Source organism: Mustelus asterias, chromosome 12, assembly GCF_964213995.1.
Source record: "Mustelus asterias chromosome 12, sMusAst1.hap1.1, whole genome shotgun sequence".
NCBI lineage: Eukaryota > Metazoa > Chordata > Chondrichthyes > Carcharhiniformes > Triakidae > Mustelus > Mustelus asterias.
Window position 1 is genome coordinate 35,895,681 of NC_135812.1, and position 72,089 is coordinate 35,967,769.

The 72,089-nt window shown below is 43.3% G+C and overlaps 1 protein-coding gene and 1 pseudogene across 1 annotated transcript; both read right to left on the bottom strand.

The window, feature by feature from the left end:
• Positions 1-5,952: 5,952 nt before the first annotated feature.
• LOC144502077 (U2 spliceosomal RNA) lies at positions 5,953-6,158 on the bottom strand (annotated as a pseudogene).
• A 53,303-nt stretch (positions 6,159-59,461) lies between these two features.
• On the bottom strand, positions 59,462-61,795 carry LOC144501371 (claudin-3-like). The gene has a single exon (XM_078225034.1). It carries the CDS (start codon positions 61,672-61,674, stop codon positions 61,024-61,026), a length of 651 nt encoding a protein of 216 aa, XP_078081160.1. The 5' UTR covers positions 61,675-61,795; the 3' UTR covers positions 59,462-61,023.
• Between the last annotated feature and the right edge of the window lie 10,294 nt (positions 61,796-72,089).

Here is a 72,089-nt window from a genome sequence, read left to right on the forward strand (position 1 = left end):
GCAGAAGGAGGCCATTCAGCCCATTGAGTTTGCACAGACCACAGTCCCCGCAACCCACATATTTACCCTGCAAATCCTCTGACACTAGTCAATTTAGCATGGCCAATCCACCTATCCACACATCTTTGGACTGTGGAAGGAATCCAGAGGAAACCCACACAGACATGGGGAGAACGTGCAAACAGAGTGACCCGAGGCCGGAATTGAACCTGGGTCCCTAGTGCTGTGGCAGCAGTGCTAATCACTGTGCCATTGTGCCGCCCACAGCATGAGTCAAATGAAAAATAAATACCTCCACCTCCTCCTCTATTCAACAATAGCCACATGTTACCACCCAGCCCTGCCAGACCACACGAGGTGACCTTGGATTTTACTGAGTTCTCGTTTCCTGTTCTGCTGCTAAAGCATCTATTTAGGTTCTAACACATGTACTTTCAAACATGACACTTGTGGAAACACACTATGACCTTGATAACCAGTCATCTAGTAATATCACCACAAAATCTCACAACTGATGACAAACACTTTGGAGCAGACATCAATGAGACTGCATCGTGCTGATAAAATCTTTTCAAGTCTTGAGGGGGAATGTGATAGTAGTGATGGGATTAGATTGACCTGTTGGTGATATAGACTGGATGACGCTTATGGAGACACACAGATCTGGAGGAGATTGCTAATGTTAGTGGGGCTTTAAGACTAGGGGGAAGGATTTGAAAACAAGAATGAGGCAGTGGAAGCTAGTTTGCTAAGCTTCAGATGAGGAATGGTGAGAATGGTGGTGTTGGAAATGTGTGATCTTATCTAGGCGAAGATGTTGGATTTTGAAAGATCCGTAATTTTTGAAGCTGGGTCACACATCAGCAAGTGATAAAAAATTACACGTTGGTGGCAGTGGGAGAGAGGTGGTGTGTACACCAAGTGAATAGAGAGGTAAAGATGTTGATGGAGTCAGAGTCAATAAAAAAATGAAACCTTAAATGCAAATAATTCCTTTCACAACCTGACCATGTTCCAAAGCAGCTTACAGCCAATGAATTACTTTTTGTAGTGTAGTCACTATTATAATGTCAGGATTGTAGCAACAAATTTAGAGCAAGCAAGCTCCCACAAAGAGCAATATGATCATCTGTTTTATTGATGTTTGTTGAGGAATTGGTGTTGTCCATAATACTGGAGGACCTTACTTGCTCTTGTTTGAATAATGCCACAGAATCTTTTACATCGACAAGCAGGGAGGATCTTGGCGCCATGAAAGGCGCAGCTTCAACATTGCAGTGTTCCCTCAGTACTACATTGACATGTCAGCTGAGATTAGTGTTCAAATCTCTGGTATGGAACTTGAACACAATCTTCTGACTCAGTTGAGTGTGCTACCACTGAGCCACACCTGGAAGGAAATTATTATGAAAGTCGAGAAAGGATGCCTCATCATTATGCTGGAGGAAGTTTCAGTTCACTTTAATTCTGGGCAGACAGCTGAGAGTGGTTGGGGTTGATGGTGGAGAGGTGCCACCCAATGCCTCACCTAAAGCAGACTCCATACCAGTCTGCTGTTTATCCCTCCGGCTCTCCATTATCTGAAGGAGTTATGGATTTCCATGCTGGAATGTAACAGATTAGGCAATCCTGCCAAATGAGACTGAGCAGGGGCAGCCAGGGTAAAGCTCCCACCAGGGCTTTACCTATTGGCCCTCACACTACCACCTCTCCTGTCCTTCCACCCCATCTCTGACCCCCTTCTTCAAGCCTATCCAGTGATGCAGACAAAGCTTCACCTTGATGTCTCTTTATAAGTTCTGACATGCTAATTGGTGATCTGGAGCTCAGTATAAGTGTAAGAGGCAGCTCAGGTAGACTTGTTTTGACGAAGACCACTGCTTCCTGTTCCATCTCCTGTAAAAGAGAGCAGAAGGAACAGGAACTTAACAAATTCACCACCGTTTTAGAAAATAGTGATGAGCTTATCTTGCATGCAGACTGCAGGCAATCTTTAAGTTTATTTCTTAGTGTCACAAGTAGGCTTACATTAACACTGCATTGAAGTTACTGTGAAAATTCCCTAGTCGCCGCATTCCAGCACCGGTTCGGGTACACTGAGGGAGAATTTAGCATGGCCAATGCACCTAACCCGCATGTCTTTTGGACTGTGGGAGGAAACCGGAGCACCCGCAGGAAACTCACGCAGGCACGGGGAGAATGTGCAAACTCCGCACAGTCAGTGGCCCAAGCCGGGAATCGAATCTGGGTCCCTGGCACTGTGAGGCAGCAGTGCTAACCACTGTGCCACCATGCCACCCACAATAGGTAAATTCTCTACACTGGGGATTCCAGATTGGATGGCTTCCTTGTGGAATATCTCCATTCAGGCTGCAAACCTGATCCTGGGCTTCCAGTGACTTGCTCATTTAATTCCCGTGCTTGCTCTCACACTGACATTCTTGTCCTCGGCCTATTGCAGTGTGGCAATGAAGCTCAGTGCAAGTTCGAGGGACAGCATCTCACCTTTTGATTAGGCACTTTAGAACCTCCTCAACTCAACACTGAGTTCAACAATTTCAGACTGTAATCCCCATTCCCCCCTTTCCCCATTTTGTCTCTTTTGCAGGTTTCAGTGTCAATTTTTAAATTCTGGTTTTTGATTTTGGATAGTAGCTCTTCATTATTCTGCCAATTACACCTCCTCTGGGCCCATCTTTTGTTTCCTTATTTGTCTCATTGCCACTCCTTTTGTCTATTTCCGCCTACACCTTGTTATTTAATAGCTCTCATCTTCCACCCTGTCACAGGCCTTTCCTTTTGTTTTTCTACTCTCCCCGATTGCACCGCCTTAAAACCTATTACATTTCTAACTCTTGTCAGATCGAATGCGAGTGGGCAGCACGGTGTCACATGGTTAGCACTGCTGCCTCACAGCTCCAGGGTTCAATTCCAGCCTTGGGTGACTGTTTGCACATTCTCCCCGTGTCTGCGTGGGTTTCCTCTGGGTGCTCCAGTTTCCTCCCACAGAACAAAGATGTGCAGGTTAGATGGATTAGCCATGGGACATGTGTGAGGTTTTGGGAGTAAGACAGGGTGGTGGGATGGGGGTGCGGGGGGGTGGGGGGGGGGTACTGGGTAGGATGCTGTTTTGGACAGTTGGTGTCGACTCAATTGGCCGAATGGCCTCTTCTGTACCTTAGGAATTCTATGATTCTATGAATGAAGAGCCATCAAACTGAAATGATAACTCTGTTTCTCTCTCCTCAGATACTGCCAGTTTTGTTTATTTTACTGGTTTTATTTCAGATTTTCAGCATCTGCAGTATTTTGCTCTTGATTAAGAAAATACTGATTGGTTACTGATGTCCTGTCAGTGCGGCTTGGAATGGGCTGCTCTCCATGGTTACAATTTAAGGCCCAGGTTAATTTCAGGAAAAGACAAAAAAGTTTTGCTAATTTGCTCCCCAGGTTGGGATGCCGTAACTGACCAGGAAACCTAAGGAGTTGCTGCTGATCCTTTGGAAGAAATGTGCACGGATATCCGAAGTGGAAGAGTGTCAAGCATGTCTTCCCTGGTAGAATAGCATGCTTATACTCTGTTTAATTTCACACAGGCTGAATAATCACCTGTGTGATTCAGCCTGTGTGCAGCCTTTACACTGTTACAAACTGACCTCATAATAGTCCAGCCCTATTACAATGTGACAGGTTAGCCCTAAGATAGTGCAAACCTGAAGCTGATACCAGTTAGGCACAGTACTGGCTGTGGGTCAGGGCCTTAACCTTGACTGGAAGATGCTTGTTGCCCAGTTTGAAGTACAGCCCATCTTGAGCATTTAAGGCTGGGATTTAGAGTTAAAGTCACTCAGCCCATCCATTTTTCTCTCTTGTGAATCACACACACTGGCCTGGTGCCTCAGACTATCTTTGCTTTTTAATCAGAAAAGATATTTGTGGATTGAGCAGAAAATGAAAAAATTGCAAAATCACATACCAGCTAGCAACCCTTAGCTGACTCCCACTGGCCCATCCTACGCTGAGGCCAGTACAAGATTGCCGTTCTCACATCAGCATATCAAACACAAGTACAGCTGAGAAATCTCTCACAATCCAAGCATCCTTAAGGGAAACCAACTAAACCTGGTGATACATCAAAGCTTGAATGATTGCAACTTATACAAACATAACTGCAATACTCGGATATCTCATCAACGCATTGTGAAAGAAGAAAGTACTTAGCATTTATAGAACTGCTGTCACAACCACGGGATGTTCTAATGCTGATGAACTAGTTTTTTGAGGTGTTGTCGCTGTATTGGTGTAAGGATAAGCAACAGCCAATTCACACACAGCAAGATCACACAAGCACCAGTGAGGTAAATGAGTACTTTTTGTGTCATGTTGATTTGCGGGATAAATAGCCAGGATATTGGGGTAGTTCCCATGTCTCAGACCATGATAATATCTACCTGAGAAATAGCTCACCCGAAAGATAGATCTATAGGGGGCTGAAGGGCCTGTTCCTGTGCTGTACTTTTCTTTGTTCTTTGTGCATTTCATTTGATCAGGGATGTGGGTGAAGCAGCAGTTGCTGCCGTTCTGAGTTACCCTGTGACATTAAAATCAGCCACAAAATCTGGGATAGTCATCATTGCAAAACTTACATTCCTAATTGTATTCATACAATCATCATCACCGCAATCTATACATAGCTGATCACCAGAAGCACATGATAAAAAAGGTGAACAAAGCCAATTTGACCCATCATAATTCATTGCTGATTTGTAGGAGTTTTTAAGCTCATAATTCTTGTGGGAGTGAACTATCAAAAAGTCCAGCCATGAGTCTACTTTAATGAGATAAAGCCAGAAGTTTATTAAGTTCTGAGGGAAACTACAGCAATAAATCCAGGCAATGGTTTATAATTTAATGTGGGTGATATACTTCCCGTATTATGACTAGGAGGGGAGTGCATAACTTCTTTTGCAGCATTTGATCTCCTGGTTCTCAAGCTTCTTTCTCTCTCTCTCTCTCTCTCATCTTAATTTCTCGTTTCTCGATTTTTCTGCTGCACAAATCTGATCAGGAGGCTCTCTTTTATCCCTGCTCTTATCCAATTAACCCCTTCCTCTCCCCAATCATCTTCAGCCTAGTGGTTGAGCATAGTTCATAAGGGTGTTGCTAATCCTATATAATTACATAATACCCTTCGTATTTACCATTATATTTTAAGGTATTTACATCTGTTGGTCTTTTATCTCATACTGAGAGACATTTCTGCCTTTAGCTTACACAAGCAGCCTTCAAGGTCTCAGCTACCATTCTGCACTAAGCTTTTAAAACTTGGCATAAAGTCCAGAGTCTCATTACCTTGGCATCGTTCTATACTGTGCCTTATTTCTAAGTTTACCATTCTTACATACTACTGACAAGTTTCTAATAAAGTAAGACGTTAGATTTTAGCAGTTAGTGTTCTAGTTAGTAAGCTAATAATTTTACACATCCATCCAGCAAGAACTGACAGAGTCTTCTGTGCAACATCCATCTTCTGTGTAACCTTTGCCCCCATTTTGTTTCAAGCTCTTTTGTTTATTTCTCTCGTTTCTTTCTGAATTTCTTTGCATTCACACAGTTGCTCTTGTGTTATTCACTCCTCCAGAGACATCTTTTGGTTGGCCTTGCATCCTTTGTCATTTACTCTCTCTTTCCATCCACCCTATCATCCTTACATTTTTAACTTTTTTCAGTTCTGAAAGATCACTGCAAACCTGAGAAGTTAATCCTGTTTCTCTCTCTACAGACACTGCCTGAATTCCAGAGGACTTTAAGCATCTTTTTTTTAATACTTTTCCAATTCAATCAAATCAAATCCAATTCAGAGTCTCAACAAGTTGAGACATTTCAGATCCAGGCTGACAACACAGGGCGAGCGACCAAAACACCCTGTCCTGGGCCTGATCTACATGAGCCAAGCTGATTGGAGAAGGGGGAGGTTCCTCCTCCAAGACTTGAGCTCATTTGCATCTTAGCCAAAAGGCCAAGATGCCGCTTTAAAAAATGGCTTCATATGAAACATATGAAGCCTCAGTGCAACCCAATGACCTCAACCAAGTGCGGCCGACCATGGGCTGCCGACCATACTACACTTGATCTTAGCCAAAAGGCCGAGAAGCGATTTCCAGTATCTTCTGCTTTTTTTTCCAGGTTCCCAGCATCCATAGAATTTTACGCTTGTAGAATTGTTACAAATAAGTCCAAAGTTTTCACCTCTTCTGGTCTATGTGGAAGCTCATTCACGGTGTGAGTTACTCTTTGTGTGAAAAAATACCTGACACCCATCTTAAATTTATATTTTATTCATTTGAATTGTTATTCCCTTGTCCTACTCTTCATTTAAATGATTATTCTGGGGACAGAATTTAATGGGTATAATGGGAGTCTCACCCATCTTCTCTTTGGGAGGCCTGATGCAATTATCAAGTAATCAGGCATTTAACCGGGTAGGATCGGGCCTCCCACTCAATTAAGGCCCTGGTGAGTCCTGCCCATGAGAGCTGCTGACCAATCAGAGGCCAGCAGCTCTCCTGCACTGGCAGTGCCATCAGAAGCAGTGGCCACTTCTCGTACTATACTCAGATCTGCAGGAGAAGTTGGCCATGGCTCCCCAAACAGAGGGGAGCCTGAGTGATATGGGGATTGTGGGAAGGGAGTCCCTGGCCAAGGGTAGGAAAGGGCCCTGACAGTGGCTGGCTACCTGAAGTCCCTCCAGGCCCTTCCTGATGCTCAGTCCAGGACTCAGAAGGATTTCTCAGTCTCTTGGTTGGACACAGAATGTCTGAGAAGGGTTTGTAGCTGAGAACGAGGGACCTTTCCTGACCCTCCCACCCCCACCCCCACCTCCCCACTGACACCCCTCCTCACCCCCTTGGGCTGCTCAGATGGCAAGTGCCCCACTTGTCACTGGTGACAGGATGAAACCCTTAAATGTCTCCCACCCTGAGCTTTATTGGAATGAGTCAGGGAGGTGATGGAATCCTCAACCCACATTCTCCCACCCAATCAAATGGTCCTGCACCTCTGAACTCATCCCGAGGGCTGGGAATGGTGGGCGTCATTAAATTATGCCCGAGAGTTACCTTTTCCATTTTTTTCCAGGCTTAGAAACTCAACAGTAACTGCCTCCAATGTTTGTGTTCTTGGAACTGGACCCAGTAATAAAAAGATGGTCTGATTAAATTAAATAGTTGGACTTTCTCTGATTTATATTTTAATGTTTTGGCTATGCAAACTGACATTCCATTGGTTTTGCTCCTCTGCCAAATGCCAAGTTTATTAAGACTCCTACATGAGTTTCCACTTCAGCCTCAGCTATTTTAACACCATTCATGGTGGGCGTGTAACACATTCTTCTTTCCAATTGCAGTAATTTACACTTGCCTGCATTAAATTTCAGTTATAATTATTCTACCCACAAACATATATTATCCAACTCATCTGTAATTATTCAGCAGCCTCTGCTGCTACTATTGCCCCTCCTAGTTTGGTATTATCTGTGAATTTGATCACTTTTCATTGATGGGGAGATATTCAACATACAGCCATCCAGCTCTCCAGTGTGAGAGGCACAAGACCTCCAAGTATTGCATTGCAATCAGTTGTGCTCAAACTACATGGAATTATGGGGACATCACATTGACTTGTACAAATTTCAGTCATTCAGAGCCATTTGAATCATAGAATCATAGAAACCCTACACTGCAGAAGGAGGCCATTCGGCCCATCGAGTCTGCACCAACAACAAATCCACTCCAGACCCTAAGCTACGGGGTTCTAATAAATACATGTAAATGAGTGTCTTGCGCCTGATTAAGGAGCTGCAATCCAATTGGACTTTGTATGCCTTCATTCTAAAACCTGCTGCAACAAACTTTTAAAACTCGCAAAGAGGTTTGCCAATGTTATTTGGAGCGATCCTCAGCTCCAAGCCTCCAGTTTGTCATTTCAGACTGCTTTTGAACTTTAAGTCCATTTCTAGTTCTGCCTCAGAGGATTTTGATATTGTAGCAGGACTGGAAACCTGATGGAAGCATTCAAACGGGCAATTCCCAGAAAGATGGGCACAAATTTGGGAAGCAGGGAGTATATTCAAGTATTTCATCCTTCTCGTATGTTTAATACTTCTCTTAGCTGGCATCTTCACTATATAGCAGACATGATTCTAAAAATGCCAAAAGTACATGCTCCCTTTAAGAAGAACAGACTGTCATTAAGTAGCGTCTCAGCCACTTAATTTCCTGCATAACCAAGTGACGAGTTGCCAAAACCCAGCATGAGTAACACCAGCAGTGAACAAATTATAATCAAATGAATCATAGGTTTGTCAAGCCCATTTGTTGCTTGTTCTTTTGCAAGTTAAATTTCTCCCCGTGAGTTACAGAATGTATGTCATTAAAAAAAGTCCTGATTCCTATACTGACAGCACTACAATCACAACTACCTCACATTGCGACATAACTTCAACTTTCAACCAATCTCTGAGTGAATTTTTCCTGCCCCTCGCAGGATTGTCTGGGAACTGGAAATCTGTCTGCGGCATGGTGTCACAGTGGTTAGCACCGCTGCTTCACAGCACCAGGGACCCGGGTTCAATTCCAGCCTTGGGTGACTGTGCGGAGTTTGAACATTCTCCCCGTGTCTGTGTGGGTTTCCTCTGACTGCTCCCAAAGTCCAAAAATGTGTAGGTTAGGTGGACTGGCTGTGCTAAATTGCCCCTTCATATCTGAAGATTTGTAGGTTAGATGGATTAGCCATGGTAAATGCATGAGGTTACAGGGATAGGGTGAGGGAGAGGGCTTGGATAAGAGGCTCTGTCAGAGGGTCGGTCCAGACTCAATGGGCCAAATGGTCTCCCTCTGCACTGTAGGGATTCTATGTGATGGATACCCAACCATTTGTTGCAATGATGGAGGAAAAAAACCCTGGAAATACACATGGAAATATTGAATATTATAATAGAATCCCTACAGTGCAGAAGGAGACCTTTTGGCCCATCGAGTCTGCACCGACTGTCTAAGAGAGTGTCTTACCCAGGCTCTGTCCCCCGCCCCATCTCCATAACCCTGCACATTCACCATGGTTAATTGATCTACCCTAAATAAAAGCAAATTACTGCGGATGCTGGAATCTGAAACCAAAAGAGAAAATGCTGGAAAATCTCAGCAGGTCTGGCAGCATTTGTAAGGAGAGAAAAGAGCTGACGTTTCGAGTCCAGATGATCCTTTGTCAAAGCCTTTTAGTTCATCAGCTTTTTTCTCTCCTTACAGATGCTGCCAGATCTGCTGAGATTTTCCAGTGTTTTCTAATCTACCCCAAACTTCTTGCGTCACTAAGGAGCAAGTTAGCGTGGCCAATCCACCTAAATTTCACATCTTCGGATTGTGGGAGGAAACCGAAAGCACCTGGAGGAAACCCATGGACACATGGGAAGAACGTGCAAACTCCACACAGACAATGACCCAAAGCTTATTTTTTAAAATGGACACAGAACCTGAAGATGGCTGAGAATATACAACTAGCTTGTGACAAGACTGGCTGCAGGGGATTCTCCAAGAAACAATGGGACCCCTCCCTGTACTTCCAGTCATCCAAAGACTGATTACAATCTCCCTTAAAGACAAAGGGACATAAAGACAATCTTATCTGAAAGACGCTGGGTATAACTTCCCAGATGGGAGTATGTATCCTGGGTCTCCAGCTGGAATGTGCAGTGAAAGAGGTTAAAAGACTGCTTGTGACCACAGTGTGTGTCAGTCTGTCTATGTGTTTATGTGCTGTGAGAAAATATCAGCTGACGATTGCCACACGGAAGGTGACACAGTGACCAAGGCAGGGCCCATGCAGGGCTTTTGCAGGAACATCTAAAACTCTGGACGGTATTTTATGACCTCACTCGGGCGAGGCTTGTAAAATCCCGCTCGAAGACAAAGGAGAATTCCGCTCTGCGAGCCGCGCCTGTCCCGATTCCGAGGCGGGCATGGCGGTAAAATTCTGGCATCTGTCTCTGACTGTGAAAGTTAATCAGCCAACAGAAGGATTGCAGCTGGAAAAATAACTAAAATCTTGACAAAACCACAGGATATCTGAACCAAAGAACCAACTATTCACCAGCCAAAGTCAACTATTAGAATCAACCTGTATCAGCCGCAACACATCATCATCTACTCCTGGTAGCTCAAGGTCTGTTCCATATAACCTTTTATTTATATTTACTTACAATTGGACTCAATTCTTATTTCTAATCCATATGAACATAGATGTATGTGTGCTTTACTGTATCTCCCTGTTCCCCCTGACCTTTTTAGTAGCTAATTCACTCAAGAAAGCCTGATTAAATTGGCTCCTTTTTAAACAGATCAATTGGGTTTGGAAAAGCTATGCAAAGGAAAGGGAACTTTGTTCAATTAAACCTTTGTTGCTGCCAGCAGAGGGTGTGTTGAATAAAGACAGGGAGCCAGTTATTTCTCCTCACCTGGGTTTGTACAGTTTCAGGGTATTCCAGCAGAATGGTGACAAGTCGAGTGGTCTTGCCCGGATCAACAACTTTTGTGGAACCTCGTAAGACCATAAGATGTAGGAGCAGAATTAGGCCATTCGGCCCATCGAGTCTGCTCCGCCATTCGATCGTGGCTGATATGTTTCTGAACTCCATTCTCCCACCTTTTCCCCGTAACCTTATGCCGATCAAGAACCTTTCTATCTCTGCCTTAACTATACTCAATGACCTGGCCTCCACAGCCTTTTGCGGCAATGAATTCCATAGATTCACCACTCTCTGGCTCAAGGAATTGCTCCTCATCTCAGTTCCAGAGGGTCGTTCCTTTACTCTGAGGCTGTCCCCTTGGATCCTATTCATAAAAAATAATCACACAGATCCTAATTCCTCAGAACACGTAGCAAACATTTTGTCATTAAAAAGTATGCTTGACCTTTAGGACCCAGGAGGAACAAGATGCTGATACTGAGTGATGTGGTGGAGTGCAGCTACCTGTCCCACTGGTAAAATCAATCTATTTACAGCTACCTGTGTGGCTGCTGACTAAAACTGCAGCATTACTGATTAACTGGCTTGTTTATACTTTGTTTCTCTGGCTTCAGCTTTTCCCACAGATGTCTGCCTCATTTATATTTTCCTGACAAACCAGTCCCTTCAACAGCCTTGCCCTTGTCAGGGAGGGTCGGTATCCTCTCAGTCAAGCAATCAGGATGAAGGTCACCACATCACAGCCCTTCTTTCAGCACTGTCCAATCAGCACTCTGGTTTATATTTGAAAGGGCCACAGGTGAAAGGGCAATGAGACTGAGAGAATTGTATTGGCTGAGCTCTCACATGGGCATTCGCAGTGTCAGGTAGCAAATTTGATCCAAGTATGGGGGAGCTTCAGTAAAACAAGCTGCTATGCTCAATCCTTCAGCAGAGGGCAATATAATTGTTCTAGCAACAAGGTGTGGTGCATACTGAACACAAGGCCCGGCTTTGTCAGGATACACCAGGTTTACCCTGATGCACTGTAAGGAATGAGAATCAAAGGCACTTAACATGCAGACTGGAAGCAACTTTACATTCTTATGGAAGCTTATTTTTAAGCGTGAACTATGTTGAATAAGGGCCTCACAGCATTGCAACACTGACAATTACTTCAGGGCAAAATTAACACCATGACTGGAGAGCTATTTTTGTCAGTGTTATGTCCCTTTAACTGCTGTGGTGTCACACAGTGGGAAAAGGGTTGGAGATTCTCCTGCTGTTCACTTGCACTTTGATGACAATCTTTGAAACTAAGGATGAGAATTTTAAAATGGAGGCACTGCCAGACTAGAAACCAATATAGATCAACAAGCATAGGGTTGATAGTGAAAGTTAAGACACAGGCAGCAGAGCTTTGGATGAACTCAAGTTTATGGTAAGTTGAAGATGAAAGGCAGCCAGGAAACGAGGAGAATTGAGCTTAGAGATAAGTAGATAGGGGTGGATCCTGGCGATATTATGGAGGTTGAAGTAGGCAGTCTTAACGATTCAGAAGTTTATCTCAGAGTCAAATACAAACTAAAATTGGGAACAGTGTGCTTTAGTCCCAGACATTTGTCAAGAAGATGGATGTGGTCACTGCCTAGAAAATGGATTTTGTGGCGGCTTCAATCTTCACAATGTAAAGCAAACCTTTGTTTACCCTCAGTAAATGTGTGATTGATGTGTTCTTTTATTTAACATCATGCTTCAATATGTTCCCCAGTTCCTGAGGCAGTTCTCGCTGCTCTGTGAATTTTTTAATTTATTGATACGTTCATAGGATATGGGATATTCCCAGCTGGCAAAGCTGGTATTTTTTGCCAATCTTTAATTGTCTTTGAAAAGCGGGTGGTGAACCGCTGCACTCTGTGAGCTGAAGGTACTTCCATTCTGCTGTTAGGTAGGGAGTCGCAGGATTTTGTGACAATGAGGATACAGTGAAAACTCAGGAGGTTGTGTGATTTGGAGGGGTGAATGGTTGTGGTTATATTCCCATGCGTCCATTGCCCTCTAGGTGGTACAGCTGGTGGGTTATGGAGATGTTCTACTGAGTGATGCTTGAGACTGAGGCTAGCAATGTCTGAGAGCAGGGATCTGATCCAGGTTCACCTCAGCATTCACCGTCATCACAACTTGTTGAGATGTAACATTCTGGCTCAATGAATGGGATGAGCTTACACTTTAATGAAAGCTTTCACGGCAATGAGTGAGTGAATGACTGAACAAGGTGAGGATAAATTAGCTTCCAACTTCTCCAAATCTTGCTTCCATTAAAATAGTGTGACAGGAGTTTGTCCACTGATTGGAGAATCGGTGGGAACCGATGTAGTTCTAAGAACCCAGTTCTAAGTTCTAAGAACCCAGCATTGACTCAAGGGGAGAGGGCCAACATGGTTAAATACCTGTCAGGCACTGGCTGGCGTCAGGCCTCCCACTGGTTTCAGCACCCGAGAGGCAGAAGATCTGCCCCCTGAGAGCTGTCGGCCAATTGGAGACCAGCAGTCTTCATTGCCAGCAGTACCACTGATAGTATTGGCTGCTCTCTGGAATGTTCAAGGTCTTCACCAACGTTGGATCCCCAGACACAGGTGAATGGGATAGGATAGGAGTCACGGGAAGATGCCTGCCAGAGTGGGGTAGGGTGGCAAGGGATGTGGGAGCAAGTGCAAGGGGCGGCTGTCAGTGTCCATCCCCTTCCTGATGCCAGGTCGTTTGATCGGGCTCTGAGTGTCTGACAATGAGGGACCCTGCTCTAATACCATATGACATGGTTTGTGGGCAGTTCTTAGGAGGCGACAGAGAGTTCTGCGACTCCCATTAAATCCCTGCGTCACCGCTAAATTCTAGTAGGTTCAGGGATAATTGGTGTCAAATGGTTCATTTAATGAACCTAATTGACTTCCTGGCACCGGCTGGCGGGATTCCTGCATCAAGCACTTCCAGCCCTGTACAGTTTGCCTAAGTCTCACAACACCAGGTTAAAGTCTAACAGGCTTATTTGGTAGCAAAAGCCACACAAGCTTTCGAAGCACTGCTCCTTCATCAGGTGAGTGGGATTTCAGTTCACAAACAGGGCATATTAAGACACAAACTCAATTTATAAAATAATGGTTGGAATGCGAGTCTTTACAGGTAGTCAAGCCTTAAAGGTACAGACAATGTGAGTGGAGAGAGGGTTAAGGACAGGTTAAAGAGATGTGTATTGTCTCCAGCCAGGACAGTTAGTGAGATTTTGCAAGCCCAGGCAAGTCGTGGGGGTTACAGACAGTGTGACATTAACCCAAGATTCCGGTTGAGGCCATCCTCATGTGTGCGGAATTTGGCTATCAGTCTCTGCTCAGCGACTCTGCGCTGTCGTGTGTCATGAAGATCGCCTTGGAGAATGCTTACCTGAAGATCAGAGGCTGAATGCCCGTGACCACTGAAGTGTTCCCCAACAGGAAGAGAACACTCTTGCCTGGTGATTGTCGAGCGGTGTTCATTCATCCGTTGTTGTAACATCTGCATGGTCTCCCCAATGTACCATGCCTCGGGACATCCTTTCCTGCAGTGTATCAGGTAGTCATGATGTGGAGATGCCGGCGTTGGACTGGGGTAAACACAGTAAGAAGTTTAACAACACCAGGTTAAAGTCCAACAGGTTTATTTGGTAGCAAAAGCCACACAAGCTTTCGAAGCTCTAAGCCCCTTCTTCAGGTGAATGGGAATTCTGTTCACAAACAGAGCTTATAAAGACACAGACTCAATTTACATGAATAATGGTTGGAATGCGAATACTTACAACTAATCAAGTCTTTAAGAAACAAAACAATGGGAGTGGAGAGAGCATCAAGACAGGCTAAAAAGATGTGTATTGTCTCCAGACAAGACAGCCAGTGAAACTCTGCAGGTCCACGCAACTGTGGGAGTTACAAATAGTGTGACATGAACCCAATATCCCGGTTGAGGCCGTCCTCGTGTGTGCGGAACTTGGCTATCAGTTTCTGCTCAGCGACTCTGCGCTGTCGTGTGTCGCGAAGGCCGCCTTGGAGAACGCTTACCCGAATATCAGAGGCCGAATGCCCGTGACCGGGCCAGTCACGGGCATTCGGCCTCTGATATTCGGGTAAGCGTTCTCCAAGGCGGCCTTCGCGACACACGACAGCGCAGAGTCGCTGAGCAGAAACTGATAGCCAAGTTCCGCACACACGAGGACGGCCTCAACCGGGATATTGGGTTCATGTCACACTATTTGTAACTCCCACAGTTGCGTGGACCTGCAGAGTTTCACTGGCTGTCTTGTCTGGAGACAATACACATCTTTTTAGCCTGTCTTGATGCTCTCTCCACTCCCATTGTCTTGTTTCTTAAAGACTTGATTAGTTGTAAGTATTCGCATTCCAACCATTATTCATGTAAATTGAGTCTGTGTCTTTATAAGCTCTGTTTGTGAACAGAATTCCCACTCACCTGAAGAAGGGGCTTAGAGCTTCGAAAACTTGTGTGGCTTTTGCTACCAAATAAACCTGTTGGACTTTAACCTGGTGTTGTTAAACTTCTTACTGTGTATCAGGTAGACAACGTTGGCTGAGTTGCAAGTGTATGTACCGTGTACCTGGTGGATGGTGTTCTCACGTGCGATGATGGCATCCGTGTCGATGATCCTTCATGTCTTGCAGAGGTTGCTGTGGCAGGGTTGTGTGGTGTTGTGGTCACTGTTCTAGTGACTTTTGCTACCAAATAAACCTGTTGGATTTTAACCTGGTGTTGTGAGACTTCTTACTGTGTTTACCCCAGTCCAACGTCGGCATCTCCACATCATGGCTACCATCGACACCGCAAACCGCCGGCTCCAAGTGGAGAGGATCTCCAAGAAGGTCGCGCAAATCGACACAGACATCAAGCTTCTACAAAGATGCAAGAAAGCAGACAAGATACTGAAAGGACTACAGATCACGAACCCACTCAGGTCAACCTATAACACAGACTACGCTGAGAGACTTTGCCGTCGCACCTCTCTCACACTCCTCAATCATCTCGTACACCAGCTCTACAGCAAACACCGCATCCTGGAAACCAAGATAGAGTCCATATTCTCAACTTGCGCTCAGGACGCAGACCAGCTGCAAAACTCTGCCAAGCAGATGAGACAAAGGACTACGCCATCTACATGCACACCAAGAACAGGAAACTTGAGAAACTCGGCATCACCACCAGCAGCAACCAAGCTTCCCCCGGTACCACAGTAGAAAACTGCACCACTGCAGGGAAGTCCATTGTCAACTTGTCGGACTACACAATTCAACCAGATGAAATCGAAGTTCTCAGCCGAGGGCTCAATTTCTGCCCCACCACCAAAATAGACCCCATCAGTCTCGCGGCGGACAGAGAGGAATTCATCAGGCGAATGAGGCTGTGGGAATTCTTCCACAAACCCCAAGGGGCCAACAACGAACACAATGAGACAGCCAATGAACCGAACAGCCGACAGAGAGATCCGCAGTGCAGCAACCGAAGAGGAAAGAGTCGAATTGGACTCCTCCGGAAGGCCCAAGCCGACAGGAGGTGCGTCAACACCAGATTCATCAGCCGCACTCACAAGACAGCCCCGAACATCACCCAAGCACAACGCAACGCCATCTGCGCTCTCAAGACCAACCGCAACATTGTCATCAAACCAGCAGACAAAGGAGGAGCCATCATCATACTGAACAGAACAGATTATTGCAAAGAAGTGTACCGACAACTGAACAACGAGGAACACTACAGACAGTTACCTGCAAATCCGACCAAAGAACACACCCGCCAACTCAACAGACTGTTCAAGACCTTTGATCCAGACCATCAGAGCATCCTCCGTGCTCTCATCCCACGTACTCCCTGCGTTGGAGATCTCTGCTGCTTCCCGAAGATACACAAGGCAAACACACCCGGCCATCCCATCGTATCGGGCAATGGGACACTGTGCGAGAACCTCTCCGGCTACGTCGAGGGCATCCTGAAACCCATTGTACGAAGAACCCTCAGCTTTTGTCACGACACTACGGACTTCCTACAGAAACTCAGCACACATGGAGCAGTTGAACCAGGAGCACTCCTCGTCACAATGGATGCCTCGGCACTCTAAACTGGCATCCCCCACGACGATGGCATTGCTGCAACTGCCTCAGTACTCCAATCTCCAGATGCAATTTTACAACTCATCTGCTTCATCCTGGATGACAATGTCTTCACCTTCAACAACCAGTTCTTCATCCAGACACACGGAACAGCCATGGGGACCAAATTCGTTCCTCAATATGCTAACATCATCATGCACAGGTTCGAACAAGACCTCTTCACCACTCAGGACCTTCAACCGATGCTATACACTAGATACATCGATGACATTTTCTTCCTTTGGACTCATGGCGAACAATCACTGAAACAACTATACGATGACATCAACAAGTTCCATCCCACCATCAGACTCACCATGGACTACTCTCCGGAATCGGTTGCATTCTTGGACACACGCATCTCCATCAAGGACGGTCACCTCAGCACTTCACAGTACCGCAAGCCCACGGAAAACCTCACGATGCTCCACTTCTCCAGGTTCCATCCTAAACACGTTAAAGAAGCCATCCTCTACGAACAAGCCCTCCGTACACACAGGCTCTGCTCAGATGAGGAGGATCGCAACAGACACCTCCAGATGCTGAAAGATGCCCTCATAAGAACAGGATATGGCGCTCGACTCGTCGATTGACAGTTCCGATGCGCCACAGCGAAAAACTGCTCCAACCTCCTCAGAAGACAAACACGGGACACGGTGGACAGAGTACCCTTCGTCGTCCAGTACTTCCTCGGAGCGGAGAAGCTACGACATCTTCTCAGGAGCCTTCAACATGTCATTGATGAAGACGAACATCTCGCCAAGGCCACCCCCACACCCCCACTTCTTGCCTTCAAACAACCGCACAACCTCAAACAGATCATTGTCCGTAGCATACTACCCAGCCTTCAGGAGAACAGTGACCACGACACCACACAACCCTGCCACAGCAACCTCTGCAAGACGTGCTGGATCATCGACACGGATGCCACCATCTCACGTGAGAACACCATCCACCAGCTACACGGTACATACTCTTGCAACTCGGCTAACGTTGTCTACCTGATATGCTGCAGGAAAGGATGTCCCGAGGCATGGTATGTTGGGGAGACCATGCAGACGCTACGACAACAGATGAATGAACATCGCTCGACAATCACCAGGCAAAAGTGTTCTCTTCCTGTTGGGGAACACTTCAGCTGTCACGGGCATTCGGCCTCTCATCTTTGGGTCAGCGTTCTCCAAGGCGGCCTTCACGACACACAACAGCGCAGAGTCGCTGAGCAGAGACTGATAACCAAGTTCCGCACACATTTAGGACGGCCTCAACCGGGATCTTGAATTCATGTCACACTATCTGTAACCTCCACGACTTGCCTGGGCTTGCAAAATCTCACTAACTGTCCTGGCTGGAAACAATGCACATCTCTTTAACCTGTGCTTAACCCTCTCTCCACTCACATTGTCTGTACCTTTAAGACTTGATTACCTGTAAAGACTCGCATTCCAACCATTATTTTATAAATTGAGTTTGTGTCTTAATATGCCCTGTTTGTGAACTGAAATCCCACTCACCTGATGAAGGAGCAGTGCTTCGAAAGCTTGTGTGGCTTTTGCTACCAAATAAACCTGTTGGACTTTAACCTGGTGTTGTGAGACTTCTTACCATGTTTACCCCAGTCCAACGCCGGCATCTCCACATCACAGTTTGCCTAACACAGGGAATCTGATCTGGGAACGCACACCTGATTCACCCAGCCTCCCACCAACATGCCTTTTCCAACGGGCTCAATTAAATTCCACTCAATATTTCTTTCCAGACTGGTTGCGTCTCCTGAAATGCTGAAAGAAGACACATTCTTGGGAATGCTGCAGCGCTACAGATTCCCTTGTTGTGCACAGTCTATATAAAACTATTGGAATGTATTAAGTAATTGGGCTTGCGTGTGTGATATGTACTGATACCCTTGTCTCATGTTGGTATTTTCAGATACCGTGACAATAGAAATAATAGCATGTGACTTGGAAAGATTGTGTGAATGCCTGGCGGGTCAGGATAAGACTTCTTGTTTGTGTCCATGGCATTCACAGTCAGATCCACTAACATCAAGACCGCTGCCTCCTACTGGCCAACAGTCACATACAGGAAAACTAGAGGGAGCCCAGGGGAACATGGAAGCTGAATGTAAAACCAGAGTACATGGAGGAACTCAAAAGTGGTTACAAAGGTTGGAGAAACGTGTAATCCCTCTCTGAATCCCTGGCACACGGTGAAGTGATGAAGGAGAACATCAAAAAATTTTCATCCTCAAAGGTGTTCAGAAGTCGAGAGAGAGAGAGAGTCGGGGGAAATGTCCTGACTCCAGAACACATGCAGAATCTGCTCTGGCTGCAGTCGATGGGGGTTGATGTCAAGGAGGACTCCAGGGGATGAAGGGCCAGCGAGCCTCACTCTTCGCCTCCAGGATCATCTTCTAGTCCAGGGTCTGCTCTGTGGAGCAGGATGAAAGGTACACAAAGGGAGCTCTGTGATCAGCAGCCTCAAGGAAGAAAAGACCAATTGCTCCATCAAGCCTGTGCCATTCAGATATGGCACAGTATCCTGGCACCAACTACACCCTCTGTCACACCCGAGACAGGTGAAATAATTCGGCAAAATTTCTTTGTGATCTCTGAAGGTGATCAAGCCATTTCTGGGAGGCTACAGTGACTCATATCAATAATTACCTCTGTCCCTTGTGTAACTTGATCTGTTGTTGTCTGTTTGAAACTCATCCAGCAACCTTTTGAAGAGCTGCAGTAAACCATGGCAGAATTTTCCATTATTCGCACAGAGTGCTGGCTCAGGCGAGAAACCCAGTAAGAAGTCAGGAGGCAAGCGCAGAGTCGCTGAGCAGAAACTGATAGCCAAGTTCCGCACACATGAGGACGGCCTAAACCGGGATGTTGGATTTATGTCACACTATCAGTAACCCCCACAGCTTGCCTCCTGGGCTTGCAGAATCTCACTAGCTGTTCTGTCTGGAGACAATACACATCTCTTTAACCTGTGTTTAATGCTCCCTCCACCACATTGTCTGTACCTTTAAGACCTGGCTGGCTTTAGGGATTCGCATTCTAATCAGTATTCTGCAACTTGATTTTGTGTTTGTGTACTGTTTGAGAGCACATTTCCACTCCATCTGACGAAGGAGCAGTGCTCCGAAAGCTTATGGTATTTGCTACCAAATAAACCTGTTGGACTTTAACCTGGTGTTGTGAGACTTTTTACTGTGATCACCCCAGTCCAACGCCGGTATCTCCACATCAGGCGAGAAAACCAGTGTACAGCTGGCAGGTTGCACAGCTGCCTTTTTCTCACCACATTTTGCAGCACTCTGTGCAGAAGAAACTTCTCGGCATGGTCCGTCATGTGGGCAACGCCAGCTCTACAGAGTTTGGCGCACCCTTTATCTGATCTGTGCTTAAAAATAATATCCCTCCCATGGATAAGGGAACCCCCCCCTCCTCCCATGGATAAGGAGAACCCCACTCCACATGTATAAGGGCAACTCAACCCCCCCATAGATAAGGGCAACCCCCCCCCCCCCAAATGGAGCTTCCTGGCACTGCACTGGCACTGCCCCTCAGCACTGCCCCTTTGCACAGCAGCATTGTCCCATGGTCCTGCGTGTTGGGGCAGTGCCAGGGTGCCAGGGAGCAGTGCTAGGGTACTGCCTGGTGATTGATGCCCCTCTCACCCAGGGGCTATACTTATCTGTGCACCCCTGGCGGGTTCTCTTTACCTAGTTCCTGATTTTGTAAAGCAATTGTAAACCTTGCCCACTTCGCAACAGCGAGGGGAAATTCTGAATGTGGGGGGGTCGTTATGATAGGGAAGCACGCTAATCATAATAAAATTTATTGAAATACCAGCAAGAGACGGGGGGAGATTCCCGTTTTCAGAGTCTCAAGAGACCTTGTGCCCATGTCGCCGTTTGCACTTACTGCGAATGCGGGTGCAAAATCATGGCAATTGTATTGGGACATTTGTTCCACACCCAACTCCTTGGATGTGAATTAAAACTTGTGCAGAAGTTCCTTGGAAATGTTATTTATGTGTGCAAGTGGGAGTTCCCTCAAATTTGCAGTGTTGGAATGGAAAAACCCCAAGGAAATTCCCCTTCTAGTTTTCTGCATTTTACATGGATTCCTCCTAGATCCCGTGGCCTATCGAGATATATAACTGCCATGTCATACTCCTGAATTCAAAAAAACCTGTTAGATTAGAATTGTAATACTAGAATGGTTACAAATAGCTGTTACAATTCAGTCTTACTACTGGACTGAATAAATAATTGTTTATGTAAGAGCAATACACTGCACTCGATAAATATCCATTTTCTTACAGTAATACTGGTTTGGGTGACTATCTGTTACATTACAGTAATGTTATAAGACCGAATAAATAGCTATCTCGTAATTCTACAGGACTGGATAAATATCTTTTACATTAGTGTGATACAGTATACTACAGGATTAGGAAAATGGCCAGGACTCTATATGTATCTTATTGTATATTTTGAATTTGTAAGGATTAAAGAATATGACATCACAGCATTTGGGTTGTTGCAATTAATGAGGCAGATTTATTGAGAAGTTGTTCACTGTGCGAAGGCTTGGCCTAGAGTGATTAAAAGCCCGTGAAGCAGGTGATGACATCACAAACTAAACACATGACAAGACTCAAAGTGGCAACAACACAACATCTATAACATCCTTCCCCCTTTACTTCTAAAATCCAATAACAACAACAAATAACCATAGTATTTTACATAGTTATTAAAACATTTATACAATGGCAGGCAACAAATTATTACACAGTAACAATACAGGTAATAAGAAAATCGATCTGGTGGACATCTATTTCACTGTGGTTGCCTGTGCACTTCAGGGATCTAGTTGTTCTCGACCATAGAGATATTCAGGATCTTCTGAGGACGTCTTTACCCTGGAAGGCGTAACAATCTCTGTTGCAGAAAGAAAACTAGTAGCAGCAAAAGATTCTTTGGCAATCTCGGTTTCTGCTGATTGACCCGAAGCCACAGTCACAGGATCTGTTATTATGGATGGTGATTCATCCTGAGATAGTTCTGACACACACAGGGCTGGCACATTGATGTGTGTTGCTAATAACTAATCTGTGTGTCGTTTCCACACTAGCTCATCTTCAGTTTGTACTGTATAGGAAATGGGGCCAGTTTGAGCCAATACAGTTGCAGAAGACCCCTTCTCGCCTGTGGAGTACCTCCACACCAAAACTTACTTCCCTTGTTGAAACAAGCATCTTATGGAATTACCTTCTCCTCTCAATATTAACCACTGCTGATTGTGTTCTCCTTTCTCAGACATATCCTGCAGCAGAGGTAGATCAAAGGTAATTCTGAGCTTCCTCTTCAGTAGCAGTAAAACTGGGGAATTCTTTGAGTGGTTGCATGTGTGGTATTGCAACACGAAACCAAGAAACTGTTTCAATGGCAATTTAATGAACGTCATGATGTGGAGATGCTGGCGTTGGACTGGGGTAAATACAGTAAGAAGTCTCACAACACCAGGTTAAAGTCCAACAGGTTTATTTGGCAGCAAAAGCCACTAGCTTTCGGAGCGCTGCTCCTTCATCAGGTAAGTGGGAGTTCTATTCACAAACAGGGCATATAAAGACACAAACTCAATTTACAAAATAATGGTTGGAATGTGAGTCTTTACAGGTAATCAAATCTTAAAGGTACAGACAATGTGAGTGGAGAGAGGGTTAAGGACAGGTTAAAGAGATGTGTATTGTCTCCAGCCAGGGCAGTTAGTGAGATTTTGCAAGCCCAGACAAGTTGTGGGGGTTACAGATAGTGTGACATGAATCCAAGGTCCCGGTTGAAGCCGTCCTCATGTGTGCGGAACTTGGCTATCAGTCTCTGCTCAGCGACTCTGTGTTGTCGTGTGTCGTGACGGCTGCCTTGGAGAACGCTTACCCGAAGGTCAGAGGCCGAATGCCTGTGACCGCTGAAGTGTTCCCCAGCAGGAAGAGAACATTCTTGCCTGGTGATGGTCGAGCGGTGTTCATTCATCCGTTGTCATAGCGTCTGCATGGTCTCCCCAATGTACCATGCCTCGCAAGCATGGTGTTGTGAGACTTCTTACTGAATTTAATTAACCTTAGTCCTTAAAGGCTTTCAGTGAATGCTTCAAGGACTGGACAGACCTCTTGGCCAAACCATTCATGAGGGTGATATGGTGTTGGCTTTATGTGCTGGATACCACTCTGCTTTATATAGTCTTCAAACTCTTGAGCCGCGAATTGTTGTCCATTATCATTTACAATTTGTTCTTGTTTCACAAATCTGGCAACAATCTCATCAAGCTTGTGGATAGTCTGGAGGGATGTTAGAAGTTACAGAGGGACATTGATAGGATGCAAGACTGGGCGGACAAGTGGCAGATGGACTTCAACCCAGATAAATGCGTCGTGGTCCATTTTGGTAGGTCAAATGGGATGAAGGAGTACAATATAAAGAGAAAGACTCTTAGTACTGTAGAGGATCAGAAGGACCTTGGGGTCCGGGTCCATAGGACTCTAAAATCGGCCCCGCAGGTGGAGGAGGTGGTTAAGAAGGCGTATGGTGTGCTGGCCTTTATCAATCGAGGGATTGAGTTTAGGAGTCCGGGGATAATGATGCAGCTATATAAGACTCTCGTCAGACCCCACTTGGAGTACTGTGCTCAGTTCTGGTCGCCTCACTATAGGAAGGATGTGGAAAAGATTGAAAGGGTGCAGAGGAGATTTACAAGGATGTTGCCTGGATTGAGTGGCATGCCTTATGAGGATAGGCTGAGGGAGCTCGGTCTTTTCTCCTTGGAGAAACGAAGGATGAGAGGAGACCTAATGGAGGTGTATAAGATGTTGAGAGGCATAGATCGGGTGGACTCTCAGAGGCTTTTTCCCAGGGTGGAAATGTCTGCTACGAGAGGACACAGGTTTAAGGTGCTGGGGGGTAGGTACAGGGGAGATGTTAGGGGTAAGTTTTTCACACAGAGGGTGGTGGGTGAGTGGAATCGGCTGCCATCAGTGGTGGTGGAGGCGAACTCAATAGGGTCTTTTAAGAGACTCCTGGATGAGTACATGGAGCTTAATAGGATGGAGGGTTATAGGTAGGTCTAGAAGGTAGGGATGTGTTCGGCACAACTTGTGGGCCGAAGGGCCTGTTTGTGCTGTAGTTTTTCTATGTTTCTATAAGCTTTTCAATGGTTTGTTCCGCAGTTGTTGACTTCATTATGAACACTTCTAACCACTTGGAGTGTGCATCTAGAATCATAGAATCATACAGCGCAGAAAAGACCCTTCGGGCCATCAAGTCCACACCGATACATTAGAAACACCTGAACTTACACCTAATCCCATCTGCCAGCACTTTGCTCATAGCCCTGAGTGGTATGATGTGCCAAGTGCTCATCCAGATACTTTTTAAAGGATGTGAGGCAACCCGCCTCCACCATCCTCCCAGGCAGCACATTCCAGACCATCACCATCCTCTGGGTAAAAAAGTTTTTCCTCACAACCCCCTAAACCCCCTGCCTCTCACTTTGAACTTATGTCTCCTTGTGACTGACCCTTCAACTAAGGGAAACAGCTGCTCATTATCCATTCTGTCCATGTTCCTCATAATCTTGTGCACCTCGATCAGGTCACCCCTCAGTCTTCTCTGTTCCAACAAAAACAACCCAAGCCTACACAACATCTCTTCATAACATATCCATCCCAGGCAGCATCCTGGTGAATCTCCTCAGTACTCCCTCCAGTGCGATCACATCCTTCCTATAATGTGGTGACCAGAACTGCACACAGTACTCCAGCTGTGGCCTCACCAAAGTTCTATACAACTCTAACATGACTTCCCTGCTTTTGTAATCTGTGCATCGATTGATAAAGGCAAGTGTCCCAGATGCCTTTTCCACCACCTTACTAACATGCCCTTCCACCTTCAGAGATCTGTGGACAAACATGCCAAGGTCCCTTTGTATAACCATAAATATGTACTCCTCATATGGGCCCTCGAAGTCCATGTGTAGATTTTCCCAAGGCATTTTACGCCACTCCCATCAATGTAATGGGAATAACGGCGGTGCGTTCCTTACCCGCACACATGTCTGGCTTTTTCCTTGTTCTGGGCATCTAGTCCAGGACACCAGAAGTAATTCCTCACAAGTTCCTTCATTTGAACAATACTTGGATGTCCTTCAGTACTCTGCCACAAGCTTCAAAGAATAACAACCCTTACCCTCACAACAGACAGCTGCCCTGTACTGTCATCTCGAGTTTTCTGCAATTATAAGGCTTTAATTCAGGATGCTTTCCCGCTGTCCTCCCTTTTAACACCATTTCCAGTACCTTCCCCATCATGGGATCATTTCTGGTCTGTTGTGGGACCTGAGCTGCAGTTACTGGGGCATTATCTATCTGTGAAAAATAGAAGATATTGGAAACATTACTAAGTGGTACTTGACCAACAGGCAAATGCAAGTGTGACAGTGCATCAGCATTGGCATGGCTCTCTGACTGACGGTACTTGATCTTGTAGGAATGTGCTGATAGTATTAAAGACCGTCGTTGTAGTCTGCTCACTGCAAGTGTGGGAATATCCCAGTGTGGTCCAAAAACAGATGTCAAAGAACAGTGGTCCATCAGCAATGTGAAATGACGACCATAGCGGTATTGATGAATTTCTGCACTCCAAAGATAATACTTAGCGCCTCCTTCTCCAACTGGATGTAATGTCATTCAGCACTTGTTAAGGTCTTTCTTCCCCTGAAGCTAGTATGTGTGACACCATCACTCCAACTCCATTTGGCGATGCATCACAGGCACGTGGTAACTTTGGGTTGAAATGTACTAACACTTCTAACTTCTACAGTGCTTCTTTGACAGAGTTATCTGCTTTCTCGCACATGATGTCCAATACCATCCTACTTTGGTGCACAATAGTTTGAGCAGGATTGCTAAATTCAAAACAATTTTTCCATAGTTGTAAATAACCTAGGAATGACCTTAACGGTGTTACATTCGTTGGTTATCCATGATAGCCTCCATCTTTTTAGGTGTAAACCCTTGCTGTTAATCACATGGCCTAAATATTGTATTGACATCTGAAAGCAATCGCACTGATCTTTCCTGATATGAAGACCTAGGGCAAGATTTTACGATCACACTCAGGCGAGGCACGTAAAATCCTGCCCGAGGCCAACAGAGAATTCCATTCTGCGGCGGTAAAATTCTGGCCCATGTGTCTGGAGGTGTTTCAATGTGGCTTCTAGGCTGTGTAACTGTTCTTGTTTGTTTGTACCAGTGATTATGTCATCAAGGTCACATTATAACCCCTGCCAACCACTTGAGATCTGGTCCATGGACCGTTGAAATAAAACGGGTGCTGATGTTATCCCAGAAGGTAATCTCTTATAGCAGAATAGGCCTTTATGTAGCATGATGGTGAGTTGGTGTTGAGATTCAGCTGCAACTTTCATTTGTAGGTAGGCCTGTGATAGGTTGATTTTGTTGATCTTCTGTCTTCCTGCTAGACCAGCAAACAAATGCTCAATCAATGGTATTTGGATTAAATTGGATTGATTGTTGTTTTGAAATCTCTGCAAATACGTATTGTCCCATCCCACTTCAATGCAAGCACAATAGGGGTTGCCCAGTCACTTGTAGGGTACTGTTCTAGCTTGAGACTCTTCAGCTGGCTGTTTTGCTTGATCTTGAGCATCACCTGAACTCCTTTCATGGAATGAAGTGTGTCTTCAAATACACTACTGTATTTTCCTAAGATACTCTATAGGTCTGTTTGAGAATCAACTAACCTGTTCACAGCATTCCAATTCAATTTCATCTTCTCTAGCTAAGAACAGCCTAAAAGAGCTGGAAACCTTCCTTGGACAACATGGAGTGGCAGCTCCACTGTTTGTCCACTTAACTCCATTTTGAAAGTGATGTATTCTCTGAGAGGCACTATTTCCACAGAAGACACAGTAGTGTCTTCAAATACACTACTGTATTTTCCTAAGATACTCTATAGGTCTGTTTGAGAATCAACTAACCTGTTCACAGCATTCCAATTCAATTTCATCTTCTCTAGCTAAGAACAGCCTAAAAGAGCTGGAAACCTTCCTTGGACAACATGGAGTGGCAGCTCCACTGTTTGTCCACTTAACTCCATTTTGAAAGTGATGTATTCTCTGAGAGGCACTATTTCCTCAGTATAGGCTCTCAAAATGACACATACCGACTTTAATGGCAGGTGATTCAAATTTTCCCTGTAGGTGGTCTCAATTTCTCATCAGATTCATGTGCCGTGTCTTCATTGTCCAGATTATTTTCCTCTTCCACATTGTAAATTATTTTGCTTTTCCTTTTAAGTGTACTCTGATTTTTTTTACTTGAATATTCTTTCCTGGAGAAGCTGATTTCCTCCAACAAGCTTGTGTTGGGTAGATTTCCTTGGCTGGCACCCAACTTATGGATCCTCATGCATGCTCCAAGCTGAGAAGCCTTCTTAGCAGCAAGCTCCATCAAAACAGTTGTTTAAGACTTAAATTTTGTTCAGGTAGCCATACCTGCTATACAGTCCCATTCCTTAGCCCACAACTAAACAGTCTCTAATGGTATCATCCAGAGAGTCACCAAATTCACAATGTTCTGTGAGGTTCTTTAGGGTTGCTACAGATTGGGCTATCTTCTCACCTTCTAGCTCATTTCATTTATACAATGTAAAATGCTCTGCTATAATTAAGGGTTTGGGTGAATAATGGTCCTCCAGTATCTTAATTAATTCCTGGTATGTTTTGCTACCAGGTTTCTCAGGCTGAACCAGACTAGTAAATTGAAAGTTTTACTGCCAATGGTACAAAGAAAAGCTACAATACCCTCTGGGATCCTATTTGCCAGTATATAATAATGAAATTGTTCTGCATTAGACTTCCAGTTCTTAGATTCTTCCTCAAATGAGCCAATGACATCAAATGTTCTGCCATTTTTACTAGGTGGCCGGGAGCTGTACAGTAACTCTTCCCTGTGATAACAACAGTTTAGTTTTATTTCACAATGTGAGCCAAGGTAAAAGTGAGCTCTATATTTCAATGCAATGCAAGGAAGATCTATTTTTCACTCTACCTCTGTGCCTAACTTAAACTACACACGTGGTGAGCTTCTGCATCGTAAACTCCTCGGATTGCCTCATTTTAATTTTTGGGAGGGAATTTTCTTTCTGCCCGACTACCTTACTGGTCTGATGTCAGATGCAATGGCTGACCTGCTGCTGATTCTGCTCCGAGCATCAGAAACATCAAAAGGAATATCAACCCTGCAAAGTAAGTGCAGCCTATGGTAAACCACTGTTAGCTTATTACCTGTATATGTGACATGCCTGGAGACATCCCTGCCGGCCCTACCCGAGACTCCTCCTTCCCCCCCCCCCCCCCCCCCCCCCAGGTCCAGGTATAAAGGCGACTGCTTCCCCCTGCCTCAGTCTGGACCAGTTCATCAGCATGGGTGTGCTCCAAGTCTTTTGCTAATAAAAGCCTATTTGTTCTTGCATACAAACTAGTCTTTGCTCAATTGATGGTGCATCACAGCCCCAAGCTCTGATGAAGGGTTATCCAGGTTCAAAACGTTGACTATTCTTTCTGCACAGATGCTGTCAGACCTGCAGAGATTTTCCAGCTTTTTCTGTTTTTGTTTCTGATTCCAGCATCCGCAATAATTTGTTTCTATCTAATTTTTCTTTTTACTAGAAGATAATTTCTAACCCACGCCTCATTGCCAGTTTTTTAAAAACTTGTATAGGTTCCACTTGTGAGGATAAAACAAACTGAAATCACAGCACATGTGTTGGTTGCAATCAGCAAGGCAGGTTTACTGAGAAGTTGTTCACTGTAATAGGGCTTGGACTGACTAAGAGCCCACAAAGCAGCCAATGAAATCACAAAATGAACCTGTGAGTAGACTCTTAAAGCACAGAAACACAATGGGGGCGATCTGACCACAACAATTCTAAGTCCAGGATGGGCAGGAAAGCGGGAGAGTTTCTCACCTGTTTTCTGGGTACCGAGTGCATAAAAAAGTGGGATAAACCATTCCTCGCCTGTTGGGGAAAGGGGCAGGGCTTAAATCTCCAGCCAGCCTGTAGCAGCAGACCTCTGGGGCTGCACATCTGTAATTGCATCAGCAGAAGCCTGACAAATCTGAAGACCTGTCAGGCCACTGCTACTGCAGTTGGCCTCAACCTAGACACATCCCCCCCCCCCCGCCCCCTCCAGCTACCATGGGGGACCGCTGCCAATCGTGAGCCCCACACTGCCCGGAAATATTGACCCTGTCCTTCAAGACCAATCGTGCCTACCTCCTGATAACCTGCAGAACGGCAAAGGACCACACCCTCCTTTCCTTCCACTGATTGGCCGCAGAGTGGCAGCGGGCCCCTTCCCTCCGATCATTTGCAGAGTGGCAGTGGGCCCCCCTCCCTCCCCCACAGATCGCCCCAGCCTGGCCCCACTCCCTTCAGGCCCCATCCCCTTCAGAGCCCACCCGCATGGCCCCACCCCCAGCACTGCCGAATGGACAATGCCAAAGTGCCTGATGGGCAGTGATAGGCTTCCATGCTGGCATTGCCAGGGTGACCTCCCGGTGGGGGAGGGGGGCAAGCGGGGCCCTCAATGGCCTCCGGTTCTACTGGCAAGGCCATCATGACTGTTCCCCGTTCATGGGGACCAGGTGTTTTCCTGCCGGTAAGAACCTTTCTGGTTGTAGTTCAGGTAAATTCAGATGGCCTGGTGTCAGATATCAGGATTACTTCAAAGAGAAGAATGTTTAACGGATCATGAAGTCAGACACTTGTGGCTGTTGTGTCATGAGGTCCAATTTCTTTCCAGGTGAGCTTGCAGCTTTGGAATCTGGCTGGGAGGCTTTTTGAAATACTTTTAAACTCTTGACTCATTAAAGACAAAGGTGGCACAACTTTTCTCTGCAGCTGTTGTGTGGTCAGTGCAGACTGCACGCCATTTATAAATAAATAGAAGCAGTTCCAGAAGCTTTCACATGAGCATAGTCCATGTTTAAAGTTAATAAATTTGACATGCCTTTTACTGCGCATGACAATTAAAACACTGCAATTGTCCTCATTGTTTCTGTGAGGAAAAATCACCTCGGGGGTCTCTCAACGGATCAGCATCCAGTGGCTCTTCCTGGAAAATGTACACGTGTGGACACCAAGGGCAGTATTTCATGGCTACACTTGCTCTGAAACTGGAAAATCCTCCCCTAGGTCAATGGACCTTTGCATGTTCCACCCCCTCCCCCCCACCCTGCGCCTGTTACGATTCCCGTGGCGGGCGGGATGAGAAAATTCCACCTCAAGTGTTAAAAATCAAGTGATTCTCTTTCTCCATGAAAGTACCACCTGTAACTACCACTTGTCAACCCTCAGAGCTCAACAATATCATTTTGTATCCGCTCTGAGGCAACTGCCTCCTTCCTCAGGTACAAAGACCTAAACTAGAAACAGTACTCTAGATATGGTATCACCAAACTCTGTAAAATTGCAGCAAGACTGCCTTCCTCTTGTTTTCCTGTCCCCTCACAATAAATGCCAATTTACCATTTCTCTTGCAAATTTCCTGCATGCTAACTTGCTTGGGTAAGGACACCTAAATCCTTCTGAACAGCAACATTTAATATAATCTTACTGTTTCAAAAATATTCTGTTTTTCCATTCTTCTTATCAAAGTGTAAAATCCACATTGTGCCTCATCTTGCACCTTGTGTGTTCACACACTTAAACTATTGAGATCTCTTTGTGCCGCTAACTTTGTCTCATCAGCAAGTTTGCACATTACACGCGGTTCCTTTATCTCAATCATGAATATGGATTGTAAATTGCCGTGGCACTGCACTAGTAACAATCAACCAACGTAAAAGTGACTAATTTATTCCTACTCTTTATTTATTGTCCTTTAGCCAATCTTCTATCCATGCTAATATATTACCTTAGTCCCGATTCCTGTTCCTGTGTAAAGACCTTTTGTGTGGCACCTTATCAAATACCTTTCGAAATCCAAATAAACTACATCCAGCAGCTCGCTTTTACCTACCCTGCTAGTTACATTCTTAAGACACCTTCCTAAAACTATATTGACTTTGCCTAATCAAATTATGATTTTCTAAATGCTCTGTTACCACCTCCTTAGTAACAAATCTCAGCATTTGTCAGGCTGACTAGACTGCAGTTGCCAGTTTTCTCTCTTCCTCCTTTCTTGAATTGCTTTGTTACATTTTCTATCTTCCAATCCACTGGGATTGCTCCACAATCTGGTGAATTTTGGAAGATCACAACCATTGCAACCACTATCTCTGCAGCCTCCTCTGGTAGAACCCAGGGTGTAGGCCATCAGATCGAGAGATTCTGTTGGCTTTCATTCCATCAATTTCTCCAGTATTTCTGCTTTCCAAAAAGTAATGAATCTAATTTCCTCACTAGCATTAGACTCTTGGTTCTGCACTATTTCTGACATTATTTTGTATACTCTGCTGTGAAAACAAGACACAAATGGCAGGATTCTTGGGCCCCTCTGACTGGGAATGGAGCCAGAGAGGTCCTGAATATCGTGCTGGCATGCTGATGCTGGTCATTTCGGGGGGTTTTGAGGACCAGCCAAACTTCGCACCATCAAAAGGTTATCAGTTGCCAATTAGACACATTGAGAACCTTATCATCGATAATGTAAGGAAGCCCACTTGGATCTTCCAGTTGGTCTCCAGGTTGGCAATGCCACAGGGGCAATTTAATTGCCTGGAGGCAGGCACCCAGCAGCAGGCCGGGGTGTCAGCCTTCCAGGCAGACAGACAGGCCTTCCCTTCCTATCTGTGTGCAGGTTTAGTGAAAGGCTGCCTCGTAGAGAGATCCTCACCACTCAGACCACTCCAAACAGTGCTGCTCTGGCTGCTTTTTCAATGTAATTTGAATTGTTAAAGATGTTGGTGAAAGGGAACCTCCCTGTTTAAGCTCCCTTTACTGCAGCTGATTGCTCTTCTGAAATTGGAAGGCTTCTAATTGGTGCTTCTGCTTTGGGTTCTTACCTATCACTGTTAATAGGACTGGAAATCTATCTCCATGCTATTAGGTCGGTACTCCAGTTAAAATCCAAGCTCTTGTTTCTTGGAGCAATCCCAGTGGATTGGAAGGTAGAAAGTATAACAAAGCCATTCAAGGAAGGAGGGAGAGAGAAAACTGCTCTCGAAATGAAAATTCAGCTTAAATTAATTGTTTGATGTTTCTGCCATTTCCTTATTCTCACTTATAATTTCTCCGACCTCAGTCTTATAGGGACCTGTTATGACGGCCATGGGGGATCGTCTATAGATCTCGCTATGGGCCTCATGGAGTACGAGCTCCCCTATTGAGTGAGCAGATGCTTACTCAATTGCAAAGGGACAGCAGGAGTTTAAAATTAGCTGTATCTGCCTGAGCAGGCAGCCAGAGGACTCCTGAGCTTGACCTGTGGACTGTAGCTCAGGAGTGGCACTTATTCATTATGTAAATGAAGGGTTTTGGTGATGGAAAACTGGCCTCAGTGAGATTATTACAGGGCCCATGTTTTCTTTCACTCCTCCCCTTCTTTCTATATACTTGTAGAAGCTCTTAATATATTTATATTTATACTTTATATTTATATTTGTTCTTATGTTTCTGGCTAGTTTATTCTCATATCCTGTTTTGTTTTTATCAATGTTGTGGCCACCCTTTGCTGGTACCTAGAATTCTCCCAATCCTCAGGCTTCCTACTCTTCATGGCAATATTCCAACCCCTTTCTTTTAACTTATTTACAACCTGTAGGTTCTTGTTAGCTACAATTAGATCTCTTTTCCAGTGGAGTTTTTATTTAGCAAACGAATGTAGATTTGTTGCGAAATATGAAATAATAGCAGAGAACTACAAAACATTTGCAGCTATTGCAACATAGCTTCTTTAAATGCAGGATTTTTACTTATTCTTACACTAAAGATTTTTACAGAGTCAAAACTCCTCACTCTGAAAAAGGCTGTTATGATTTCTGCATCTGTCATTGGGCTGGAGTTTACGGCCTTCCACCAGTATGTTTGAAGGCTTATAAAATGCAGTGCCCGACCTGCCCATTGTCTTATCAACCACCCTAAATCTCACTCCCATTTTATGGTGGGCAGAGAAGGCATCGGATGATCCACTATTGAGGCCCATAAGTTGCCATTTAATGGCCATTTAAGTGCTATATTCCCCCCATAACAATTTAATCCATGTCAGGGAGAAACCCATGTAAATCGGGTAGCCTGGAAGGTTTTAGTGGGTGAGCTGATATGGGGATCCTACTTTCGGGACTCCCCTATGCCCATCGTAGGCATCACCACCTCCCCCCCCACCTCAAAGCCATGTCCCCCCTCAACCCTCCCCGCATGTCTCTCAAACTCAGATCTCCACTTCCCTCCCCCTCCTTGCTGGGGCTTGCCAGCCAAGCCCTGCCATCTCGCCTCTCTAAATCAGGGTGTACAGGAATATGGCACCATGTCAAATCCAGCCCATTGGAAAATAAACAGCGTCTTAACTATCATTTGTGTTAAAGTCTTTATTTAGGATTCAAAATTCATAGCAACCTTATAACTGTTTCTGCCAGAAGTTTAAGCTTGTGTGGTGACATGTCCGTTGGAGTTGGAATTTGTTAAAATTCTGGGAAGTATGGACTGTTGTCATCTTTATTTATAGAATCAATGCATATGTATTCATTTAATTAACTTGACAGCTTTTCTAAAACTTTTTCATTCAAATCTAGTGAATTCTCATTTACAGCACAAAGAATAGCTTTCAAATAATTTGTACTAAACAATTGTCCCTATCATTTTGCCGCACTTAGTTATTTCCATCATTGCATCATCTGTCCCATGCCACCTCTTCCCATGCCATTCCATCCTTGTCAAGCCATTCCTGTCATGCTCTCCTCATTCTGCTCTTGATGTTTCCTTCCCTCCTTATCCCCAGTGAACAGTCTCTGCAGCCAGGATAACCTGGTTGTTGGGCTCCCTTACTCTCCATTGATTTGTTTGCCACCAGCCCTCCCTTCCCCACCCCACCTTGCTATCACCATTAGCACCGTCACTAACTGTTTGTGTGTCACAAACTCCAATGCTATGCAGATCCCATGTGCTGTCAGATGCTGGCACCACTCATCAAATAAGTTAATCAACCGACTGCTCCTTAAACTGCCCAATCAAAACAAACCAGACAAAACATGAGTACTGTTATAGATTTCTTTAAATGTTCACCATTGCTAATCTGCCATCATAACTTTTAACCTAATTTCCCAATCTATCTTAGATTGTCACTCATACTTAGGTTATTGAATTTATTACAATTCGAGGGGTAAAATTTTGTTTGCATAGTGCCACCAAGCGACATAATACAGCCTGACATGACTCCTGGGGCAGGCAGCACCGATGATATCAATAATACTGTATACAATACTCCAGATGTGGTTTCACCAGTGCTCTGTACAACTGAAGCATAACCACCCTACTTTTGTAATCAATTCCCCTCTCAATAAATCTTAACATTGTATTAGCTTTCCAAATTACCTGCTGTACCTGTATACTAGCCTTTTCCAATTTATGCACTAGGACACCCAGATCCCTCTGCACCTCAGAACTCTGCAATATCTCTCCATTTAGATAATAAGATTCTTTTTTATTCTTCCAGCCAAAATGGACAATTTCACATTTACCCAGATTATACTCAATTTGCCAGATTTCTGCCCAATCACTTCACCTATCCATGTCCCTTTGTAGTCTCCTTACATCGTCTTCACAATTTACTTTCCTACCTATCTTTGTGTCGTCGTAAAATTTAACAACCATATTTTCAGTCCCTTTATCCAAGTCATCTATATAAATTTTAAAACATTGAGGCCCTGGCACTGATTCCCATGGCATGTCAATCGTTACATCCTCCCAACCAGAAAAAGACCCATTTATGCCTACTCTCTGTTTCCTGTTAGCTAACCAATCTTCAATCCATGCCAATATGTTACCCCCTACACAATTTATGACTATCTTCTGTCTTCAGTTAGTTAGCAAATCTTCTACCCATGCCAATATGTTACTTCATGCACCAAGAGCTTTTACTTTCCATTATAACCTTTGATGTGGCACCATAACAAATGTCTTCTGGAAATCTAAATACAGTACATCAACTGGTTCCCCTTTAAGCACAGCACGTGATTCCTTCAAAAAGTCTAGTTTCTTAAGGTTTAAAATAGTACTGAATTTTTATAAGATTAATCAATATCTAAAATAAAAGAAATAATAGAATTAAGTAATTAATTAATTAAAGCACAGCAGTCTGGCAGGACAGTGATATGTGAAGGCTGCAGCATGTGGGAACTCATGGATACCAGAGTTATCCAGCGAAGCACGTCTGCAGTAAGTGTCTGTACTTGAGGAACTTCGGCTCAGAGTCATTGAGCTTGTGGTTGTGCTGCAGACAGTGCGACACATCAGGGAGTGCGAGACTTACCTGGACGCTTTGCATCAGACAGCGATCACACCCCTTAGGATAGGGTCTTCTGGTTTGGAAAATGGTCAGGGACAGGAGGGTGTGACAGCAGGTGAGGGAGGTAAAGGGACCCAGAAAGCAAGAGTGTCAGCTTCTGCAATAGTCCAACAGGTCAGAGGTTCATTCGACTTTCTTGAATGAGAGTGTGGGGCAACAGGGTGGATGAGCTGAATGACCATGGCACTGTGGTACAGGAAGCCACTCAAGAGCACATATGAATGCAGTGATAGTAAGGGATGGTATAGTGAGGGGGATTGACACTGTTTTCTAGCAAAGAACGAGAATCCAAATGGCTGTGTTGCTGCCATTTCAGAACATCTGCTCAGAGCTGGAGGGGAACCTGCAGTGGGAGGGGGAGAATTCAGCGGTCATGGTCCATGTATGTGCCAATGTGATAGGCAGGGTGAGGAAGGAGGTTCTGCACAGCCAGTATGAGGGGCCAGCCACCAACTTTTTTATATTTATTCATTTACAGGATGAGAGCATTGCTGGTTGGCCCAGCAATTATTGCCTGTCCCTAACTGCCCTCCATTTCAGAGGGCATTTGAGAGTCAACCACGTTGCTGTGGATCTGGAGTCTCATGTAGGCCAGACCGTTAGGATGGCAGATTTCTTTCCATCGAGTGAAGGACATTAGTGAACCAGATTGGTTTTTACAACAATCAACAATGGTTTCATGGTCACCATTAGAGCTTCATGTCCAGATTTTTATTGAATTTAAATTTCACCATCTGCCATGGTGGGATTCAAAATCAGGTCCCCAGTTTCTTAGGATAGCACATTCTGGAGTCAACCAGAGAGCAGTCTCTACTAGACTGGTAGGTGTGCAATGAGATAGGATTAATTGACAACGTCTTAGTGAAGGCACCCCTAAGTAATAGTTATCATATTATGAGGAAGAGAAGAGTGTGTCCAAGACTAATGTTTTAAACTTAAATAAGGGCAATTCTGAGAATATGAAAATGGACCTAGTGAAAGCGAACTGGTAAATGTGCTTAATGATAGGTCAATAGAGCCTTAGTGGCAGGCACTTAAAGGGATATTTCAGAATACACAGAATAGATACATCCCAATGAGAAAGGAAAATTCCAAAGTAAGGGACCATCATCTGTGGCTAACTAGAAAAGTTTAAAAGCAGTAATAAATTTAAAGAAAGAGCATACATTTGCAGAAAGGTGGCAGATCAAAAGATTGGAAAGAATATAAAGAACAGCAAAGAATGAGAAAAAGATTAATAAGTAGGGACAAACCAGAGTTTGAGAGAAAGCTAGCTAGTATTCCAAAGACAGATAGTAAGATATTCTATAGATATTTAAGTATGAAAAGAGTTAGCAAAGTGAGTATTGGTCCTTTAGAAAGTGCATCTGGGAATCGATAATGGAAAGTAGGAGCATGGCAGATGAATTAAACAGGTATTTTGCATGGGTCTTCATTATAGGGAACACAAGTAGCTGTAAATCAGAAAATGGAAGCAAGGGAGAAACTCAGGAAAATTACAATAATTAGGGAAACGGTATTGGGTCTGCAGGTTGACAAATCCCTGGGTCTGGGTGGACTTCACCCTTAGGTCTTGAAAGAAATGGCTAATGAGCTAGGTGATGCATTGGTTTTAATTTTCCAAAATTTCCTTGATTTGGAAAAGATTCTATTAGATTGAAAGATAGCAAATGTAACTTCTTTATTCAAAAAGGGAGTGAGACAGAGAGCAGGAAACTACAGGCCAGTTAACCTAATGCACATCCGAGGGAAATGTTAGAGGAGTTAAAGCAGCACACTTGGAAAAATTCAAGGCAATCAGGTAGAGTCAACATTATTTTGTGAAAGGGAAATCACGTTTACCAATTTCTCGGAATATTATAACCAATTTCTTCCAGAGAATCTCATACTTTGAGGTTACTAGATAATCCTATCATATTACTCAAAACAAAACCTAAAATAACCTCTGCATGGTTTGTTCCAGAATGTATTGTTCTAGCAACCTTGCAATCATTCCATGAACTTGTCCTTCAAACTATTTTGCTGATTTGATTTGTCCAGTCTATACGACAATTAAAATCCCCCGCACCTCCGTCCCCAGTTATTGCACTATGTTAGGAGTTCCTTTGTTTTGTTGATTAACATTCTGAGTGAGAAGCCTGGCCGACTTTTTCTCACCCTAACCCAGTGTAGTGGACACTAATTGTAGTATTCTAAAGTTAACCTGGGAAATTGAAGCTGAGAACTCGTGCCGAGAGGGTTAAATGTTGTGTTACTCCCAGTGTCTGCAATTTTGCAGCTGCTACAGGTCTTGTGAGTTGTCAGTGTAATGTAACGGTGCTGTGGGAGGGTTCAAATCGCAAATGGTATCAGGTTGCATCCCTCGTACACTTTCCTGGTTTCGGTCACGTGTAGAACTGGTTTCAGGGTGGAGGTTTACAGTGAGCTACCTGAATTGACACAAATTCTTCATTGTATGGGGGCATTAGAGAGGAACCTGGGAAGAGTCCAAAGCTAAAACAAACTGTACAAGAAAGTAAATCATAATTTCATTCTGAAAACACAGAACACCATGTCTTTCAGACAAGAAGTTAAACTGAAAATGTGAAAATGAGCACAGCTGCAAGTCCTTTCCAAAGGCAGTTAAGAATATAGCATATATGGATTTCAATGGGGAAGACGTGGATGGATATTTTGATATGGTTAGATAGCATATGGTGAGAGGAAGCTCATGTGGATCATAAAGACTAGTATGGACCAGTTGTGCCAAATGCTCTGTATCTGTTTAAAAAGGAATAAAACTGGATGGACCTCCTGGCATCAAACTGGGCACCATAAATGAAAGGACATTCCCTTCCCAGTCAACACTGCCAACATAGAATCAATCAGTAGTAGACCATTCAGCCCCTCAAGCCTGCTCCACCATTCAATTGGATGGTGACTGGTTGCCTACCTCAACGCCAATTTCCCACACGATCCCCATATCCCTTGATGCTATTGGTATCTAGAAATATATCAATTTCTGTTTTGAACTACTCAATGACTGAGCTTCCACAGCTCTCTAGGGTAGAGAATTCCAAAGATTCACTACCCTCTCAGTGAAGAAATTCCTCCTCAGCTCAGTTCTAAATGGCTTGCCCCTTATTTGATGCTGTCTCCTCTAGTTCTAGATCTCCCAGCCAGGGAAACATCTTGTCCACATCTATCCTGTCTAGCTCCTGAAGAATTTTGGAAGTTTATCACGCCTCATTATTCTGGACTCCAGAGAATACAGGCCCAGTCTCCTCAATCTCTCCTCACAGGACAATACTGCCATCCCAGTAATCAGTCTAGTGAATCTCCATTGTACTCCCTCTATGGCAAGTATGGCAAGTCCCCTTCTTTATGTAAAGGGACCAAAACTGTACACACTATCCAGGTGTGGTCAAACTAAGGTTCTGGACAAATGAAACATGACATCTTTACTCCTGTACTCAAGTTCTCTTGCAACAGAGGTCAACATACCATTTACCTTCCTATTGCTTGCTGAATTTGGTTTTTTTATTCCTTCATGGGACATGGGCTTTGCTGGCTAGCCAGCATTTATTGCCCATCCCTAGTCATTCTTTAATTGAGTGGTTTGCTAGGCCATTTCAGAGAGCAGTTTATAGTCAACCACATTGTTGTGGCTCTGGAGTCACATGTAGGCTGGACCGAGTTAGGACGGCAGATTTCCTTCCCTCAGGGACATTAGCTTCCAGTGACTCATGAACAAGAACCTCCAGCTCCCTTTGGACCTCAACAATTCCCAATCTCTCATAATTTATGAAATACTTGGCACCTCAGTTCCTCCCACCAAAATGGATAACCTCACACTTATCCACATTATATTCTACCTGCTATGTTCTTGCCCACTAAGTTAGTCCACCCAGAGATCCCGCTTTGCACCCTCCTCACAACTCACATTCCCATCTTGTTTTGTGTCATCTGTGAAGTTGGAAATATTACATTTGTTCCTTATCAAAATCATTGATGTAGATTGCGAATAACAGGGGTTCAAGCACTGATCTTTGCGGTACCCACTAGTGACAGCCTGCCAACCTGAGAATGACCCATTTATTCCTACTCTCTGTTCTCATTACTAACAACTGGGGCTTACGCCAAAATACGTCAAGCAACAATCGACATGGCCATACTTATCATACTCATAGCTTGCAGACAATATTCCATACTCCTTCATCACCAACCATGGGTATGTCCTATCCCATTTGCAGAGGTGGCAACACATTGGTTTACCACTGGGATGAAGTTACCTTGGGAGTTCTCAACCCCTTGAAGTCTCATGGCATCATGTCAAACATGGGAAAAGAAACCTCTTGCGAATTGTCATCTACCTTTCAGTACTCCTCCATGAACACCAGTTGGAAGATGTACTGAGGGTAGCAATGTATAACACACCCTGGATGGGTGCTTCAATGTGCATTACCATGAGTGGCTCAATAGCACCACAATTGACCAAGCTGGTCAAGCGTCAAAGGACTTATCTGTCAGAATGGGCCTGTGGTAGGCACTGAGAGGACCAACAATGGGGAAAACCCTACTTGACCTTGCCCTCAACAAGTACCTGTCACAGATGTCTTTGACCATGGTAGTATGGTGGGGGTGTCCACTGAACAGTGTGTGCAGAAATAAAGCACCATTTTCACACTGAGGATATCTTCCATCATGAACAACAACCATGCTAAATGGGAGAGATTCCAAATAGATCCAACAGCTCAAAATTGCATATTCATGAGGCATTGTGGGCCATCAGCAGCAGCAGAACTGTATTTAACCACAATCATATCCTGGCATATCCCTCACTCTATTATTAACATTACGCCAAGGTTCAATGAGGAATGTAAGGAAAAATGCCAGGAGCAGCACCAGGCATACCTAGGAATGAGGTGCCAACCTGGTGAAGCCACCACATGGGACTACATGCATGCCAAACAGCAGATGCTGCATATGGTAGGCAGATCAAAGCAATCCCACAACCAATGCATCAGATCAAAGCTCTGTAGTCCTGGCACATCCAGTAATGAATGGTGGTAGACAACTGAACAATGAATAGGAGGAAGATGGTCCACAAATGTATTCATCCTCAATCGTAGCAGATTGTAAAGATAAGGCTGGAGCATTTCCAGCTATCTTCAGCCAGAAGTGGAGAATGGATGATCCATCTCAGCCTCCTCCAGAAGTCCCCAGCATCACAGATGTCAGTCTTCAGCCAGTTTGATTCACTCCGCATGAAATCAAGAAACAGCTGAAGGCATTGGATACTGCAAAAGCTATGGACCCTGACAACATTTCAGTTGTAGTACTGAAGACTTGTGCTCCAGAACTAGCCGCACCACTGTTCTTCAGTGCTCTGGCTTCAGCAACTTTTAGTAGTTAAATCAAAATACTCCCTGACACTCTCTCTAAAATCATCAAGTAACAGTTTATTTATCTAACAGTGACAAGTTAACTATACTATTAAAAAACTGAATAAAACACGATTCTAATGGAATGCTGTTCAGATAAATACAATTCCCACTCATTAACAAAAAAATAGAATTTTAGTCACTCTCTAAATTACAACCAGGTTTGTCATCTTCTGGAATATTCAGGGCTTTCTCTGTTGATTCTTCAATCTGCAACTGCTTTCCTCTCTGGTACCTTTGCTATGAGATGGTGCTTTGAGCTGAGGGCCTTGAGCTATGCAGATGGAAGCTGCTTTCTCTGCTTTTTGTCCGACTGCCTTTTCTTTTATACCTGTGATGACATAGCAACATCCCCTACAATAGGATTGGCCGTAGGTTGCCAACACCATCGGATTCAAATCTGATAGGTTGCTGGTATCTAAGTGCCTAATTTAAACTGATAGGCTGAATTTTAAAAAAAATTCAAAAGCCTTAAAACCTGTTACCAAGGCAACCCTACTGCCTGGCCTTTGATACAAATGTTTCAGCCCAGCACCAAATGCACCTGCATTTTTTTTCTCTAAGCCCAGAAAAAACACTACCTTTTAACAGACAATTTTACAAGAACCAACTCTGCAACACCACTAATTAAGCTGTTTCAGTATAGCTACAACACCAACCTCTACTCGATGAAGCCCAGCTATGTCCTGTCCACAAAAAGCAGGACAGATCCAATCGGGCCAATTAGCATCACATCAGTTGAGAGCACTCAGCTCTTGACCTCTCTACGGCTTTGGTCCAAACATGGACAACTGAAATAAATTCAAGAGATGAGAGTGAATGCCCTTGTCATCAAGGCAGCATTCAACTGAGTGTGACATCAAGGAGCCTCAGCAAAATTGAAGTCAATGCGATTCAGGTAGAAAAATATTCATTGATTGAAGTCATAGCCAGCACTGAGAAAGATGTTTGTGGCAGTTGGAGGTCAATGATCTCAATCCCAGGACACTGTTACAGGAGTTCCTCAGGGTAGTGTCCTAACCCGAACAATCTTCAGCTGCTTCATCAATGACCTTCTCTCCATCATAAGGTCAGAAGTGGAGATGTTTGTTAGTTATAACACAGTGTTCAGTAACATTCACAACTCCTCAGATACTGAAGGAGTCCGCGTCCACATGCAGCAGGTCTTAGAGAACATTCGAGTTTGGGATGATAAGAGGCAAGTGACATGTGTGCGAGACAATTGCCAGCTAGGCAATGACCATCTCCAATAAGATGGAATCTAACTATCTCCCCTTGAATTCAATTTCAATACCATTGCTGAATCCCCTACCATCAACACCCTGTGGTTACCATTAACCAGAAACTGAACTGGACTAGGCATATAAGTGCTGTGGCTACAAGAGCTGGTCAGAGACTGGGAATTCTATGGTGAGTAACTCACCTCCTGATTCTCCAAAGCCTGTCTGCCATCCATAGGAGTGTGATAGAGTACTCTACTCTCCACTAGCCTGGATGAGTGCAGCTTCAACTTCACTCAACTACCTGACACCATCAAGGATATAAGGCCATTTGATTGGCATCCCATCCACCATGTTAAAACAGTCACTCCCTCCACCACTGACATACAGTAGCAGCAGTGTGTGCCATCTACAAGATGCACTGCAAAAACTTGGCAAATGTCCTTCAAGAGCCTCCTCCAAACTCACACCCTCTGCCACCCTAGAAGGACAAGCACAGCAGAAGCCTGGGAGCACACCAGCAAGTTTCCCTCCAAGCCACATAACATACTGAATGGAATCTACATCACATGTTCCTGCCCTGGGGCTGAGTCAAAATCCTGGAACTCCTCCCTCATAGCACTGTTGGTGTACCTATGCCACAGACTGCAGTGGTTCAAGGCGGTGGCTCATCACCACTTTCTCAAGGGGAATTAGGGAGAAATAACAAATGCTGGATTTGTCAATAACACCCATGTCCCATGAAAGAATAAAAGCAATTCTGTGTACTTTTTCCTCCATAAGCCTTATTAAGTAATAATTATCTCCCTGATTAGCGAAGGGGAGAAAATTGGGTTGAAGATTGGAAGATTAAAATATTGGAAAGGAATATCTCTAATAGCTCCGTTGGTAAGTAAACTGTTGGATGCACATCGGAAAGCTCCAAACGGCTGCCTCTAGTGTGCTACTCTAGTTGAGCCAACCAGATTGTGGTGAAAAGTTTAAATACAGTTTTCAATGCCCTGAGCAAATCCAAAAATCAGACAAGCTTTCCATTCGGAGAACTTCCCAGTGACTCCTTCAAGGAAAAGTGAATACCAGATTAGCACAGGATCAATTTGGTCACAATGCTTCCTGCACTCATATCGAGGTTCACACTGAAAAAATAGTCAACTTGGGTCAGATACTGGTCCTGTGGAACCAGAACCTAGGATGGGTCAACATCACAAACAGAGAAAGGGAAAAAACTGGAAAAAAACAATTTAGCAGGTTTAATCTTTGGCATTCTTCACTTCCTCATTGTCTCGCCATAACATTTTCTGTTGGCATAGTGCCAGGCTTCCATAAGAATAATTGATGATATCTAGCCATACATCTTGACCTCTTCTCCTGACTCCCTGACCACTTCTCTGCTATCAATGTGTTCTCTCACATCAATTCCTGAATGAACCATAACCTTCCCCAACTTAATATTGGGAAATTTTAAGCGTTTCTTCTTGTCCCATGTCATAAAGTATGTTTTTGTGTCACTGATGCCCTTTCCTGTCTATTCATTCAAGCTGAATGTTGTGAAACCTTGTGTTCTGTTTACTTATCCTGAACTTTGATCCTCAGAACCTATCCACCATCAATTCCATCTACTTAGACTGTGAAGTATTATCTGACTCTGCTCCAGCCTCAGCTCTTGCTTACTGTAGCCTTATCCCTGCTTTTATCACTTCTAGATTTTATTATTTGAGTGGCATTCTTTCTGACACCCATCCCCAAACCATTACTCTCCACAAATTCCAATTTGTCCAAACTACAGCTCATTATATCCTGCTTATCCATCAACCCCATCCTTTTTATCCTATATTAACCCTGTGTCCCCCAAATCGCCTTGTTCCTACTTTAGCAATGTTCTCCAGCCTTGTTTGCACTTTCAGTCTTATCACAGAATCCCTACAGTGCAGAAGGAGGCCTTTCAGCCAATCGAGTCTGCACCAGCTCTATGACAGAGCAACCCCTGTCCTATCCCCCTAACACCACGCACTTACCCTGGTAATCCCCCTAACCACCACATCTTGGGACACTAAGGGGTAATTTAGCACGGCCAATACACCTAACCTGCACATCTTTGGACTGTGGGAGGAAACCAGAGCACCCGGAGGAAACCCATGCAGGGCGAATATGCAAACTCCACACCGACAGTCACCCAAGGCCGGAATCGAACCCAAGTCCCCGGAGGTGTGAGACAACAGTGCTTACCATGACTTATGCATCTCCAAATTCACTTTGCCTGCGAATGCCAGTGGTCTCCCAGCAGAGTTACTGAAGGAAGTTGACAGAACTGTTGCTGAATTTCAATCTCTTATTTTTTTCTGAATTTCCCATCTCGCCACCGTATCGATTGCAGTGGGTAAGGTGGTCTTTAACCTTTAAACCCCAGCGGTGACCCCATAGCAACGTTGAGCATCAGGAGTGATTTGTAGAACCTAGCATTGTTAAGACACAGATGCTGGGAAACCTTCATCTCTATGTATTTTGCAAAGGCCTGTGAAAAATGACGGAAGTGTGGTGTTGGGTGGTGGGGAGCTAGTGGAATAGCTCCCCAGCCGATTGTCCTCCACTGTCCACTGCCCACCCAAAATCAGGCAGAATGAAAGGGGTAGGAAGGGAAAGAGCTCTGCTCTTCCCTATCCAGGTTCACACAAGGAAGAATGGGTGCTTGAGTGAGCCAGAAATGGATGGTTGGCCTTTCTGCGTCTGTTACCTAACAAAGAGTCAGCACTGTTGGGAACAGGTTAATCAAATGGATAAATGCCAATATTTGCTGTTGGGTATATGTCAATATCTTGCATAATTGTGACTCTTGTCTTTACGTTTCGATGCACACCTGACAGACTTCTTTTCACTGACAATCTTGTGGTCTGTGGTAAAGTACCTCTCTGGAATTATGTTCCTGTAGATGTGTACACCATCGACAGGCTGGCTGTGTTATTTATTCAAACATAGTGTTGCATCACTACTTGCACTTCTAGTTTCTCAGATTGGATTTACGCAGAAAACCTTGACCTGTCTATTCTGTCACAATCTTCAAATGTAAATTTTTATTTCCACATTTCTTTCTTTTGATTTCTAATTGGATCCCTTTCTTCCTTTGGGCCAGTGGGGCCAGTCTGGTGAGTTTAAAAATTAGGCTTCTATACTGAAAGAACAAACTGAATTATGCAATATTGAATCTCATTCCTTCATTTTTCAAATATTTCACTATTGTCTTCAAACAAATGTGAGGAATGAAGAGGGAACCATTATACAGCAATCTCCGAAATATCAGCTGATGGAAATCACTCTTTGGTAAACCTGCCCACTGAGGCGTAATCACCTAGTTTCACATCTTCACCTATAAACCTCTCGGCAATAAGTGGGAGTCGCTAACAGTCCCAAGCAAGTCCTGAAACTGTAAAATCAGGTCAACGGGCCTTTCCAGGCTCCACCCCTCACCCGGTTCAATTCCCTTGGTGGGCAGGCCGGTGAAATTCCGGCCATTGACTCTGCCTCTCCATCTGCACAGAACTAACACAGATTCCCACACAGAAGTATCTCAGACTCCTGAACATAACTGACATAGTCTCCTGCACAGAAATAACACAGACTCCTGCTCAGAAATAACACAGACTCCTGCTCAGAACTGACAGTCTCCTGCAGTTAACTATATTAATGTTTCATACATATGTAAATATGTTCTAAGTAAATAAGCTGCAGCTCAAAAAAGTGCCCTTAATGGTGAATACCAAGACACAAATGTATGTCACATGTGCATACCAACAGAAATACAATCACGCAAATACCTGTGCTTATCAAGAGAAATATATGTGCACAGATACATATACACACAAATGCACATCAACACAGAAACACTCAACTGCACATTCATATTTATTTTCATGTACAGCTGCAAAAATCATGTTTAAACAGACCAATATACAAACATACATATACATAGATGCAGAAAAATATATCCATGTACACAAACTTAACCATATGTGAATGCACAGATACGCATTCACATATATAGATATATATGAAGATGCCAAAACATGTACAACACAAACACACACATGCACAGAAAACATCCATGCACACAAATACACATACACACAAATACACATATTCATATGCGTAAACACAAATTAAATTAAATAGAATTACTTTCAATATATGGTAAAGAAACAAGCCAGATGATCCTGCTAGTCCATTTGTGACCTGCTCATGCTTCTCCCATCCTTCCTCACCTGACCCTCTACTCCCTGCTCCCTTATTAGCTTATCTAATATTCCTTCAAATCTATATAATAATTGCCTACTGTGGTAATGGATTCTATATTCTCCCACGCTTTGGATAAAGAAGTTTACACAGAATTCCATTTTGATTTTGTGGTGACCATCTGTTATTGATGACTTGTAGATTTGCTCTTACTCACAAGTTGAAAATCTCTGCCTGCTTCATCAATACCTCTCTTCATTTTAAAGATCTACATTAAGTCACACCTCAGTCTTCTATTTTCAAGCGAAATGTGACCCAGTCTATTCATAGGTTTAAGATGCGAAGGGCAAGGTTTAAAGGAGATGTACGAGGCACGTTTTTTCACAGAGGGTGTTGGGTGCCTGGAACTCGCTGCCGAGGGAGGTGGTGGAAGCTGATACAATCGTGACTTTTAAGGGGCATCTGGACAAATACATGAATAGGATGGAGATAGAGGGATATGATCCCTGGAAGGGTAGAGAGTTTTAGTTCAGATGGGCAGCATGGTCGGTGTAGGCTTGGAGGGCCGTAGGGCCTGTTCCTGTGCTGTAATTTTCTTTGTTCTTTGTTCTCTTCATAAAATGTATAAAAGTACATTACATAAATGTTCAAGGTTGTCATTATATAAAGTGCAAAATAATTCATGTTCTTCCAATAATGTATGTTACTACATGTATGCTTTTAATAATTAAAATGTTCAGCACTCAAATCCTGCGGGGACCAGCTGGCGGGGTCTTTGCAGACATCTTTAACTTCTCCTTACTCTGATCTGAGGTCCCTACCTGCTTCAAGAAGATAATCATCATCCCTATACCAAAGAAAAGCCAGGCAGCATGCCTTAATGACTACCGCCCAGTGAATTTGTACTTCCAGGTCCCTTTGCTCCTCTACCTCAGTTAGATTCTTATTTGCCAACTTATATGTGATCTTCTTATTTTTCTTATCAAAAAGTAATACCTGACACTTATCTATTTTGAAATTCGTTTGATTTTAGTTAACTAGTGTCTTCTTGTAATTTGTTGACATATCTCTCCAGAGTTATTTTCCCTCCCAATTTGGTATCATCTGCAAATTTAGAAATTTCAAAATCTGAATCATGAATACAAATTGTTAACATTAGTGGTCCCCAGCACTGATCCCTATGGAAAACCACTTCCCACTTTCTATCAGTTTACCCTTGCCTGCTTTCTATCCTTCTAACAGCCAGCTGTCTATTCTGTTGTTCCCTGATACCACATGCCTTATTCATTGGTCTATTGTGTGGTACTTTATCAAAGGCCATTTAGACATCTAGATAATTGACCTATCTCAAATGAATACATCTAAAATAACACCTAAAGCGGAACGGCTGATATTGGTCACAGATTTGATTCAAGTGTCTGCTCAGCCAGTTGATCTGAGTTGCAGATGTGGACTGGAACTGATCTCAACAATTGTAGTCTAAGAATGTGAAAATCCACTTGTTGCACCTGATCACCAATCCAGTGACTCCTACTAGAAAATGCAGAAAGACTTGGTAGATTCCTTTTTGATGTCTTATGATCAGACAGCATCATTGTCTAAACTCAGGTGTGGAGGATGCCAGGGGATAGTGCTTCTGACCCTGGCTGGGACTGTGCCAACTCCTGCATTTCTGGACCGCTCTAAATCTGTTGACTATTGTCAAAAGCATGGGCCAAGCTTCTGTGGTGTGGAGATGCCAGCGTTGGACTGGGGTAAGCACAGTAAGAAGTCTTACAACACCAGGTTAAGTTATTGACAGTAACAACAGTAACCAGGTTAACAATAACAACAGGTCTGTTGGACTTTAACCTGGTGTTGTAAGACTCCTTACCAAATTTCTGTATGCAACCTTTTACCTGTCCCCACTTTTTTTACTGATGCACAGTAGGAATATATAATGTAGGGTTCATAAGTTCCTCACTGGAATGCTGGCTTTGCAGAGCACTGCTGGTGACAACTGGTGCAGCCTGGAGGATTTCAACACTTTGACATTTATTGCCAGTCTTTTATCCCAGAAAATATCAGCAGTTATTACCAAACCAAGGGATTTATGTCTCTGAAGAAGGGTTATCCAGACTCGAAACGTTGGCTCTATTCTCTCTCCACAGACACTTTCAGACCTGCTGAGATTTTCAAGTATTTTCTGTCTTTGTTTCAGATTCCAGCATCCGCAGTATTTTGCTTTTATCTTAGATTTATGTTTGTGCCTGGAGAGCTTCACAGAATGGGGTTTAGGGGCCAAACCTTAAAATCTATTGTCCAACGGGGTAACTGATTGAGGTGTTAACACGTTCCCTTTCCAGAAACTAGGTTCGAGGCAAGGGGAGGCGGAATTCGTCACCCTGTGGAAATAATCAGTTTTTTTCTGAACTGAGGTTAAATTGGTAGTCAAATGACAGATTAATGATGATTCGGTGAATGAGCGGCAGTGCGAGGGTGGCGTTTGGGATTACTACCATCTGACTCTGATCTCTTATGGTCAAGTTGACAATCGCTTCTTTACGTTGCAAAGTAGAAAGCAAGTTTGTTGCTATGCATGGTAAACCTGGGTACCTCACATCAGATGGCAGTGCGATTTGATTCACATAAACACATTCTGACGTTGTTTTCAGATTGACCTCATTTTAATTTGCATTCCAGACCCTGTGAGGCAGAAAAACACAAACAAACCTGTCCATGAACCTGCCACTGATCTATGAGAGCTGCAAGTATCAATGCGAGTGCCAGGAGTTGGCTCACGGATACCGATCTCCCGGAATGTGAGTTGAAACCTGGCCAAAATAAAAAGGAGCAGTACACTTCACCCTGATCCACCTTGGCAGATCTTCATGTTCCTGCTTTCTCAAAGTCACACTGACAATGCAAAAGAGCAGCGGGTTCTAATCAAGAAAGGTGGCAGTAGCTTTAGTCCCGTGTGGCACATACATGGGAACCAGTATGGGCTCAAAGGGCCGAATGGCCTCCCATGCTATGTTGACACCCACAGATGAATCCACATGTGTACACAGCTCAGAGCTAGTTTCCATTTCCCTCAAATGTTAACATGGTTGAAAGTGTCGTGGCGGCTGGCGCGTTGCAGGAAGCAGTAATTCAGAGGGAACTGCTTACTGATTATAACCTTTTTTGCAAAAATATACTTTACAGGTATTCACATATAATCTGAAAGACACGTTACAAAACATGTCAAATTGTTGTAATAGTAAAGTGCAACAACGTTCACATTTTCTCCATGCACTTTGAGGTGCTTCGTTCAGTAATGAGATGAGGGAATGTTGTTGAATGTTACATAATGGCATTTGCTTGCAGTGTACTCAGAGCTCTGTAATATCTGGGAGAAGTCCCGAACCCCTCCCCCACTCACCTGCCTTTGACCGTTGATGTGAAACCTGACATCATGTGTGGATTGGGTTTCTGGAGAGGAACCGCAAGGAACTCGTTCCTGTCATTGTTTTAAAATATGCGGGAGAAGAGACTTTGCATATCTGGTATCTGTCACAAAATGAAAATGTTTCACTTTGTATGGTAATCCTTCTAAAAGGAAACAAAAACTGAGGAAATACTGACTGCCACTTATTTAAGTGAGAATTCAGTATCTCTCTCTGTCCACCCCATCAGGGGTGATAAAACCTTCAAACACTGTTCTTAGACCCTGAAAAAGATCCTGACCTAAATCCTTCCGCCTTTCCGCATCTCTGTTCATCTGTAATAACCTCCCTGAACTAAAGGCAATGTCTACCTAAATGACTGATGCAGTATCCATTCTCTGTGAATGAGACTCATCGCGGAAGCTTGAATTCACGCTATATGTGGGCCCCCCAGGACTCCAAAACGAACGGTTGTGTGGTAAACAATGTGAAAAGCATGGAGTCCTGATGTAAAGAAGCATCACTATCTAGAATTAATCACAAAGACAGTAAAAGGTCACAGAGCACAGGAGCAGAAAGGGTGGATTACGTTGCCTGCAACCTGAGCCTCAATGCTTGTGGCAAATTCATTCAGAAGAAGCTGCGACTGTTTCGGAATAAGATGGAGGAGGGACTTTACATTTCCGTAATATGGATTGAGTTTGTTTCCTTTAATCCCCTATTAACAGATCATGTTGCACTTTTTGCCTCCTGTTATAATGTTCCGCAAAAATGGTGAGATTAATGTTGGAACAAAGCTGTGCAGGTTAGGTGCAATGGCCATATTAAATTCTCCCTCAGTGTACCCGCACAGTGGGCGACTAGGAGATTTTCACAGTAACTTCATTACAGTGTGAATGTAAGCCTACTTATGTGACTGATAAATAAACTTTACTTTAAAGGAGGTGATGGCATCGGGATGGAATCAGGAAGAAGAGCGGTGTGTAATATTACCAACAAATAATGAACACTGGATGAGAATAACATTCCTACTCTACAGTATATTATGATGTGGAGATGCCGGCGTTGGACTGGGGTAAACACAGTAAGAAGTCTCACAACACCAGGTTAAAGTCCAACAGGTTTATTTGGTAGCAAAAGCCACTAGTTTTGGGAGCGCTGCTCCTTTGTCAGGTAAGTCATATGACGAAGGAGCAACGCTCGGAAAGCTAGTGGCTTTTGCTACCAAATAAACCTGTTCTACAGTATATTATACATACATGCACTGACCACGCTCATTGAAGAATCTCACTTATAACTGTCTCTAAGTTACTTTATGGCAGCCACTGCAGCAAAAGGGGTGCTAAATTTACTCAGGATCACACTGAACTGCAGTTTCTCATTGTTTTCTGGTAACTACTACATTTTTAAAATTTGTTCATTTGCAGAAGGTGGTCATCACTGATTACATCACCACTTATTACCCATCCCTTATTGCCTTTAAGAAGGTGGTGTTGAGCTGCCTTCTTGAACCGCTGCAGACTGCGCAGTGTAGGTACTCTTATAGTGCTGTTAGGGAGAGTTCCAGGATTTTGGCCCAGAAACAGTGAAGGAATGATGATATAGTTCCAAATCAGGATGGTGTATGGCTTAGAGGGGAACCTGCAGCTGGTGCCCTTGTCCTTCTAGGTGTTGAGGTTGCCAATTTGGAAGGTGCTGTTAAAAGAGCTTGGTGAATGGCTGTGGTGCATCTTGTTGGTGATCCCCATTGCTTCCACTGTTTGTTGGTGGTGGAGGGAGTGAATGGTTGTGGATGGGGTGTCAATCTAGTGAGCTGCTTTGTCCTGGATAGTGTCAAGCTTCTTGAATGTCATTGGAGCTGCACTCACACAGGCAAATGACAAGTATCCCATTACACTCCTGACTTGTGTCTCTTAGATGGTGGACTGGCTTTCAGGAGGCAGAAGGTGAGTTACTCCCAACAGAATTCCCAGTCTCTGAGCTTCTCTTGTTGCCACAGGATTTAAAGAGTTGGCCTGTGCGGATGAATGTTGGGTGAGAGAAGGCTGTGGTAAATCCCCTGAAAGTCAATGACCATTGTTTAGCACAAATATGAAAAAAATGGCCAAATGATGAAGTTACCAGAGGGTGAAATGCTATTCCAGCAAGAGGGGAACAGGGAAATGTGGCAAGTGTAGCGTGTATTTTCCAATCCTGCACTCCTAACTTCAATTTGTATTCTATTCAGTGGTTAGCACGGCTGCCTCACAGTGCCAGAGACTTGGGTTCAATTCCAGCCTCAAATAACTGTGTAGAGTTTGTATGTTCTCCCTGTGTTTGTGTGGGTTTCCTCCAGGTGCTCCGGTTTCCTCCCACAGTCCAAAGAAACGTGGGTTAGGTTGATTGGCCATGTTAAATTGTCCGATATTGTCAGGGAGATTAGTACGGCAAATAAATGGAGTTACGGGAATAGGGCCTGGGTGGGATTGTTGCTGGTGTATGCTCAATGGGCCAAATGGCCTCTTTCTGCACTTTAGAGATTCTACGATTCTAGGATCTCCACATAAAATCAATGAATTTACTGCACTACACTATGTTCCGCTTCACGTGCATTCATCCTCTTTATTAAACAATGTTTGCATTTTCCTCCTCACTTTTTGTAAACATAATCCATAAATATTCCCTTGACTCAAGGAAGAGGACAGGTGTGTGACACTTAGCCTATTGACTCTGTAACCGCCAGTGAGGAAGTGAGGGACATGTTCCCAGATGTTTAATTAATATAAACCCAGGACCCATGGTGCACGCACAACCAAGATTGAAAAAGAGAGACAAAGCTTTTCAAAAATTATTGTTTTGGTTGTGGTAAGCATATGTTTCAATACACCGAAATTATAGCATTGAAGATACATTATCCTTTTGAGAGGGTCAGGATCACAAACTCTTGATTGAGAAATAGAGAAATCACCATCAGCATTTATATTCTACCATATATACTGGAATCAGAACTTAATACTGCTTGCCTCTTGTTGTCAGTTTATTTTAAAGTTCTGTTTGTGTCCAGCTATTATAAAACAGACTGGGATGCAGGGTGAGGCATGTATCAATAAACCTCAACAAAGCATCACAATCAGAAAAGCATAGATTTGATCCGTGTGGGTAAACACAGGACGCAGGCTCAACTGTGATGGTTTCCATTGTTCAATAGCTCACTAACACTATAGGGACATACATTTCATGGCTGCGCTACACTTGTGTAGCTCTCTACTTGGCCTGCGCTACTTCATTGCAGCCTTTTACTGTCCTGCCTCACACTAAAGAATTGCCATGTGGAACGGAAACCAAAGGGCTGCTGGATCCCATGGAACTGGACCTCACTAAGATGTTTATTGCATTTTTCCAAAGACCAAAGTATCAAACAACTATTCTTGTTGTTATTCTTTTGGAATATGGGTGGTATCAGCCAAATTGCAATTATTCCCTATTTTTAGTCACCCAGAGATGATGGTGGTGGGGCTTTCTCCTTGAACTGCTGCAACCCTAGTGGTGGAAATGTTTTTATGTTGGTATTATGAAATATCTGCTCTCTTCTAATTCTGGTCTCTTCAGCATCCCCGATTTTAATTGCTTGACCATACCCTCAGCGCTGGGGCCCTAAACCTCTCCACTTCTCTTTCTGCCTTAAAACATACATGTTTGAACAAGCTTTTGGACATCTGTGCTAATTTCTCCTTAATGTGACCTGGTGTAAAACTTTTCTTGGCAACACTTCTTGGCAGTGTTACCATGTTGAAGGCACAGTATAAATGCAGTTTGTTGACATTGTCCAGCAGACAATTCCAGGATATTGATCTTGCAATTGTGTCTCATGGGATCAGTGTACTGTCACCAACTGAGTCCAGCACCTCTTTAACAATCGACAAGGTGTTATATCTGAGTTGGGTCTCAGCAGCAATTAATTTGATTTGATTTGATTTATTATTGTCACATGTATTTACATAGTGAAAAGTATTGTTTCTTGCATGCTATACAGACAAAACATACCATTCATAGAGAGGGAAACGAGAGATTGCAGAATGTAGTGTTACAGTCATAGCTAGGGTGTAGAGAAAGGTCAATTTAATGCAAGGTAGGTCTGTTCAAAAGTCTGACAGCAGCAGGGAAGAAGCTGTTCTTGAGTCGGTTGGTACGTGACCTCAGACTTTTTCCCGAAGGAAGGTGGAAGAGAGAATGTCCGGGGTGCGTGGGGTCCTTAATTATGCTGGCTCCTTTGCTGAGGCAACAGAAAGTGTAGACAGAGTCGATGGATGGAGGCTGGTTTGCGTGATGGATTGGGCTACATTCACAACCTTTTGTAGTTCCTTGCGGTCTATGAGGTCTGTGTAAGTGAGGTCTGTGGTCATTTATCTGTTACAACTTCTCCCTCCAAACTCACTTTTATACCATACCAGTACAGCTGAATGCTGACATATGGTCCTTGCACAGCAACGGCCAACACCAAACATAAATTTCCCAGATTTATTAGGCCTGGGATGTTCATGAGGTCATCAGGTGGGTTATTCAATCAGAAGGGGAATAAATCCAAGCTTGATGAACTATATCCCACACTCGCATATGTGATATGGTATGTAAAGAGAAAAAGATTGACAAAAACGAATGTAAGCTGCTTACAGTCAGAAACGGGAGAATTCATGACGGGGAATAAAGAACTGCCTGAGGAATTAAATTCATACTTTGCTTCAGTCTTCACAAAGGAAAACATGAATAATGGGGAAATCGATGGGATGGAAGGTGGACAAATCTCCAGATTCTGATAATCTTCATCCCAGAGTACTCAAGTGGCCCTGGGAATAGTAGATCCATTGGCGCTTATTTTCCAAAATTCTTTGGACTCTGGACTGGTTCCTACAGATTGGAGGGTAGCTAATGTAAGCCTGCTATTCAAAAAGGGAGGTAGAGAGAAAACAGGGAACTATAGACCAGTGAGCCTAGCATTGGTACTGGGGAAAGTTGCTGAGTCCATTATCAAGGATTTTATAACTCAGCATTTGGAAGGCAGTAGTATAATCAGACAAAATCAGCATGTATTTACAAAAGGGAAATCATGCTTGACAAATCTATTGGAATTTTTTGAGGATGTAACTAGTAGAGTTGACCGAGGAGAGCCAGTGGATGTAGTTTATTTAGACTTTCAGAAGGGTTTCGACAAGGTCTCACATAACAAGACTACTATGTAAAGTTAAAGCACATGGAATTCCAGGTAATGTCTTGAGATGGATAGAAATCTGGTTAGCAGACAGGAAAAATTGGCAGAAATGGGTCTTTTTCTGATTGGCAGCCAGTGACTAGTGGGATTTGCAGGGATCTGTGCCAGGACCCCAACTGTTCACATTATATATTAATGATTTGGAAGAGGGAACTGAATTATCTCCAAATCTGCAGATAATACAAAATTGGGTAGGAGGATGAGCTGTGAGGAGGATGTAGGGTTGCTTCTGCATGATTTGGACAGGTTAAGTGTGTGGGCCTATGGATGGCAGATGCACTATAATGTGGATAAATGTGAGGTTATCCATTTTGATAGCAATAATAGGAAGACAGATTATTACTTGAATGGGTGTAAATTGAGAGGGGTGGATACTCAGCAAGACCTTGGTGTCCTTGTGCATCAGTCGCTGAAAGTAAGCATGCAGATACAGTAGGCAGTAAAGAAGGCAAATGGTATGTTGACCTTCACAGTAAGAGGATTTGAGTATAGGCGTAGGGATGTTTTGCTGCAATTGTATAGGGCGTTGGTGAGGCCACACCTGGAGTATTGTGTATAGTTTTGGTGTCCTTATCTGAGGAAGGATGCCCTTGCTATAGAGGAAGTACAGTGAAAGTTTACCAGGCTGATTCCTGGAAATGGCAGGTCAGTCATATAAGGAGAGACTAAGTCGGTTTGGATTATATACACTGGAGTTTAGAAGAGTGAGAGGGGATCTCATAGAAACTTACAAAATTCTAACAGGGTTAGACAGAGTAGATTCAGAAAGAATGTTCCCAATGGTGGGGGAGTCTAGAACTGGGGGTCATAGTTTGAGGATAAGGGGTAAACCTTTTAGAACAGAAGTGAGGAGAAATTTCTTCACCCAGTGGGTGGTGAATGTATGTAATTCACTACCACAGAATGTAGTTGAGGCCATAACATTGTCTAATTTCAAGAACAGATTAGATGTAGCTCTAAGGACTAAAGGCATCAAGGGATATGGGGGGGGGAAGGCCGGATCAGGATATTGAATTTGATGATCAGCCATGATCAAAATGAATGGTTGAGCAGGCTTGAAGGGTTGAATGGTCTACTGCATCTAGTTTCTATGCTGAATATCTGTACAGAAATACATAGAAGCTACAAAACAGAACAGGCCTTTCAGCCCAGCCATTCCAAATTAATGTCGGCAAATAGTTTCCACCACAATTCACCCACCCCATTCTCATATCCCTGCAACTCCTTTCCCTTCATTCAGCTATCCATTCTAAGCATAAATGTTGACTTTTTTTTGCCTCAGCCTAATTTTCTTTTGTATTTATATTTCCTCCCACCAGGCAGCATCCGAGTGAATCTGTGATGTACTTCTCTAAAAATTCAATGCTTAACTTGATGAGCAGCAACTATTGGCATGAACCAGAGGACTATAGAGTTACAGTGACTTTGATGTTGGGTGCTGTCATGTTGCCATCTTTGCAGATCTATATTCACACTGGACAGTGAGTTTACCTATATGTTAAATTGGATTGTCTGTCACAAACTTAAGATCAACCCTGTCTGGCCCAAGGCTGATGAATCCAGTTGCAATTTATTGCCATCCTGTTTGAGTCTCAGATCAGCTCTCTCAGCACAATAGATTGAACAAACCAGGGACCTACTGAGCACTTTATAATTTATTCCTCATTTGGAGGACTGTGTTCAATTCTGGTTAAAAAAAACATTCACAAGCATTGACAAGAGAGCAGAAAACTGATTCCAGATATAAAAAGGGGAATTTGGGGTCAACATGTAAATGAATGAGAAGCGATTTGACACAGATATTAGAATGAATTTATTTACTGAAAGATAAATAAATACTTGGATGGTGCAGCATTGCAGCCATAGGGCAATTTATTAGAGGCTGAATCTTATATTGAGAAATTTAGGAAGCAGAGGATGGATTACAATGGGTTTTTCTTTATCCTCAACTACATGGCACAGTGCACGCACCAGCTAAGTTATTGGGTCAGCATCTGAATCATTTGTTATTCCAATTAGTCATTTATGGAAGTACAGTTCTTCCACAATGAGCTTTCTTATTGACTAGTCAATTTTTAAACCAGCCCAACATTTAGGTCACTTAATATACACAGGTACAGTCAAAGAAACTCAATCTTAAATTTGAGGATTGAGCAAGCTCATCCATTCAAAAACTGAGAATTCTGGAAAATTTCCATAATTATTGTCTCAGGATGACCTCCTGTTACCCTGAAATTTACACAATAACACTGTTTAAAACCTTGTTTTCAGAGGAGGACTATGCAGAGATGGGGCAGGGGGTGACATGCTTTGAGATCTTCTTCTATGAATACATTATAAACTGGCATTACAAGTGGCACAATCTGGTAGCATTAACATCAAACCCTAGGCATGACCCCATGTACTTCAGGGGATTGGACTCACTTGACTTTTGGATCATTTCTGCATGGATTTTTTCAATTCACACCATCCCTGATTACTCCAACCCTTGCTGGGGGTGCATTGTCCCAGCAGCTTCCCCAAGTGTGAGAGTCTGCATTGACTATGTAACAGACATAACCATTACCAAACCCAACTGTACTGGCTAAAATCTTGAAAATGTACAATATCAAGTGTGCCATTGTTTTGTCTTTGTAATTTCACAGAGAACGTTCACCTAAATTAATATCAAATTCATTGATATCTTCAATTAAGTTGCAGGTATCCTGTTAAATAGCAGACAATGATCACAGAGCAGCTCAGATGTATTCACACTTTCCAGCCAGGTTTTCTGAATAGTGATCAGTAACAGGAATCCAGGCTGATTCCAGAGCACTCAGCTGCTAAACTTGGCAGCATTTGTAGAGAGAGAAACATACTGTGACCTTTCATCAGAACTTTTCTTGTTTCCTTCTACAGTTGCTGCCAGATTTGCATAGTATTTCTGGTGTTTCCTATTTTTATTTCAGATTTCCAACATCTGCAGTATTTTGCATTTGTAATAAGTTGGTTAGGCTCATCTAACTGGCCTGTAATGTTCTGCATCATATTAGGTAGTCCACTTAGCTGTCAGGAGATTAAATACTGATGAAGCAATGTACTGTCTCCCTATTGTTTCCTATAATTGATGCATGGGCTTTTATCTGGTTTTCAATCTCATTTAACAGAAGAAGCTTTTAACAAAGAAACACTGACAGATGCTGCATGAAGGCACTGTTGCAGAGAACAAATAAATTTTAAAACCCTCCTGTATTGATTGTGTTTAACATATGATTCAATAAACAACAAACCAAAAGAAGAAATACTATGATCACAGATGGAATCATCTCATGTAAAGAGGGTTGTACTTGTGCTTTTATTGTTCATAGCATTGAGTAATTAAAAACAACTGCAAATGGTGAATGTCAAACACCTCGTAGGTGAATTTAGGAAATAATTCCTGATATCAATTGCTGTTACACAGAGAGAGGCCCACAAGAAAACAAAACTTGCATTTAAAAGGGTTATTTTGTAATATCTCAAAGCATTTTACAACTAATGAAACACTCATGACATGAAAAGCACGGTGTAGGAAATTCAGCAGCCAATTTGCACGCAGCAAGGTCCCACAAACAGCAAAGTGATGATGACCAAATACTTCAGTGATGTTCGTGGAGGGACAGATATTGGCTAGGACACCAGGTGAATGCTTCTCTTTTCTTTGAATAATGCTATTGGATCCTTTAGGTCCACCCAAGAGGGCAGGCCTTGTAGTGTAACATGTTACCTGAAGGACAATACCACTGACAAAGTACCACTCCCCGCAGTACTGTACTGAAATGATATGTTCTCAAGTCTATGGAATGGAACTATAATCCACAATCTTCTGATTAAGGTGAGTGTATGACCTCTGAATGAGGGCTAAAGCTCAGAATTAACTAGGTTTAAACATTAGGTAGTAATGGCAAGTGCTACTCTATTCCTTTATTTGTCACTTTTCATTTATACCAACAGGGATGGTGCTGTTTTAATGCAGCACTCAGTGCCTGAAAGAAGTGAGTGAACGACAGATCTGTCCATTCAACCTTGGAGTCTATTCACCTCCAAGCACCAACTCTTTGGCAGTGGCTTTTAGGTGGTGAACATTTGCATTTAACAAGACAAAGGATGTTGGTAAAGACAAAATACTGCAGATGTTGGAAGTTGAAACAAAAACAGAAAACACTGGAGAAACTCAGCAAGTCTGACAGCATCTGTGGGGTGGGGTCATTTTGACTAGAAACATTGGCTATATTCTCTCCTGATGCTGCCAGACCTGCTGAGTTTCTTCAGCATGTTCTGTTTTTTATTATCATAGAATCATAGAAACCCTACAGTGCAGAAGGAGGCCATTCGGCCCACCGAGTCTGCACCGACCACAATCCCACCCAGGCCCTACCCCCACATATTTTACCCACTAATCCCTCTAACCTACGCATCCCAGGACTCTATGGGGCAATTTTTAAAACCTGGCCAATCAACCTAACCCGCACATCTTTGGACTGTGGGAGGAAACCGGAGCACCCGGAGGAAACCCACGCAGACACGAGGAGAATGTGCAAACTCCACACAGACAGTGACCCGAGCCGGGAATCGAACCCGGGACCCTGGAGCTGTGAAGCAGCAGTGCTAACCACTGTGCTACCGTGCCGCCCTTCTAATTATTGGGATTATTGTGAAGAATGTTTGTCCTGGGGAAGAAAACACATTTCACTTTGGCCATCCAAGGTCACAATTAAGCATTATTAAAGGACCAGCATATCTCTCCAATCGTAGATGCTGTGAGAATCCCTGTACAAAGGTCACCACAAAATCAAGTGCTACTAGGTGGGGCTGGGAGTGGAAAATAGCAAAATGCATTTAAGGGGAGGCTAGATAAGTACATAAAGGAGAAAAGCATAAAATAATATACTGTTAGATTTAGGTAGACCAAGGTTGGTGCAGCACAAACACTAACAGATGAGAGGTAAAAGAGGGGGCATTGAGAAGGTCAGACAGAAAGGAAAGAGTTGAACAGACTGCATGAATAGCTAAGAGTGAAAAAGAATGAAGAGAGTGAGGAAGGGGGGTGAGACTGGAAGAAAACGACTGGAAGAGAGAACAAAATGAAAGAGGAAGGATGGGGGGAGAAAGGAGGAAGACAAGCTGAAACAGAAAGGGCATAACGTGAGATCATTGAGGAAGTGAAGAAATACAGAGTGAGACAAATGGAGAGGGCAGGTCATTTGGGGGAGGGGGTAACAGTCTCTCAGTTCAATACTGAGTAAACATGAAAATGAGCTGACTCCCAGTTTTCTCAATCTCGACTCAGCTCCCTGGAATGTAGATAATGAGACAGGGAGAAGTGCTGACTGGGTGGAGTGACTGGCTGCGTGGTTGGAGGTTATTGGTATCTGCAGACTTAGCTATTTCTTAAGGTGCATCCTACCAAAGCGTTAAAACATGTTTGCTCATTTATAAGATATAATATCAGGGCATAGAATGTTAATTGGATTCTCTGGAGCCAGATCCCAGTCTGAAGCAACAATAACATCTTAAGCCTTGGTGTGTCGACAAAGTCGTTTCCACCCCTGTTCACCAAGTTTCACAGGATCTGGTCATTGAAAGGAATTGAGGCCCACGTGAGTTTCTGTAAAGTTTATTCATTAACATGCATTTTACAAGCGTGAATATATTTCTACCGAGATGATTCTTGCTTCCCCCCCTACCCGGCCCCAAGTATAACCCTCCCCCATCATCTCCTCCTGTTACTCATTAATAAAGACAAACTGCACATTCTGGTAATGCATAGCAGAGCGTTGCACTGGCGACTTTTCACAGCTTCTTGCGCTGTTGACCTGATTGTACTGTGTATTTCCAGCAATGTTACTTTTTAATTGGTGCCGCCCCATGTCAATCACAGAACCCGGGTTATTGACACGATCCCGGATTCATGGGACCAGAGGCGGCGCCACATCAAGATGAGAGCGAAAGCCCACAAGAGAATCGGGACAAATGTATCAAACTCTATGTCCCGCTAACTCGCGAAATGTACCAGACCGTTATATCCACGCGCACACACATCCACCACATTATTTCTCCAGTTTAACAGGTAAGTTAAGTTGAAAGAAAGCAACATCTGATTTTTAAAAAAGACAATAAAATCTGAGATAGGATTCACCACAAAGCGATGACTCCTTAAGGGTTCAGGGAACTGCTGAGACCCTGGAGGGCGAGCTGCCCGCTGCCCCATCACACATAGTCCTTCCTATCGTACCCAGTCGGACCTGTGGACCTGGCGGCAGAGTAAGCCATTCTGGAAGGCACATACTTCTCATCTTTGGGAGGACAGGAACAGCACAGCAGAGCCCCTCCGAGGATCAGCAAACCCGAAGTTCCCCAACCGATGTACAAGGAAGCTCCAAGTTCTCTCCTCTGGGCGTCCGTCACCAGTGGGTTGTAGAAATCCCTGATAATGGTGTTTGCTGACCAGGACACTGGGATCAGGGTCATCAACCCAGAGAGGATGAAAGTAATCCCGGCTACGATCATAATCTTGGCTTTTGTCGCCTCGTCTTCCACACAGTTGGTGCACTTGGCTCCCACAATGGAAACCAGGATGCCCAGGATTCCTACCACAATGGCAATAACAGTCAGAGCTCTGGACGCCTGGAGATCTTGGGAGAGGGCTAACAGGGAGTCGTACACCTTGCACTGCATCTGCCCAGTGCTCTGAACAATGCAGTTCATCCAGAGACCTTCCCAAATAATCTGCGCCACCACGATGTTGTTTCCAATGAAAGCGGTCACTCTCCACATGGGCAGGGCACAGGTTAGGATGGCTCCCAGCCACCCCAACACCCCCAGGGCGACCCCCAAGATTTCAAGCCCAGCATTCGCCATTGAAACCGTTGCAGTGACAAAAGTGCAGTCTCTCCACTTCGTGCGCTCCTCGCCTCTCTGCTGCACTTGTTGCAGGGTGAGGAGCTTTCCAATTGGAGTAGGGTGGTGCGGTGTGACAGGAACACCAATGAGCTGGAGTAAAGGGGCTGGCGCCCGAGGCGGAGTCAGCGGCAGCTTCTCAGGTGTAGGAGTTAGTGCTAACGGATCACTGGGCAGCTTTCAAACTGCAGTGTTCAGCAAATCTAAACCCAGTGTTTGTAACTTCAAGCATTTGCTGTCTCCTGCTAACAGACTTAGACCTCGCAATCTATGTTTGAATCAGGTTGAAACTCCCCAAGACAACAGGTCCCTAGCTGGATTTCAGATACAGGCATAAACATCATCGACAGCTTGCCTGCTGTGTCCCTGGCGGCTTCTTACCTTGCTGTTATTGGGAGCATTGCCCATTCTCTCAGCTGTCTAATGAGCGGAGCAGTTCCTGAACTCATTAAATTCTGCTCCTGCTCACAAAGATTATTTTTTCACACTTTGAAGACAAATGGAGCAAGCAAGTGAAATGGGAATATTGAATGGGAATTTACAATTATAGGTGCCCAGTAAATCCTCACTTAACCACAAATTTATTGGTGAACTTATTGAATTTTCAGCAGACGTGCTATAATTAGTATTAGGTCATCGGGGCTAATTTATGTTTGGTGCACATTTAACCATAAAAGGACAGTGTACTCCTGTGCAAAATTTGGAAAATCTTTCTTTGTTCAGGGAATGAGAAGAGCTGGACTCAAAATGTGAACTGTTTCTCCCTCCACAGATGCTGCCAGACCCGCTGAGTTTATCCAGCATTTTTTGTTTTTATATGATATATATATTAGATATAATGAAAATAGCTGTGTACTTCTCCTCACGATATTGTCAACACATGCGCACTGATTATGTGAATTATGTCATCTGTGTTTATAATCAAACGTCAACAGATTTGTCATGAAAATGCTTCTTTTTAAACCACGTGTACATAGCAAGCTATACAGCCATGGCAAAGAACAAAGAACAGTACAGCACAGGAAACAGGCCCTTCGGCCCTCCAAGCCTGTGCCGCTCCTTGGTCCAACTAGACCAATCGTTTGTATCCCTCCATTCCCAGGCTGCTCATGTGACTATCCAGGTAAGTCTTAAACAATGTCAGCGTGCCTGCCTCCACCACCCTACTTGGCAGCGCATTCCAGGCCCCCACCACCCTCTGTGTAAAAAACGTCCCTCTGATGTCTGAGTTATACTTCGCCCCTCTCAGCTTGAGCCCGTGACCCCTCGTGATCGTCACCTCCGACCTGGGAAAAAGGCACAAAGAACCTAAGATCATTCGGGATGAGGAAGGCCGTTCAGCCCATCTTAACGAGTGGTCTTGAAAGGCCCCACAATTCCTGGTTTGCAGCATCCATTTTATTCAGTGCAGTTTTCATCTCCAGAAATACCATGTACTGGTTAGTCTGTGTGAAGAACATTCCCAAAAAACACAGCTAAATTTGCCCTTTACCAGTTATGTCATGTGTCCCTTTGGACTACTTCCACAACTTAATTTAAAGTAATTTTCTGGATTTGCAATCTCCAGACCATTTATTATCAAAAATCTCAAAAAGATCAGCACTCTGTCACCTCCATTTAAGGCTGAAAAGGCTAAGTTCATCCAATGTTCCACATAGTTCTGACCTCTGGACACAAGTTTCAGCATCATGGCTTTTTGTACTGTCTCCGGTGCTGGTATAGTTCAGCGACTGTATTCAAGGTGTGGTTTGATCAAAGCACGTAGAGTTTCAGCATCACTTCCTCTAACTTACACTCTATTATATTCTATTTTTTTCTTCTATATACATGAGCATTCTCTTTGCCTTGTCGTTTGCTGCTCTGTAGCAGTTGGACATCTTAAATCTAGTAAGTTTTGTAAGTCTCTGAATTCAGTTAATTCAACATGATTGATGAAGGACAAACGTCACCTACCTTTCCTCCCTATGTACAATATTTTATACATACATGCATTACGTTCCACCTGACACTGTTTTACCTACTATTTTTTAAAATTCAACTTTTAATAACTAGGCTTCATCCTCTGATGCACTATCAATCAAGCAAAGACTCGTTTGCATGCAAGAACAAATAGGCTTTTATTAGCAAAAGACTTGGAGCACACTCATGCTGATGAACTGGTCCAGAGACTGAGGCAGGGGGTGGGGAGCAGTCACCTTTATACCTGGACCAGGGGGGGAGGAGTCCCGGGCAGGGCCGGCAGGGACGTGGCCAGGCATGTCACACACCCAGGCAATAAGCTAACAGTGGTTTACCACATCCTCCAAATTTATTTCCTCTTGCAGTTTTGAGCTTAATGCAGATTAAGCCAATTTGCATTGAGTTTCTGCATCAACATTGTTGATTTAAATCAAAAACCCTAATGTTCCCAATTTCCTGGCTATTACACTCAGCACTTCCTGTCTCCAAATCTAACTCATTTAATAAGTACTTATCATTTTCTATGTTTTAGCATGTTCAATATTCATGCAAAAGATTGACTCTTGAAATGCCCAAGACTCTTAAATTTAACTAGTAGTCTTTCGTGTGAAACTTTGCCTCATGTCTTTTGGGACTCCTTAATATCACAGGTTTCCATGCTCTGCTTGGGATGCGACTTCCTCAAAAGCTCAAAAGGATAGTTAGGTAGAATCTTCCCCTTCTGAATCCATATTGACGATTATTTACCAAGTTATTACAGTACAGGTGATTCTCAAGTTTACTCCTGATAATCAATTCCATTATTTATGCAATAAAGGTATGAGAAATTAATCTGTAGTCACATTACTGCCCCTTTGGTAAGTGACACCATGTTAATCTGCTTTCAATCTATTTGGGATATAGTCAGTGCCGAGTGAATACTTTATAAGAACCATCAACACCTCACAAAAAGAGAAATGAGAGTAGGGATGATTATTTAGTTGCATTTATGTAGCAACTTTCATAATGCCAGAACATTTCAATGTGCTATACAACCACTGAAGCATTTATAAAGTGTAATCGCTGCTGTAATTTAGAAAATGCAACAGGCAATTAGTGCACAGTAAGGTCTGACAAATAACAATGTGGTAATGGCCAATAACCTCTTTTTAGTGAAGCTGAATAGATGTGAAAAAAATGAGAAACATTGTCCAGGACACCAGGGAGAATTCCTCTACTCTTCAAAATTGTTCAGTGGGATCTTATAAATCCACCTGTGAGGGCAAAAGGAGCTTCAGTTTACACTAGGATTTATTTGTTTTGTGGGCATTTTTCTTGTATAAGGTTTCCATTTTATTTATATTGAAGTAATTAATCCTGTTTATGAGATCTTTAATTTGGAACAATAGTTTGTTTGGAGAGAAATAATCAGAATATTTATTGTCTTATCCTCATTCATTGTCAAAAAGTGATTCATATTCTTTATGATTCTCACTTTTTCTGTAACTGCTCAGTTGAAATAGAAATACTAAAATAATTTCTTACTGGTGTTTTATTTCTGCAGTTTTTTTGCTCAGTGCCCATTGTCCCTCCGACCACCTTTTTGATATATTTGTGATCTCATATTTGGCAAAACAATATTTTATCCAACCTCCAGATATACACTTGCAAGCAAATGTTAGTGATTTGGAGTGGGGTCCTTGTTGATTTTCCCTCTTTCCCTGTTCAGAATACTATGGTCAGTTGCATCATCCCTTCTATTGCCTTGACTGTGGTCTGAATATTATCATCTTCTAGTATTAAAATAAAATCAATAATTAGTTAACTAAAAGTAGATGAATCACCTCTTCTTAGCCACTCTATTTTGGAGCCCAAAGAATTGACATGAGATCAATGATTTCAGGGGAGAGTGTGGATTAGCCAGCAGCGGGGTGCCCCAGCCTGATTTAACCAATGGCTTCAGCATGGCTCATTCCAATGGATGGTACCTTAACCTGCTCGATATTAGCAAGCTTCAGTAAAGCTTATTAAGATCATGCCCAGTATGGCATGTTCCATAGTTTTTTTCTCATTATACTCTTCCTCTTAATTTACAGTTATACTGAACTAGTGAATGCTAAGCCTCTTGGGAAACTGAAAACTGTGCTCTGTCATTTGTGACAGACTATGATGAACAGCCAAGCCCTGCCCTACTGTACCATAATATCACTAAAATATCACCACAGTTGGAAATAATTGTGCTGGTAGCTGACTGTGGCCCCATTGCAAATACACTCATCAATCAATTGTTAACACAAGTACAAAAAAGGAGCAAGAGGAGATATTTTCCATTATCCCACATGTATGTAATATTTCCATGTATTAGTTTGAATTCCAGTGCTTTGCAGTAAAAGTTGATGTGCTCACTTCTGAACTGACCAGTTCTCATTTCCATGAGCACTGCCTAATGCTCTGATTTTTCTCCATGTACCCAACACCCACACCATATAATCTCCCCGCATGACTGAACAAGGAACATTTGTGGTTTAAGGGCTTAATATACTACCTTCTTGGACATGTCTCTGAAGTTGAAGGTCAGGCAACTCTGATTCATATAATGAGAGTGGTTTTCATTAGATGCCAAGCACTGTTTACTCAACAGCTACTAAAGCAACACTAAAAACAGGTTTTCATGAGCTGGCAGAAACAAACATCAAAACTTGTTATTTTCTTTTTCAGGAACAAAGGTCAAATGTACTCCCAAACAGGTACAGTACTCTTAACTTATCAATTATTATTTTTCATTCTGAGGAGTATACATGGGATGTTAATTCAGATGGTTCTGATGACTTTTAAAAACAATTCTATTTTCTATTCCAGACATTCAGGATAAATGTCTGTTTATTTAATTTCTCCAGGGTTCCTGATGATCATCTATTGAAAGTAGAACTGAAAATCTGAAGAACCCAAATGGAAATTCTATTAGTATCAAACAATTCCAGTTCCAGTGTATCATGAGGTAGATGTAGAGCAAGATTACCGGTACATTGCTCCTTCAATGTTGCTCAATGTCAGTCTCAGATAAACATCCTCCTTCTACAAAGTGATGTTTTAATTTTCAACAACAACCATCTTTCTGGCCTGTCTGAGTATGATTTCCCATTTATTGAATCTTGAATATTCTGTGCTGTGGATCTGTAACAAAACCAACTGGACAGTGGCTACCTGAACTTGTTCCAATTAAAACGCATACAAAGTTGGTCTAGATTTAGACCCAAAGCTTAGACATGAAAGTAAGTACAGTGTCTAACAGACTGTGATATTCAGCTCCTCAATGAGTAACATTATATTATTTGTTGATAGAAGAAAGGGTTCCAGACTTTTCCAGAATTCCCATTTAAGATTATGTGGTGTGCTGTGCCCATTACACAGACAGTAGCAGTATGAGGCAGACCGAAGCGCTCCCTGCAACTGGACACAAATCACAGCCTGATTTGCAACATGGAATCTCAGAGTGGAAAGCTTCAGCACTTTATTGGGATGGCATGGTGGTACAGTGGTTAGCACTGTTGCCTCACAGTGCCAGTGACCCAGGTTCAATTCCCGACTTGGATGATTGTCTGTGTGGAGTTTGCATGTTCACCCCAGGTCTGCGTGGGTTTCCTCTGGGTGCTCCGGTTTCCTCCCACAGTCCAAAGATGTGCAGGTTAGGTGGATTGGCCATGCTAAATTGCCCCTTAGTGTCAGGGAGACTAGCTAGGGTAAATGCATAGGGTTATGGGGATAGGGCCTGGGTGGGATTGTGGTCGGTGCAGACCCGATGGGCCGAATGGCCTCCTTCTACACTTTGGGGATTCTATGATATCAGTGTAGCATCAAACCAAGAGATGTTGGGAATGAAGCCTAATAAAGAAGATTGGAAGCAAATTTTGATAACAGATTGGAAACGGATAGATTTGTTGAGAATGTGATACTCCTTTTAATTTTTCTCAAGCAATTGTTGATGGATCTGGCATACATTTTGTACTGTTCAGAATTTAATCTACAAAATGTAGAATTTTGTGATACTTTGGAAGCTGTGTACATAATATTTACTTTGGACAGAAAGTAGGGTGGAACACTACATTGGTAATCTCATATTCAGGAATGTAGGCAGATTTTAGGATACTTCTGAATTTGCAAAGTATGAATAGGATAGGCCATATGGACCAGCAAGTTTATTTTGTAAGTTCATCAATTTGTATGTCACTAAGTGTGAATGCAGTCTCAACCACTTGGATGATTTGTGTGATGTTCTCAAGTAGTTGCATGGTTTAAAGAGAACATGTGTGTGTATTATTGAAGTGAGAATGTAAAGGGCAAATAAGGATGTGACAAGTTGTTAATGATGGTTAATTTTAAACTTTTAAAGAGGGTGAAAATAATTTGATTTGGGGAGCATGGTAACATAATGGTTATGTCACTGGGTGAGTTATTCAGAGAGCTGGACTAATGATTTGGAGATAAAAGCAAAATATTACGGATGGTGGAATCTGAAACAAAAACAGAAAATGCTGGAAAATCTCAGCAGGTCTGACATCATCTGTGGAGAGAGAATAGAGCCAATGTTTTGAGTCTGGATGACCCTTTGTCAGAGCTAATGATTTGGAGAAGTGAGTTCACATTCACCACAGTAATTAAATAAACTGGTATCAGGAATATGATGTGGAGATGCCGGCGTTGGACTGGGGTAAGCACGGTAAGAAGTCTCACAACACCAGGTTAAAGTCCAACAGGTTTATTTGGTAGCAAAGAGGGAGACAATACACATCTCTTTAACCTGTGTTTAATGTTCCCTCCACCCACATTATCTGTACCTTTAAGACCTGGCTGGCTGTAGAGATTTGCATTCTAATTAGTATTCTGTAACTTGATGTTGTGTCTCTGTGCACTGTTGGAGAACAGATTTTCACTCCATCTGACGAAGGGGCAGCGCTCCGAAAGCTTATGGTATTTGCTACCAAATAAACCTGTTGGACTTTAACCTGGTGTTGTGAGACTTCTTACTATCAGGAATATGACCATGATACTACCATATTATTGAATGTCCTTCAGGGAATGAAATTTACTGCCTTGACTTGATCTCACCTATATGTGACTCCAGACCCAGAGCTAACTGACTTCTCACTGAAATTGCCAAGCACACCACTTAGTTTTATTCAAGTAGACTATCACCTTCTCTAGGACACTTGGGACTGGACAATATTTCCACATTCCATGAATGAAGAAAAATAAGTCAAAACACATTTCAAGAAAAATGAATTAATGCTGATACTGTGCTGCCAAACTTAAGAGTGGATCAAAAGTTTTGGGTTACCCGCCATCTTAATTCCCTGCCACACTCTTAATCTCAGCCTCCTACAAAGTTCCAGTGAAACTCAACGAAAACTTGTGGAATACCATCTCAACTTTCACTTCAGCATTTTACAGTCATTTGAACTTAACACTGAGCTCAGCAATTTCAGATCATAAACTCTACTCCCATTTTTCAATGGCAGTCATTGAAGGTGATTCCAGTGCACTCATTTACACCACAAGACCTATCTTTTGTACATTGTCCCACTACCGCCTCCTTCTGCCTTGTATCATAATTCCTTTGGTCATTTAATCTCTCCTGCTTTCATCTAATCACATACCACCCACCCTCCCCACATCCCCACCCCCCACCCTGCAGCACCCTGCTTACATTCCTTTTTTTAAAGTTCCAGTGAAAGATTATTGATCTTTCTCTCTCCCTCACAGAGACTGTTCAATTTGCTGAGTATTTCCGGCATTTTCAGATTTCCAGCAACCGCAGTATTTTACTTTTGTAGCAGAGAAGGACACCTGGAGCAACTTCCAGCAGAAAGTCAAAAAGATTTTCACTTGCTTTCTAAATTTAACTTTAAACATTACAATATTTCCACTAATGAAAAAATAGAAATTCCCCAGTCGGCAATATCCTATAAAATCATTTCAGCAGCACTTCAAATACTACATTGTGGTAACAGCAACTGCTTTGTTCTCTTTTCAGGAACTCTGCACCCATTTAAGTAATATTTTTTGTTTCAATAAAATAATTTTGTCAGGAAATGAACACCCCGATTTTGCCTCCTTCCGTTTGTTCAGTCCTTGGCTCAAATAACTGGGCCATCGGAAAATATCGACACGGGTAATCATGAACAAGACTAGAGTGAGGTCAAAGGCAACAATGTAGGTGAGAAGGAGGGAGATGGTAACGGCAGTGGTGTGTTGAATTTGTGAGCAGATCGGAGCCGTCAGATGAAGTTAAGGTTAGACTGAAATGTGAGTTAGTGGGAATAGCTCAAACCGCTTGTTGAATCTTTAATCAACATCAAAAATAATGGAAGGACAATGGAGGAAAGACACACCTCCCTGATTTCCCATTAATAATGAGAATTGAGTGAATGAATTCTCTGTGGTTCAATGCTAGTTTTCGGTATATGTAAAGACCTGTAGAGATAAACATTAGCAAGGATTTAGTCATTAAGCAAGGGAGGTGTGAAATATGCAAATTATTTTGAGAAAGAACAGCTGCAACGACAGATTGTACCCAGGCTGGAGATTTCATAGAATTTGTTATGGCGCTGAAAAGGCCATTTGGCCCATCATGTCTGCACCGTCTCTCCAAACAAGCATCACGATTTAGTGAAAGGCCACTGTGTAAGGCCTTTGGGCGGCATGGTGGCATAGTGGTTAGAACTGCTGTCTCACAGCGCCAGGGACCCGGGTTCGATTGCGGGCCTCGGGTCACTGTCTGTGTGGAGTTTTCATGGTCTCCCTGTGTCTATGTGGGTTTCCCCCAGGTGCTCCGGTTTCCTCCCACACTCCAAAGATGTGCTTGTTAGGTTGATTGGCCATGCTAAATTGCCTTGGTGTCAAAGGGACTAGCAGGGTAAATGTGTGGAGTTACGGGGTTAGGATCTGGGTGGGATTGTGGTCAGTGTAGGCTCCATGGGCCTCATTCTGCACTGTAGGGATTCTATAAATTTACACCACGGGGTTGGAAAATTGTACAAACTCCCTCAGACTGTGTGCTTAGTCCAAACTGTGCGTAACTGTTTTGAAGCACCTCAGAGAGCAACATGATCAATATATATAATTTGAACAGAATTGTACTCCTTGTAATCGAAATATTGAAAAGTTTGTAATGTTCTAATTACTGAATTGAAGTTCCTCAGAGTATATCTTGATCTCTGTAGAAAATGTGAATATCATTGCACTTTCCAGTTATGACAGTTTGAAATGTTTTTGTAATGTTTCTTTCAGATATTTTATGAATAAAGTATATTTTTGGAAGAAAAATCATGACTTAATGCCATTCACCTGCCTTTTCCCTGTACCCCTGCACACTGTTTCTATTGAAGTAATCGTCTGATGCCCTCTTGAATGCCTCTTTGAGCCTACCTATGTTACAATTTCAGACTGCATTCCAGACCACTCATTGTGTGAAAAAAAAATTGTCACATCACATTTGCTTCTTTTGCAAATCACTTTAAAATTGTGCCCTCTTATTCTTGATCCTTTTACGAACAGGAACAGTTTCTCCCTATCCACTCTTTTGAACATCTGTATTAAATCTCCTCTCAGCCTTCTTCTCTCCAAGGAGAACAGTCCTAAACTCTCCAATTTATCCTCATAACTGAAGTTTCTCATCCCTTTTTATAAACATCTTCTGCTCCCTCTGCAATGCATTCACATCCTTCCTATAGTGTGGTGCCCAGGACTGAACACAATATTCCAGCTGAGGTCTAACTAGTGTTTTGTACAAGTTCAGCATAACCTTCTTGCTCTTGTACTATGTGCCCTGATTAATAAAACCCAGAATACCATATACTTTATTAACTGCTCTCTCCATCTGTACAGCCACCTTCAATAATCTATGCACACCTACACCCAGGTCCCTCTGTTCCTGCACCGCTTTAGGAATTTTACTCCTTATTTAAAATGCATCACCTCACACTTCTCCACATTGAACTTCATCTGTGACCTACCTGCCCACTCCACCAACCTATCTGTCCTTTTAACGTTTTGCACTAACCTCTTCGCAGTTTACAATATGTCAAAATTTTGCGTCATCAGCAAATTTGAAATTGTTCCCTGTGCACCAAGATAGAAACATAGAAGATAGGAGCAGGAGCAGGCCATTTGGCCCTTCAAGCCTGCTCCGCTATTCATTAGGATCATGGCTGATCATCCAACTCCTAATCCTGCTTTTTCCCCATAACCTTTGATCCCATTTGCCCCAAGTCCTATATCCAATCACCTATTGAATGCATTTTTGGCATCAACTACTTCCTGTGGTAATGAATTCCACAGGCTCACCATTCTTTGGGTGAAGAAATGTTTCCTCACCTCCGTCCTAAATGGACTATCCTGAATCCTCAAACTGTGACCCTGGTTCTGGACTCCCCCACCAT

Excerpts from the sequence above, each read along its gene's own strand:
- LOC144501371 (XM_078225034.1), bottom strand. The coding sequence starts at position 61,674 with ATGGCGAATGCTGGGCTTGAAATCTTGGGGGTCGCCCTGGGGGTGTTG.